At 44.8% G+C, this 71,569-nt stretch overlaps 4 protein-coding genes across 4 annotated transcripts; all 4 read right to left on the bottom strand.

Annotated features, from left to right (window-relative positions):
* Window positions 1–1,337: 1,337 nt before the first annotated feature.
* On the bottom strand, window positions 1,338–4,432 carry LOC113524898 (microfibril-associated glycoprotein 4). The gene is made up of 6 exons (XM_026911275.3): window positions 4,292–4,432; window positions 3,980–3,999; window positions 3,515–3,760; window positions 3,299–3,395; window positions 2,535–2,702; window positions 1,338–1,912 (listed from the first exon to the last, which is right to left on the bottom strand). The coding sequence occupies exons 2-6, from the start codon at window positions 3,980–3,982 to the stop codon at window positions 1,641–1,643; spliced, it is 786 nt and encodes a 261-aa protein (XP_026767076.1). The 5' UTR covers window positions 3,983–3,999; window positions 4,292–4,432; the 3' UTR covers window positions 1,338–1,640.
* A 10,052-nt stretch (window positions 4,433–14,484) lies between these two features.
* LOC113524912 (microfibril-associated glycoprotein 4-like) lies at window positions 14,485–24,134 on the bottom strand. Its single transcript, XM_026911299.3, has 6 exons — window positions 24,068–24,134; window positions 23,730–23,749; window positions 23,295–23,540; window positions 23,037–23,133; window positions 22,363–22,530; window positions 14,485–15,072 (listed from the first exon to the last, which is right to left on the bottom strand). The coding sequence occupies exons 2-6, from the start codon at window positions 23,730–23,732 to the stop codon at window positions 14,804–14,806; spliced, it is 783 nt and encodes a 260-aa protein (XP_026767100.1). The 5' UTR covers window positions 23,733–23,749; window positions 24,068–24,134; the 3' UTR covers window positions 14,485–14,803.
* A 12,278-nt stretch (window positions 24,135–36,412) lies between these two features.
* LOC128317028 (microfibril-associated glycoprotein 4-like) lies at window positions 36,413–39,414 on the bottom strand. Its single transcript, XM_026911300.3, has 6 exons — window positions 39,360–39,414; window positions 39,016–39,031; window positions 38,603–38,848; window positions 38,345–38,441; window positions 37,614–37,781; window positions 36,413–36,705 (listed from the first exon to the last, which is right to left on the bottom strand). The coding sequence occupies exons 2-6, from the start codon at window positions 39,016–39,018 to the stop codon at window positions 36,413–36,415; spliced, it is 807 nt and encodes a 268-aa protein (XP_026767101.3). The 5' UTR covers window positions 39,019–39,031; window positions 39,360–39,414.
* A 5,792-nt stretch (window positions 39,415–45,206) lies between these two features.
* LOC113524914 (microfibril-associated glycoprotein 4-like) lies at window positions 45,207–48,060 on the bottom strand. Its single transcript, XM_053229830.1, has 6 exons — window positions 47,972–48,060; window positions 47,626–47,645; window positions 47,191–47,436; window positions 46,933–47,029; window positions 46,224–46,391; window positions 45,207–45,747 (listed from the first exon to the last, which is right to left on the bottom strand). The coding sequence occupies exons 2-6, from the start codon at window positions 47,626–47,628 to the stop codon at window positions 45,455–45,457; spliced, it is 807 nt and encodes a 268-aa protein (XP_053085805.1). The 5' UTR covers window positions 47,629–47,645; window positions 47,972–48,060; the 3' UTR covers window positions 45,207–45,454.
* Between the last annotated feature and the right edge of the window lie 23,509 nt (window positions 48,061–71,569).

The raw sequence follows: 71,569 nt of genomic DNA, 5'->3' as shown, positions 1-71,569 counted from the left end.
GGCATTTCAATAGCTTTTAATATATACATATTTATGAGTAATAAAAGTAAAAAGTAAAAAAAAAAAAAAAAAAAAAAGTTAAGTGCAGTAAACAATAATAAACTAAACAAAGTTAGTATTTGGTGTGACAACTCTTTGCTTTCTAAAAATATATCAGCCATCTCAGGTGCGCTTTCTGCAGTTTTATAGGGAAATGTGTTGGTAAGTTTTACTGCGTATGTTGGAGAATCTGCTGCAGTTCTTCTGAAAACTTGCACACGCGTCTTTTTTGGCAGCAGAATTGTGGTTTTGTCTGAAACGTGGCCTATTACATAATATACGGTTTTCTTTCCTGACATACAAACATTTTTCTATAACATTTAATTTTCTGTTAGAAAAGTAATGTTCGGAAAAATAAAATACTTTGTGCTGACTCAATAATGCAGAAGTCATAAACATCTACAACAAAACTTGTACTAAAAATAATACTAAAAAAATGTGTCGAAGACTTACATATATAAAAATTATACAGGTGTACAGTCAGATCCATTAATATTATTAGTTATTTTAGCTGTCTACAACAGGATACTGGAGTTTAAATTAAATAATGAATATGAGCTCAAAGTGCAGACTTCCATCCACATCGGGTGAATGGTGTAGGAATTACACCAAAAACACTTTTTATATGTGGTCTTCCCTTTTTAAAGAGACAAAAATAATTGGACAATCAGCTGCTCAGTGGTTCTGTGGCCAGGTGTGTGTTATTCCCTCAGTATTTCACTTACAAATAAGCATATAAAAGGTCTAGAGTTGTACAAACACACGTTGTACAATACAAAAGAGAGAATTCCACAACTGAGATGTTACAGTGTGATGGTATGTTGTCTTTCAGACATCGCTGATGTGATACTTCAAGGTGATATGATTTGATTTTTGTGTTTATAGGCAAGGTGTCTTAACAAACAAGCATAACTTTCACATCTAATACCAAGAAAGTTCCGAGATTTCCAGTGATTCATGCCTTCTATGCACTCATGCAATGAACCGATAAACTTTTGTTCATCACATGCTAAGCGTGTAGAACAGTATGTACAGCTGTGTGTCATCTGCATACTGATGAAAGCAAATGTTAGGTTTATGGATAATAATCAGGCACTAAAGACCCAGAATTGAGGCTGGGTGCAGAACAACATGCTCGAATGTGTAAATACCCAGTGCACCATAACAATGTTGAAAATTTTCATTAACACCTTATAACTTTTTTTTTAGTTTTTCATCTTAAAACATATTTATTAGTGACGATCATGTATAAATCAGTAAACAAAGTGTTGTTAAAAATGAAGAATGTAAGACTGGACTCTTCTACTGAAAGTTTATTTCATTCTATATATAGGAATTTCATTGCTTATAAGAAGTACAAACATTTGATTGTTTAAAATATTTTAAATGTATACCGGAAACAAAATACATATTTAAAAAGGAAACTAATAGAGTTGAGAATCAATAGAGTTGAGGATATTACAGGAGGGATATACCACAGGATAAACCCAAAGACTGAAGATTAGGATTAATTGATTAATTTTCTTGCCATTTTACTGAAGCAGCAGTTAGAGATATTACATTTATTCCTCTCTATTCTACTCTTCTAGCATTCTGGAAACCTAAAGACTTTCAAGATCTTCCAGACCCATCCGTCTGATCTTCATCACAATGGTCTTCAGAGAGTAGTTGTAACCTTTCCAGGACTGCCACATGATCCCTGTGTACGATGAGCCCACATTCCCATATTTGTACAGGCCATTGGGGTTGGCGAGGTGGCACGTCCAATAGCCATAGTACCAGAATCCTCCACTGTACGTCTCCGCACAGTATCCTGTATAGTCTTTGTTGAATGTTGAAAAGTCTCTCCCATTCACGTAGGACAAAGAATCTCCTGGAAAAGATAAAGCATGGGACAGTGTGAGGACACTGCTGTAGAGAAAACATGTCCACAGCGTGAAGGATAATCTGACCGAGCGTTCACCTGCTACGCTTACATAGAAACTTTATTTTATCCATAAATTATTCACTCCTTGAGTTAAGCCTTGGCTCTGATTAAGATGTGTCTCCTCCGATGTCCTCTATGTGAAAAGAAACGTTTTCATGGATTTTAATGGGACGATATATTGAAATAAAATTAACATTGTCATGCTTGCGTATTTAATACTGGCCTTGAATGACATTCCATAGTGTGTGTGAGTGTATTTACAGCCAGAACATAAATTTCAGTGTCACGTACAGTATTATGATTACATCAAACTGTCAGACAGTGGTGCTGGACTTAATACTGCTCCTCACTCGAGCCGATATCACTCAAGAAACATGCGCTTAAGTTCAAGATCAGAATCAAGTGTAATTGAGACACGCCCCTGTTTCAGACAAACTCCCACATGCCCCCACATGTGTAGCTGTCACGTAATTTCTGAATAGTGCTTAAGTCTGTAGTTATATCTGAGGTCTGAATACTGATGTGTGTGATTTCAGGATTAGAAATTGGTGTTTACTAATTTTCTCACCTGCTCCTCCATTGATGTAGCCACCGATATTCAGCCTGTAATTGCTGGACTCTGGGTCGATGTAGAACAAAGTGTACTGGGCGTAGGCGCTGCCTTTCTCAAAATCCTCCATGTCCACTCTCAGCTGATACTTCTCCCTGTAGGTCATCAGGAAGATGTTCTCCAGACCTGTAATTTATAAAATAATTTTGACTCGTTTGCTGGGAATATAAAGACATTAATAATTCAGATAGACACAGGTGGTGTTGGAAGAACTGGATCTTTACACAGTTTCTGCAATGAGGAGCAATGCTCTGCTGTGTCTCTTTGACATCACTTAGAAATCTTTCTGTGTTTATTATTTATTTATTTATTATATATGAGTAACAGTCTGCACATACAAAAAAAAAAATTCGAAGTAACACGATGTGTTGTATCAAATGTTATTTTGTAAGCTGCCGAATAATGATTATATAAAGAGTGAAATTTGTGGCGATTAATGTTCACATCATTACAACTAGAATTATTCACGCAGCAGTAATATTTTGGCAATTTACTAGACTCCTATTAGATTTATTTCAATGCTCGCCATATTCTCATTATATCATTGCTTTTGGCCATTTTTAATTCATTCATTCAATCATTCATGAAAAACCTGTTTCTGATACGTCTATTCAAGAAAAATCTGGCAAACTCAGAGGCATTAACTACACGTAGGCCATCAAGGTTGCTTTGATGAAATGACAATGTTCCTATGATTACAAAATGCCACAGTGTTCTCTCACCTAGCCAGTATTCACCCTTGGCGTCACCAAATCCGTTCTTATACTGCTCCCATGGCCGGTAGAAACTCACATTGCCGTCGATTCTCCTCTGAATCACCTGGTTGGTGGATTACACATCATGGTGCACACATGAAAACAGAACATTGAGAAAAAGGTAACAAACTGTTACCTCACATTTTCTCAAACAGCCTTAAACAGATTCATGTTCTCACTCACAGTCCATTTCTCATTGTGTTGCCCACCGTTCTCCAGGCAGCCCATATCACAGTACACCTCCACGGGTTTATTAGACCCTGATGGATAAATGGTGTACACTCCACTGGGAACAGAGGCGTTCTTCTTTACACTTATCTTTAGGTTGTAAACATCCTCACAGTCCAGCGGCAGGGACGTGTTATAGGCAGGAACCGAGTGAACCAGCAAGGACAACGCAGCCATCAGCAACAGCAGCATGACTTGATTCTATAATAATAATAATAATCATCATCATCACCTATATATATATATATATATATATATATATATATATATATATATATATATATATATATATATATATATATAGCACATTTTAAGCATTTAAAATAAAACATCCACAGCCATAAACCTACAAATTTTTATAAAGATGAAAAACGTTTTTAAATAACAGATTAGAAAAAAGGCAAGAAATAACAAACTCACCATATCTGTGAAGATTCTTTCTAAAAAAAAAAACAAAATAATAAATAAATTACAGGCAAATAGTTTTCTGTTCTCAATCATATTCCAGCATTCTGAAGAATTTTAAAATTGCTTGTTTAAAATGAGTTTGAATTTGTTTAATTTTAATTATTAATCAATCATAATATAACTTACTACTAATACTACTAATATTTTAAATTTCAAAAGTGCATAACTTAAATTGTGTCTGTATTTCCAATTGCAGTTATAAGCATAACTGTTAAAAGTTATTTATCTGTTAGCAGTAATAACTTGCATTGTTACAACACTCACCTGTGCTAATTATATTGTTCAGGAGTCACATTAGTCGGCTGCAAACTGATACACAGGTAGCATTTGCGTCTCTGTTTTGCTCTGTTACCAAAACATTTCTTGCAAAAATCCAAACCCTCCTTTGTAAGAGGCTGAGCTGGAGTAACTATGAGGTTTGACAACATTTTATGAGACAGCATCACCATTAATATGCCACGTGATTTATTGTAACACAACTATGCTTTAGCTGAGATTCTGGTTCATCTGCATTCCTGACTCATCCTGAAATGGTCATTGTCTAGTCCAATCCCACACAAACTGCTGAAAAAGTTAATGCTGGCTTTGATAGAAAGGTGTCACAACACACAGTGCAGTGCAGCTTGCTGTGTATGGGGCTGCGTAGCTGCAGACCTGTCAGAGAGCCCATGCTGACCCTGTCCACCACCGAAAGCTCCTACAATGGACACGTGAACTGGACCATCGAGCAATGGAAGAAGGTGGCCTGGTCTGAAGAATCATGTTTTCTTTTACATCATGTGGACAGTCAAGTGCGTGTGCATCGCTTACCTGGGGAAGAGATGGCACCAGGATGCACTATGGGAAGAAGGCAAGCCAACGAAGGCAGTGTGATGCTCTGGACTATGTTCTGCTGGGAAACCTCGGATCCTGGCCTTGATGTGGATGTCACTTTGACACGTACCACCTACGTAAACATTGTTGCAGATCAAGTACACCCCTTCACAGGAACGGTATTCCCTAATGGCAGTGACCTCTTTCAGCAGTATAATGCACCCTGCTACACTGCAAAAAATTGTTCAGAAATGGGTTGAGGAACATCACAATGGGTTCAAGGTGTTTGGCACCAAATTCCCCAGATCTCAATCCGATCAAGTGTCTGTGGGATGTGCTGGCCAGCAAGTCTGATCCATGGAGGCCCCACCTCACAACTTACAGGACTTAAGGATGTGCTGCTAATATCTTTGTATCAGATACCACAGCACACCTTCAGAGGTCTTGTGGTGTCCATGCCTCGATGGGTCAGAGCTGTTTTGGTGGAACAAGGGGGACCTACACAATATTAGGCAGGTGATTTTAATGTTATGGCTGATCAGTGTACATAATATGGCAGCTCTAGGGTTACCACACTTCTGGTTTTCACCCGGACACTTTTTTTTTCTTAGCCTGACTGTAGGGTTTAACTCACATTTGTCTGGTTTTTCCAGCTCTCCCGAAGTGATCCATCCTGATGCCCTACTTCTGGTTGGAGTTCTCATCGGTTGAGATCGCTCGCTGCTGCTGGGGGTGGCCCCACATGGATGGCCAGAAGATCATTGGGATTGCTGGGGATGGTGCCACTTAGATCTCATATGGGGAGTTGTACTGTGATGGCTTGGGACTGTGATTGCTGTTGTGGCTTTGGGGCAGCATTGTCACAGTGGTGGAGAATGCAGGTGTGAACACAGCACCTAGCACCAAGATGGACACTGTCTTCCAGCAATTCCTCCAAATGAGCCTGCAGTAGCAGGCTGTGACACCATGGAGCTGTCCCGTGGCCTCCAATTCACCACCCAAGAGCTCCTGGAACTGCAACAGAGGAACAGCGCTGCTGCGGGCCCCCTCCCTAGCCCCTCCTGGGAGGCCCAGCACCTCCTCATGAAACTCTCACCTGACAAAGATGTGGAGGCCTATCTGCTGACTTTTGAGCTCATCGCCCAGCGGGAGAAGTGGCCCAGCTTGCGTGCCATGCTCTCTCACCAGACGAAGCCGCCCAGTACAACGTGGTCAAGATTGAGACCCTTCTACGCTTTGGCCTCTCCCCCACTAGCATGGCAGCAGAGCTGCATTGGAGGAGTTACAACCCAAAAGCCACCCCTCGCAGCCAGAGGGACATGCTGTTACGAATCACCAAGTGGTGGCTACAGACTGAACTCCTCTCTGCCACCAAGGTTGTTGCGAGGGTGGCCATGGGCCAGTTCCTGAGGGCTTTACCACCCGAAGAGAGGACGGCCATGGGCATACGGGGAGCCCGGAACCCCAGGGAGATGGTGCAAGCCCTGGAGAGAGTGGGAACCACCATAGAAATCAGCAGGGGTGAACGATGAGAGTTTTCCTGGCCCCCGCTGGTGAGGCAACAGGATTTGCACTCCCCCAGGGAGGGGAGACCCAGCCAGAGTCACTCTGCTTATAGGACGCCTCGCGACCATGCCTAACGAGCCAGACCCTGCCACCACCCCTCGACGTATGGAGAAGCCATGGCTCACAGGATGTTCCCTACACAAAGTGACCCCTCCCACCATCCCAGTCGAGGTTAACGGCAGCCCAGTCTCGGCCCTCCTGGCCTCCCTCTGGGAGCACAGTCACCCTGGCCCGTCCTTCCATCCTCACCTCTCCCAAACCCAGTAGCTCCCTGACGGGCTCCTGCATGCACAGAGACGTCCAGTAAGTTCCAGCGGCCCAAGTTGGTGTAAGAAGAAGAAGAAGAAGAAGAAGAAGTTTTATTCGTATAGCGCCTTTCCACAAGCTCAAGGACTCTTAACAGATTTACATCAATACAGTACAAATAATACAATACAATACAATACAATACAATACAATACAATACAATACATTTATACAATACAATACATCAATACAATACAATTAAACATACGATTCACTGGAAATACATTTCAAATAAATATGTTTTATGCTGAGATTTGAAAGCAGATAGAGAGGAAATATTACGAAGTGAGAGGGGTAGTGAATTCCAGAGCTTGGGAGCGACAACACAAAAGGAACAATAAGCCAAGTTCAGATGATCTAAGAGACCCAGTGGGCAAGTATGGGTGAAGTAGGTCTGATATATACAGTGGTGCAAGACCATTTAGAGCCTTAACTGTTAGTAAAAGAACCTTAAACTGAATGTGCGATTCAGCAGGTAACCAGTGAAGATTGTGCAGAACGGGAGTTATGTGAGCACTACGTCTGGTCGAGGTTAGCGCCCCGGCAGCTGCATGTTGTACATACTGTAATCTTTTGAGATATTTCTTTGGTAAGCCAATTAACAAGGCATTGCAGTAGTCGAAAAATGATGTTATAAGTGCATGGACTAAACATCCAGTCATGGATGTTTCTGCATCAGCCAGACTGAGGGAGGAACAGAGACGTGCAATATTACGCAATTCTTAATGACAAAAGCAATATGAGAGACAAACGACAGAGATGAGTCTAACAAAACACCAAGACTGCGTACCTGGGAGGAAGGTTTAACAAGGACCCCATCCATATCATAGGACAGGTCCATTCTGCTGACAAATGTAGTGGGGCCAATCAACATTATTTCAGTTTTGCTTTCATTTAATTTAAGACAGTTCAGGGACATCCAATGTTTGATTTCCCTGATACATGCCGTAACTGAGTCAGGAAGAGAAGGTATATCAGAGGAGGTGGTAAAATAGATTTGGACGCCATCAGCATAACAGTGAAAACGGAGTCCATATTTACGTATTATATCACCAAGTGGCTGAATATAGATGATAAAGAGTAACGGACCAAGAACTGAACCCTGCGGAACACCTTGTGTCAGTAAAGATGTGGTGGACTTGTAACCTTGTTTGGTGATGTAATATTGTCTATCAGTGAGATAAGAAATGAACCAAGAAAGCGCATGTCCACAGATTCCAATATCAGAGAGGCGGGAAATGAGAATATCATGACAAACAGTATCAAATGCTGAGCTTAAATCAAGGAGAATTAAGATGTTTATTAACCCAGAATCCATAGAAAGAAGAATATCATTTACCACCCGAGTGAGAGCCGTTTCAGTACTGTGAGATGGGCGAAACCCAGACTGCACTGCAAAAACTCCTCATCTAGTCAAGACTTACAATCTTATTTCTAGTCATAAAATCTAATTGATCTTATTTTAAGAATAAAATACTATGCAAGAGCAGATTGTGTAAGATTATTATGATTGTTTTAAAATTATTTATCTTTTTTTTCTTACTTAGTTAGCAAAGCTTAAAGTTAGTTATTTTACCTGCAAGTTAAGCTTATTTACCATCACAGGCATCATTTGAGGCCAGCCTTGTATCTTTTAAGACTTTGTTTTAGCTGTAATAATTGGTTTTAAGGTTGCCCAGTAAAAAATGCTCAATAATCACACTTAGGACTTGTTCATTAGTATTATTTATTCCAAATGCTCGTTTTATGTCAACACCAACACATTTATTTACAACCTAACAACAAATTATAAGTCTCTGCAGTATTAAGTCACCACACCCTTTCCAATTATCCAGTATGGTTTTTAATTTCCAGTTTTAAGTGCAATGACAACTTCTAGATTATATTTTGTCAATACATACACACTGTTTTTGAAACTGACTGGATAATATAACATAAGATTGAGGAGCTTTTCAGCATCTATAAACTCTGTTGCCTGGTATTTTGAGAAGCAGCAAGTAACGATTTTGCTTTGTTTTTGCATGGTAACTACTGTGTGTTTTCATTTGAATGAATAATTGTTGACAATATGTATGCGTGATCTTGATTTTAATAGTCTTGTTTTAAGTTTAAATGCTTAATTTTTTAATTCTTAAATTAAGAGGAATTATCTTGTTTAGTAGCTCTGGTTTTAAGATATTTTCACACAAATTAAGATAAGCAAACTGTTTAAAAATTAATTAAAAAGCTAGTTTTAAGTTAATTAGACTAAATACACTGCTTGGAATAAGTGTTTTAATGCTTATTTTAAGACATTTTTTTGTTTTCTAAATCCTAGATATGAAATTTTACCAAGTGTAATTATCTTAGTGCACTGGCAGATAATTTGACTTGTTTCTAGTCTGTATCTTCTTAAATCATGCATTTGTTTCTTATATTTAGATGGTTATTTTTTGCAGTGTGGAAAGGTTCAAAAAGATCATTAGTAGTTAAGAAAGATCTTAATTGAGACGCTACTACTTTCTCTAAGATTTTTGCCAGAAAAGGCAGATTAGAGATTGGCCTGTAATTGTTCATATTTAAATGATCCAGGCCTTCTTAAGGATGAGTGTGACTGCAGCAATTTTTTAATTCTGTAGGGACAGTAGCAGATACTAAACTACAATTTACCAAATTGGTTATGATGGGTGAAATATCAGCAGCACACATTTTAAGTAAAGCAGTTGGTGCAGGGTCAAGCTGGCAAGACGTAGTGTTAGACTTCATAATCAGTTCATGTATAGCAGATGGAGTAGTGGTAGTGAAAGCAGAAGAAGAGCGTTTTCTGTCTTCTGCCAATAATTTAGTGTGTGAATCATAAGTTTGAGAAGTGTCACCATTGATAGATGCCGTGATTGATTTTAATTTATTAGCGAAAAACTGAAGAAAGCCATTAACGATCTCATCAGAGCCAGAGATAGTATGTTTAGGGGGACTGGTGAGTTTGTTTACCATAGCAAAATGAGCTTTGGGTTTACTTGTAGAATTCTTAATAGTAGAAGAAAGATAAGAAGTGCGTGCAGTAGTAAGAGCTGTGCGATAATTGCTCAGTATAGATCATTGAATACACAGCAAGTCCAGTTTTCTTATACAGTCTTTCCAACTGACGACCTTTGGCCTTCATTGCTTGAAGTTCGGGAGTGAACCATGGAGACACATGAATGGATGGAACCAACCTTGTCTTAACAGGAGCATGTTCATCAAGTACTCAACATATAACATTATTATAGGCACAACAGATTTCTGATGGACAACAAGACAATAGTGCTTCAGACAAAACAGATGTTCTTAGTGAAGCAGAAAAATACAGAGGGTTCACAGAACTGAGTTTACGGTAAGTAAGCAGTTTTTTAGTACAAGGCATGGAGATTGGGAGACTAAAGCTAAATACTAAGATTTTATGATCAGAGAAAGTAAAGTCGATATAATTAACATCAACAGTACCTAATCCGGATGTACAGATAAGATCCACTATATGACCCTTAGGCTACGTTTACACGACAACAATGTAGTCAAAAACTGTGAAGTTTTTCTCTTGTGTTTTCAAAAAGTTTCATGTATGCACAAAACGATTCCAGTTTACACATATCCGCGATAACGGCCAAAAACGCTTATTACATATGCCAGGCCAGTAGTTGGCGCTGTCACCTTTTTAGCTGGTTGTAATATTGGTGAAGTAAATCCACACTTTGCTGAAGAACCGTTAGCAAACTCTTGAGCAGCAACAACACTACCATGTACTCCGCCATTGTTGTGTATGTTTGTTCGCGCTTGCCTTTACAATAGACACGTACTACGCACACGCATGACGTCACCGTTTTCAAAGATTCCCGTATTGGCTGTTTACATGGAGACGATAACGGCGGCGTTTTCAAAAACTTTTCAGTCCCCAAAACGCCGTTGTCGTGTAAACGAACAGACAAAATGCATAAAAAGGTTCCTGTTTTTGACTGAAAACGTTGTCGTGTAAACGGCCTCTTAGAATGAGTTGCAGAGTTAACATGTTGAATTAGATCAAAGCACTCCAGCACAGACATGAGTTCAACACATTGTACAGTATTCTCATGGATATTAAAATCACCAAGCACAATAACTGTTGTAAATCCAGCACAGACAAGAGTTAATAGCTCACCTATTTCAGAAAAAAAGTAAGGATGAGCTTTACGAGGTCTATAGATTAAAACCACAGCCAATGGTGACTGTCCAGTCATTTTCAGGGCAAGGTATTCAAACAAAGAAACATCATGAACATGAAATTCAGAAAATTTCATAGTCTCACGACAGACCATGGCCAGACCTCCACCCCTGCGATATGGACGCGGTTTGGAAAAACAGATATATCCAGGCGGTGTGAGCAGATTTAGATTAAGAAAAAGTTGTTTGGCACCTGCCAGGTCAGAAAAAGCATGTCCAGGTTTTTGTCCATGATTAAATCATGTAGCAGTAATGCCTTATCAGTCAGTGAGCGAGTGTTTAACACAGCACACTGCATATTTGAAGACACGTGTTTAAGGTTACCATGGACAGCAGACGCGTTTCCAAGGTTACCATATTCAAGATCGAAGTGTAGTGATCTCAGATTCCCATAGCTGGTTGCACAGTTTCTCCGTCGAGATTTTCGAAAAACACGGGTACAAAATAACAGGAATGATGTTTGATGAAGAGTGGTAAAAAGGCAGATGTGTCTTCCGCGAAAGGTGTATATAATGCGGGCGTCACAAAATGCCAAGCTGTTTACACCATTCATACATGTCTGCAGACAAGCGCAAAGAGCCTTTAGTGGTTTTAAAGCTGAGCAGTTGAGCAGTTGAATACTGTAGAGTCATGCAAAAAGAAATTGTTTGATCGGAACCACCCAGAAAAAATACAAGAAGGTAAAATAGCAAAACTTGAGAGCCGTTGCACAGCAGCATCTCCAATGGAAACACAAACACCAGTGTGAAGCGGCAGCACAAACGCGCCTAGCGTTCTCACACAGGAACCGGAAGCAGTTGGTGTAAGACACCAGGCGAAGGAGTGGCCACTCCTTGTGGGCCTCATCCCGGAGCTCCCCGTGCCCCTGATCCTGGGCTGAGACTGGCCCGGATACGCCATGGCCAGAGCCCCAAAAGCACCACGGAAGAGGAGAACCAGGATGACATGGCCGAGGGTCCAGCAGGCCCGCATGGCCCAGGGTGAAGGAGATGCCGGGGTGACCTCAGCAGGTGAGACCTCCATCCCCACTAAACCTGTGTCTTCTGTATTTGCTTAGGTTGCCCAAGAGGGGAACTTCGGCCGGGAGCAGAAAGAAGACGCAAGGCAAAAGAACTGCTGGAGCCAGGTGCGGATCATCGAGGGGGTGCACCACCACCCCAAACAGCGACTGCCAGCAACCTACTTCCTGTTAGGACCGTTTCCTATGGCCTGGAATGGAGGCGGAGATGCAACCTGACCAAAGGTTTTGGGCAGGTGGCCTTGCACCCAGAGGCCAAACCCAAGACGGCTTTCTCCACCTTCTTCAGCGAATGACGAACGTGGTTCTATGGCCCCATAGCCAGTACGCTGCGGCCTGTATTGACAATGTCATAATTCATTCCTCCATCTGGCCATCTGCGCCATCTTAGGGAGGTCCTAGGGGAGCTCCGGAAGTCTGGGCTGACCACCAACCCCAAGAAATGCCACCTGGGACTCACGGAGGCACAGTACCTGGGGTACCGCATCAGCCAGCTCCTGATGCTGCAGAAGAAGAAGGTGGGAGCAGTGCGTGAGTACCCAAGACCCATCACCAAGAAACAGACATGCTTTCTTGGGGTTGACTGGTTATTACAGATGCTTCTTGTCCAACTTCTCCTTGATTGCCTCTCCCCTATCAGATCTCATCAGGAAAAGCCAGCCGGACAGGGTGCACTGGAGTCGGGAGACCAAGCGAGCCTTCAAGGAACTGAAACAGGTGCTGATGGGCTCCCCTGTCCTTTGAAACCCCAACTTCAGCCGCCCCTTCATTGTTCAAACGGATGTGTCGGAGACAGAACTGGGGGCCGTCCTTTCATAGATCTTTGATGGGGAGGAGCACCCGGTCTTGTGAGCTGAAAGCTCTATGTGAGCTGAAAGCTGACCCCCCCATGAAGAAGAAATATGCTGCAGTGGAGACGGAGGCCCTGGCCATCAAGTGGGCCATAGAGGAGCTGAAGTACTACCTGGCCGAACTCCGCACTGTCTGAGATCGTCCTCTGTGCACCCTCTGTCTCATCGTCGTGCCGCTGCCACAACCCAGAGACGACACCCACCTCACCAAGCTTCACCAGCTACCAGCACTTCACCCCCACTTTATTCCTGCACCACTTTGAAAAATAAGGAGTGTGCTCCCCAGATCACTGCCTCTTGGTGTCTGTGTTCAGCCCTCCAGTGATCTCATATTGTCACAGATTTATATTCATGCTGTAAAGATAGAATAAATTATTAATTAATATGTGTGTATTAATATGTTGTGACAAACCCAAATCTGTTCAAAAAAATCGTCTTATTCTGATGCAACATCATTCACTTAAATGTTGGCATCAGTGAGATGTGAGTTCAGTTTCTTCTCAAAGTTGTTGTTTGTGAGGACTGAAAGTTAATTAACATTGTGTTTGTATTTGTTTATCACTGTACTGTAAACAGTAATAAACTAAACAAAGTTAGTATTTGGTGTGACAATTCTTTGCTTTCTAAAAAAAATATCAGCCATCTCAGGTGCGCTTTGTGCAGTTTTACAAGGAAATGTGTTGGTAAGTTTTACTGCGTATGTTGGAGAATCTGCTGCAGTTCTTCTGGAAACTTGCACACGCGTCTTTTATTGCAGCAGAATTGTAGTTTTGTCTGAAATGTGGCCTATTACATAATATGTGGTTTTCTTTCCTGACATACAAACATTTTTCTATAACATTTAATTTTCTGTTAGAAAAGTAATGTTTGGAAAAATAAAATATTTTGTACTGACTCAATAATGCAGAAGTCATAAACATCTACAACAAAACTTGTACTAAAAATAGAGTGTCTAAGACTTACATATATAAAAATTATACAGGTGTACAGTCAGATCCATAAATATTATTAGTTATTTTAGCTGTCTACAATAGTATACTGGAGTTTAAGTGCAGAATTTCATCCACCTCGGGTGAATGGTGTAGGAATTACTCCAAAAACACCTTTTATATGTGGTCTTCCCTTTTTAAAGAGACCAAAAGTAATTGGACAATCAGCTGCTCAGCAGTTCTGTGGCCAGGTGTGTGATATTCCCTCAGTATTTCACTTACAAATAAGCATATAAATGGTCTAGAGTTGAACAAACACATATACAAAAGAGAGAATGCCACAACTGAGATGTTACAGTGTGATGGTATGTTGTCTTTCAGACATCGCTGATGTGATACTTCAAGGTGATCTGATTTTTTAGTCGATTAACTTTTTAGAATCGATAAACTTTTGTTCATCACATGCTAAGCGTGTAGAACAGTATGTACAGCTGTGTGTCATCTGCATACTGATGAAAGCAAATGTTAGGTTTATGGATAATAATCAGGCAGGAAGGACCCAGAATTGAGGCTGGGTGCAGAACAACATGCTTGAATGTGTAAATACCCAGTGCACCATAACAATGTTGAAAATTTTCATTAACACCTTATAACGTTTTTTTTAGTTTTTCACCTTAAATCTTAATTATTAGTGACTACCATGTATAAATCAGTAAACAAAGTGTTGTTACAAAAATGAAGAATGTAAGACTGGACTCAGACTTTATTTGCTGAAAGTTTATTTTGTTCTATATATAGGAATTTCATTGCTTATAAGAAGTACAAAAGAAGCAAAATTTGATTTGATTAACATATTTTAAATGTATACCAGAAACAAAATACATATTTAAAAAGGAAACTAATAGAGTTGAGAATCAGTAGAGTTGAGGATATTATAGGAGGGATATACCACAGGATAAACCCAAAGACTGAAGATTAGGATTAATTGATTAATTTTCTTGCCATTTTACTGAAGTAGCAGTTAGAGATATTATACTTATTCCTCTCTATTCTACTCTTCTAGCTTTCTAGGTCTGGAAACCTAAAGACTTTCAAGATCTTCCAGACCCATCCGTCTGATCTTCATCACGATGGTCTTCAGAGAGTAGTAGTAACCTTTCCAGGACTGCCACATGATCCCTGTGTATGCCGAGCCCACATTCCCGTATTTGTACAGGCCATTGGGGTTGGCGAGGTGGCACGACCAATAGTTGTACCAGAATCCTCCACTGTAAGTCTCTGCACAGTATCCTGTATAGTCTCTGTTGAACGTGGAAAAATCCCTCCCATTCACGTAGGACAAAGAATCTCCTGGAAAAGATAAAGCACAGGACAATGTGAAGGACAAACAAATCGAACGTCTCTAGGTTACGCATGTAACCATGGTTCCCAGAGGGAACGAGACGCTGCATCAAAACGCTATGGGAACGCCTTCAGCGTGACCACACTCTGAATCGCGTGTGCAATCAGTCCAATGGAAGGGCGAGACATCACGGGCGGGATGATGTAGCGACCCGGAAGCTTAAAAGCACGAGCGGTGGATACAGCGGCAGCTTCTGAGGAATGAAGCAAGCGCTCACAGGGATGCCGGAAGTATGGCACTGAGATGCAGCATCTCGTTCCCTCGGGGAACCATGGTTACATGCGTATCCTAGAGATGTTCCCCTTCAGGAACTCAAGCTGCGTCGAAACGCTATGGGAACGAGTATGCCCACGCCGCAAGACTTACAAATCCCTGCCTAGTGTGGAAGAGCACAGCTAGGGCAAGAGAACAGAAGAGCTGGGAGTGGTTCTAATATCGAAGCCATAGAACCTGGCGAACGTCAGGGGCATGGACCAACCCGCAGCATTGCAGATGTCCTGCATGGATACACCTGCCAAAAAGGCCTTGGAGGCCACCACACTTCTGGTAGAGTGAGTCTTGACCCCCAAGGGCGAGGGGAGATCAGAGGACTCATAGGCCAAACAGATGGCATCCACGATCCACCGACTGAGGGTCTGTTTAGTAGCAGGAAGACCCCTCTTAGGGGGACCAAAACACACAAAAAATTGGTCCGCCCTTCTCCACAGGGCAGCTCTGTGGACGTACGCATCCAGTGCTCGCACTGGACACATACAGTTAAGCCTCCGCTGGTCGGGCTCCCGAAAGGGAGGAGGACAGAAGGCCTGGAGTACGACCGGCCGTGGTGTAGAGGAGGGAATTTTAGGTACATAACCTGCTCGAGGGTAGAGAAACACTTTGGCCAGTCTGGGCGCAAAGTCTAAATAAGAGGGGGCCACAGAGAGGGCCTGTAGATCTCCAACTCTCTTAAGAGAGGAAATCGCCAGAAGAAAGGCAGTCTTTATAGTGAGAAGACGATCAGAAATCCACTCTATAGGCTCGAAAGGGGGTTTACAGAGAGCATCTAACACCACAGCCAGGTCCCACAGAGGGACACAAGATCGCACCGGAGGCCTGAGCCTCAGTGCACCGCGGAGGAAACGTGTAACCGGGGGTGTCTGCCCACAGACTGACCACCAAGAGGGGCGTGGTAGGCCGTAATGGCCGCCACGTAGACCTTCAAGGTAGAGTAGGTCAACCCTGCAGAGAAACGGGCCTGCAGGAACTCCAGCACTGTACCAACTGGGCAGTTAACTGGGTCGAGCTGGCAGTCTCCGCACCAGGGAATGAAAAGTTTCCCCCTCAAGGCATACAGTTTCCTCATTGAGGGAGCTCTGGATTGGAGAATGGTCTCAACAATCTCGGCTGAGAGACCGGAAGCTACGAGTTGTGCCCCCTCAGAGGCCACACCCACAGCTTCCACACCTCAGGGTAGGGGTGGAAGATGGCGCCCCCCGCCTGTGAGAGGAGATCCCTCCTGACGGGAATCTCCCATGGAGAGCCGTCAAGAAGGGAAATCAGGTCCGAGAACCATACTCTGCCCGGCCAGAATGGGGCTACTAGCAACAGATGGACCCCGTCCCGGCACACCCTCTCCAAAACTCCTGGGAGCAGAGCGACTGGGGGAAAGGCGTACAGATGTAGCCTCGGCCAAGTCTGTACCATAGCATCCAGTCCGAGAGGACCTGGATGAGTCAGAGAGAACCAGAGGGGACAGTGCGATGTCTCCTGAGTCACAAACAAATCCACCTGAACCTGGCCAAACACTCTCCATATCTGCTTCACCACATCGGGGTCGAGCCTGCATTCCCCGGGCTTTGGCCCCTGCCTCGACAGGGCATCTGCTCCCATATTGAGATATCCAGGGATGTAAATTGCTCTCAGCGAGAGGAGTTTCCCCTGGGACCACACAAGGATCTGGTGCGCCAGCCTGTAAAGGGGGTGCGAACGCAGACCTCCCTGGTGGTTGATGTAAGAGACCACCGCTGTGTTGTCGGTGCGCACCAACATGTGGCGATCTCCTAGGTCCAGGAGAAAGTGTTTCAATGCTAGAAACACATCCAGCATCTCCAGGCAGTTGATATGCCAGGTGAGATAGTGGCCGCTCCACAGACCGCGGGCTGAGCGGCCACTCATGACCGCTCCCCATCCGGTGAGAGATGCTTCCGTCGCTAGCGTTACGCGGGGACAAGGAGCTCCAAGCACCGGGCCCTGGGACAAGAACCAAGGTTTCCTCCACATGTCTAAGGCACGTAGGCACCGCCGCATAACCTTGATCATGCGGAGCGGGCTTCCCCTCAGAGAACCCCTTGGTCTTGAGCCACCACTGTATGGGTCTCATGTACAGCAGGCCAAAAGGTATCACGTTGGACGCAGCTGCCATCAGACCCAGCAGTTTCTGGAACTGCTTTACAGTGAGTGACCGGCCTTCTCTTACTCTCATGACTGCTGTGAGGATCGACTCGATCTGAGCAGGAGACAGACGTACCTGCATCGTGGTCGAATCCCACACCACGCCCAGATAATTGGTTCTCTGTACTGGAGAAAGCACACTTTTCTCGGCGTTTAGTCTGCTCCGATTGAGGTAATATCAACCAATCGTCGATATAATTCAGTATGCGGATGCCCTGGAGTTGCAGAAGAGCCAGAGCAGCATCCACACACTTCGTGAAAGTGTGGGGTGAGAGTGCCAGGCCGAACGGAAGAACCAGATATTGGTAAGCTTCACCCCCGAAAGCAAACCTCAGGAACTTCCTGTGTTGGGGAAGGATGGAGATATGGAAGTATGTGTCTTTTAGATCGATCGTGACAAACCAGTCCTCGGAGCTGATCTGAGACACGACTTGTTTGATTGTGAGCATCCTGAACTTCAGCGGTTCAATTGATGCAGATCTAAAATGGGACGCAACCCTCCACCCTTCTTCGGATCAATGAAGTACCGGCTGTAGAACCTGGACTCTCTGTCGTGAGGAGGGACCACCTTGATGGCCTCCTTCCTCAGGAGAGTGTTAAAAAAAAAAAAAAAAAAAAAAAAAAAAAAAAAAAAAAAACAGAGGTTCTGGTACTGGGACCACAAGCCGCTAGAAGTAAGTTTAGAGATCACACTGTTACTTTAGATGGTCTCTCTGTTTCAAGTAGTCTAACAGTAAAAGATCTCGGTGTGATTATAGACTCTAATCTCTCATTTGAGGCGCATGTAGATAATGTAAGCAGGTTAGCATTTTTCCACCTCAGAAATATTGCTAAGATTAGAAATATACTTTCGCTAAGTGATGCTGAAAAACTAGTCCATGCATTTATCACGTCCAGATTAGATTACTGTAATGCTTTACTATCTGGATGTTCGTCTAGATGCATAAATAAGCTTCAGATAGTTCAGAACGCAGCAGCGAGGGTCCTGACTAGGACTAGGAAGTATGAGCATATCACGCCAGTCTTATCTACATTACACTGGCTCCCAGTAAGATTCCGCATCGATTTTAAAATATTACTCCTAACCTATAAAGCATTAAACGGTCTCGCTCCGCAGTATTTAAGCGATATGTTAGTACCTTACGTTCCGCCGCGCCTACTTCGCTCTAAGGATGCAGGCTGTCTATCAGTACCACGCATTGCCAAAACCACGGCAGGGGGCAGAGCTTTCTCTTACCAAGCCCCAAAATTATGGAATAGTCTCCCAGTTAATGTACGTGAAGCAGACACGGTCTCAGTGTTTAAGTCGAGGTTGAAGACTTATTTATTTAACCTAGCATTTAGCGACTAGTGTTTTTATCAAAGGAGTAGATCTGGGGGACTCGTGGATGTTGAGTTTTATCTCCACACGGTGACTGTGAGTGTACCTAACCACTTTCCTTCTCCTTCTGCCGAGCTACACTCCTGAGCTGCCGGTGATCCAGACCTCCCCCCCTTCACTCGGGACCTGTCCACCGGCAATGCTTCATACTGCCACGAAAACGCTTCAGCTGTTTTCCATGGACTACACCAATACACATTGTGCTCACACACACGCACACTACAGTGTAAACCCATATGAGGATGGGTTCTCTGTTGAGCCTGGTTCCTCTCAAGGTTTCTTCCTATCACCATCTCAGGGAGTTTTTCCTTGCCACCGTCGCCCTGCTTGCTCATCAGAGACAGCACACACACACACTTCACTTTACTTTTGTTTGTGTAAAGCTGCTTTGAGACAATGACCTTTGTAAAAAGCGCTATACAAATAAAAATGAATTGAATTGAATTGAATTCCTTTTCCATCACCAGGGCCTGCTCGGGACCCACCAGAGTGGGAAGAACCCCGGGAAAGCGAGACGGAGGAGAGCCGAACTGAATTCGGTAGCCTCTCTCTACAGTACGCAGGACCCATTGAGACACATTCGGCAGAAGACTGACCTCTGGTGTAACGAGAGCGCCTAGCTCGGTGCCCTGAAGCGGTGGACTGGCAGGGGACGGCTGAACTAGCTGCTCTGAAGAGCTCCGAAGAGGTAGCGAGCCTCCCAGTACCGCTACGTTCCCGGGCGGAGACTGAGAGGAGCGCTCGCCGGAGACCGCTGCGCCCTGAAGCACGATGGGTGGCAGGGTTGGCAGGTCGATCCCCCGAGGGCACTGAGGAGAGACGGGCACCGTATGATGAGGCGTACACCGTTCTTCCCCAGAAGGGCCCGCCCTCAAAAGTCCTGGGCCACAAGCATCAGGACTTCTTGGCCGAGGTCTTCTTAGACAAAAGAACGGTCCGCAGATCCGGCTTCGCCTTAGAAGACCCTGGCCCAGAGCGTCGCTCTGTTTTTGCGCCTCTCAATATGAAGAGCTGGCATACAGAGGGGGCTGCTCCCACCCAGCAGCCCCAAGAGCTAGAGAGCGGCGAGGGAGAAACCGCTGGAACGCCACCGCTTGTGTACGAGCCTCCTGGTACCTGTCTACGATGGAACTGACGGCATCGCCGAACAGGCCAGAAAGGGCAAGCGGGGCATCCATGAGGAAGACCCTGTCCTTCTCTTTCATATCGGACAGGGTCAACCACAGATGTCTCTCCGCCGCCACCAGTGCTGCCATGGATATGCCAATAGCGCGGGCGGTCTTTTTGGTGGCGCGGAGAGACAGATTGGCAGCTCATCTGAGCTCAGTAACACGCTCAGACATAATCTCCGTGTCCTCGTCTAGCTGTTTTAGCAGATCAGCCTGGCAAGCCTGCAAAACCGCCATGGTGTGCAAGCAAGCACCAGCCTGACCTGCTGCCATGTGCCCTTTGCCCACCAGCGCTGAGGTGGTCCGCAGTGGCTTGGAGGGCAGTGCTGGAGCCTTCAGAGATGATGCCGTGCCAGGGGACAGATAGCTCGCAAGCGTCTGTTCAACCTGGGGCATAGCCCTGTAGCCATGATCATCCAGCCCCGCCACATTGGCATAATAACTCGAGGCAGGACTGAATATACGGGCCAAAAAAGGCCTCCTCCACGACCTCGACACCTCGGTGTGGAGGTCAGGGAAGAAAGGCAGGCTCCGGCATGGAGGTGGCGGCTTACTCCGCAGAAAACGTTCATCAAGCTTACTTTTCTGTGGTTCAGCCCGTTTCTCAGCGGGCCAGTCAATATTTAGCTTGGCCACAGCACGAGAAACCACCTCCAACAGCTTCTCATACTGGGGAGATTGAGGGGGCGAATCATCATTGGCGCCCTCCACGTCAACCTCCAGGTGGAGCGCCGAGCCCTCCCCCTGGGGGAGGAAACCGCAAGGCTTCCGATCCCAGAGCAGGCTTCCGATCCCAGAGAGCGGGCAGTGGATCTGGTGGGTGAGGAAGGAGAAAGGGACTCGCCCGTCTCCATTCCCTCCGCCAGATCCGTCTGCGAACCCCACGAGTGTAACCGAAGAAGCGGGGCCAGCACTGTGAGGAAAGCGGGTGAAGGCTCCCTCCTCAAAGAGAGCCCTCCGGGAGCGAAGCGCATGCAGCGGCAAACGCTTGCAATGCAAGCAGCCGGCTCCCTCGAGAGCCGACTCTTCGTGCTCCGCTCCCAAGCAGACATTGCACAGCCTAAAATGCTGCCCACTCTCACCCTCATGTTTTGTCTTTTTTTTCGCTTTTGACATAATGCTTAGACAGACAATACAAAATCAGACTGACACACACAGAGCGCTTGCTGAACGACAGAAAGCTGCCGCTGTATCCACCGCTTGTACTTTTAAGCTTCCGGGTCGCTACATCACCCCGCCTATGACGTCTCGCCCTTCCATTGGACTGATGATGCACACGTGATTCAGAGCATGGTCACGCTGAAGGCGTTCCCATAACGTTTTGACGCAGCTCGAGTTCCTGAAGGGGAACCTTCTGTAATAAGTCAAAGATAATGTAAAGAAAAGAAAAAGAAAACGTAACACTTTGTTTGGATAGTCCTATGCTGACAAATCAAACCTGTCAGGTGACCTGTCACCAAACAACCAGCTGCTTAAGTGGATTTTCTGAGCCCCCATTCAGATTACGAAGTCCTCTGCATGTAGTTCACAACCCCAAGGTTATATACTTTGTACTCATGTTCAGAACTTATTAGACATGAGATACTAAATTGGGGTCATGAAATTGTAATGTGTGTGCAGGACATTTATTATTTAATTCATAAAATATTGTCAGTGTTTGTGTTAATTCGATGCACTCTGCTGTAGAGAAAGCATGTCCACAGTGTGAAGGATAATCTGACCGAGCATTCACCTGCTAGGCTTTCATAGAAACTCTATTTTATTCAAATATTATTCATTCCTTGAGTTAAGCCTTGGCTCTGATTAAGATGTGTCTCCTCCGATGTCCTCTATGTGAAAAGAAACGTTTTCATGGATTTTAATGGGACGATATAATGAGTTAATTAACATTGTCATGCTTGCGTATTTAATACTGGCCTTGAATGACATCCCATAGTGTGTGTGTGAGTGTATTTACAGCCAGAACATAAATTTCAGTGTCACATACAATATTATGGTTACATCAAACTGTCAGACAGTGGTGCTGGACTTAATACTGCTCCTCACTCGAACCGATATCACTCAAGAAACATGCGCTTAAGTTCAAGATCAGAATCAAGTGTAACTGAGACTCGCCCCTGTTTCAGACAAACTCTGCCCCCACCTGTGTAACTCTCACATTATTTCTGAATAGTACTTAAGTCTGTAGTTATATCTGAGGTCTGAATACTGATGTGTGTGATTTCAGGATTAGAATTGGTGTTTACTAATTTGCTCACCTGCTCCTCCATTGATGTAGCCACCGATATTCAGCCTGTAATTGCTGGACTCTGGGTCGATGTAGAAATTTCTGTACTGGGCATAGGCACTGCCTTTCTCAAAATCCTCCATGTCCACTCTCAGCTGATACTTCTCCCTGTAAGTCATCAGGAAGATGTTCTCCAGACCTGTAATTATTAATAATTCAGATAGACACAGGTGGTGTTGGAAGAACTTGAACTTTACACAGTTTCTGCAGTGAGGAGCAATGCTCTGCTCTGTCTCTTTGACATCATTTAGACTTCTTTCTGTGTTTATTATTCATTTATTTATTATATATGAAAAACAGTCTGCGCATACAAAAAAATTCAAAATAACACAATGTGTTGTATCAAATGTTGTTTTATAAGCTGCAGAATAATGATTATATAAAGAGTGAAATTTGCGGCGATTAATGTGATCATTACAACTAGAATTATTCTAGTATTCAATGCTCGCCATATTCTCATTATATCATTGCTTTTGGCCATTTTTAATTCATTCATTCAATCATTCATGAAAAACCCGTCTCTGATATGTCTATTCAAGAAAAATCTGGCAAACTCAGAGGCATTAACTACATGTAGGCCATCAAGGTTGCTTTGATGAAATGACAATGTTCCTATGATTACAAATTGCCACAGTGTTCTCTCACCTAGCCAGTATTCACCCTTGGCGTCACCAAATCCGTTCTTATACTGCTCCCATGGCCGGTAGAAACTCACATTGCCGTCGATTCTCCTCTGAATCACCTGGTTGGTGGATTATACAGCATGGTGCACACATGAAAACAGAACATTGAGAAAAAAGAGTACATTTCAGAAAACCCTGAAGCAGACAAACTGTCACCTCACATTTATTCACCATTACAGTGTTCTCAAACAGCCTTAAACAGATTCATGTTCTCACTCACAGTCCATTTCTCTTCGTCATGCCCACCGTTCTCCAGGCAGCCCATATCACAGTACACCTCCACGGGTTTATTAGGCCCTGCTGGGTAAATGGTGTACACTCCACTGGGAACAGAGGCGTTCTTCTTTACGCTTATCTTTAGGTTGTAAACATCCTCACAGTCCAGCGGCAGGGACGCGTTATAGGCAGGAGCCGAGTGGACCAGCAAGGACAACGCAACCATCAGCAACAGCAGCATGACTTGATTCTGTAATAACAATAATAATAATAATAATCATCATCATCATCATGATCTATCTGTATATAGCACATTTTAAGCATTTTAAAGTCGACATATAATAAAACAATCCACAGCCATAAACTTATAAATATTTATAAAGATAAAAAACTTTTTTTAAATAACAGATTAGAAAAAGGCAAGAAATGACAAACTCACCATATCTGTGAAGATACTTTCTTAAAAAAAAAAAAAAGAAAAAAGAAAACGAAATTATAAATAAATTACAGGCAAATAGTTTTCTGTTCTCAATCATATTCCAGCATTCTGAAGAATTTTTTAATTGCTTGTTTTAAGTGAGTTTGAATTTGTTTAATTTTAATGATTAATCAGTCGTAATGTAACTTAATAATAATACTACTATTTTAATTTTCAAAAGTGCATAACTTAAATTGTGTCTGTATTTCCAATTGCAGTTATAAGCATTACTGTTAAAAGTCAATTATTCATTTTATTTATCTGTCAGCAGTAATAACTTGCATTATTACAACACTCACCTGTTCAAATTGTAGTGTTCAGAAGTCACATTAGTCAGCTGCAAATTGATACACAGGTAGCATTTGCATCTCTTTTATATTGTTCTGTTACCAAAACATTGTTGGCAAAAATCCAAACCCTCCTCTGTAAGAGGCTGAGCTGAAGGAATTATGAAGTTTGACAACATTTTATGAGACAGCATCACCATTAATATGCCACGTGATTTAGTGTAGCACAACTACACTTTAGCTGAGATTCTGGTTCATCTGCATTTCTGTCTTGTCTTGAATTGTGCATTTTTTATTTTTATCAGAAAGTTCTCAAGTTAAACCATGGTCAAAGTAACATACTTGCATACTAACATATACTATACATACAGCCCGTCTGGTCCGATCCCCCAGAAGAGGTACAGTAGCACAAACTGCTGAAAAAGTTAATGCTGCTCTGATAGAAAGGTGTCAGAACACACAGTGCAGTGCAGAAAGCTCCTACACTGGGCACGTGAGCATCAGAACTGGACCATGGAGCAATGGAAGAAGGTGGCCTGGTCTGATGAATCACGTTTTCTTTTACATCATGTGGACGGCCGGGTGCGTGTGCATCACTTACCTGGGGAAGAGGTGGCACCAGGATGCATTATGGGAAGAAGGCAAGCTGGCGGTGGCAGTGTGATGCTCTGGGCTATGTTCTGCTGGGAAACCTTGGGTCCTGGCCTTCATGTGGATGTTACTTTGACATGTACCACCTACCTAAACATAGTTGAAGACCAGGTTACACCCCTTCATGGCAACGCTATTCCCTAATGGCAGTGGCCTCTTTCAGCAGTATAATGCACCCTGCCACACTGCAAAAATTGTTCAGGAATGGTTTGAGGAACATGACAAAGGTTTCAAGGTGTTGGCCTCCAAATTCCCCAGATCTCAATCTGTTCAAGCGTCTGTGGGATGTGCTGGCCAGCAAGTCCGATCCATGGAGGCCCCACCTCACAACTTACAGGACTTAAAGGATCTGCTGCTAATATCTTTGTATCAGATACCACAGCACACCTTCAGAGGTCTTGTGGAGTCCATGCCTCGATGGGTCAGAGCTGTTTTGGTGGCACAAGGGGGACCTACACTATATTAGGCAGGTGGTTTTAATGTAATGGCTGATTGGTGTATATAATATCGCAGCTCTAGGGTTACCACACTTCTGGTTTTCACCTGGACACTCCTTTTTTCTTAGCCTGACTGTAGGGTTTAACTATCATTTGTCTGGTTTTTGCAGCTCTCTCGAAGTGATCCATCCTGATGCCCTACTTCTGGTTGGAGTTCTCATCAGTTCAGATCGCTCGCTGCTGCTGGGGGTGGCCCCACATAGACGGCCAGAAGATCATTGGGATTGCTGGGGATGGTGCCACTTACATCTCATATGGGGAGTTGTACTGTGATGGCTTGGGACTGTGATTGCTGTTGTGGCTTAGGGGCTGCGGTTGCCACGAGCAGCGCTGTACTCAGGACTCCATCAGTGGACAGTGGATAGCTTCAACAAACTGGACTTCTTGTGAAAACTGTGATGAATTTACTGATTGCACAATTGCACTATTTGTCCATGTAGTACACAGTTATAGAAGGGAATTATTTATAATTGCACTATCCATTATCACCCAGATGAGGATGGGTTCCCTTTGAGCTTGGTTCCTCTCAAGGTTTCTTCCTCATATCGTCTCAGGGAGTTTTTCCTCACCACCGTCGCCTCTGGCTTGCTCATTGGGGATAAATTCACATATTTACAATTTATTTTGGTTTAATTTAATTTGAATCTTTTTATTTCTGTAAAGCTGTTTTGTGACAATGTCCATTGTTAAAAGCGCTATACAAATAAAATTGAAGTGAATTGAATTGAATAGTTCCTGGTGAGATGGACAGAGTGTGCCCATTCACTTGAGTGGTGTAGATGGCCTTGGGCAGCACATACTATGTAGCGTCACTCCTTAAGCCTTCACAAACCTTATACAAGTCTGTACTTTGTTTAGGTTTGGCACAGCCACTTTAATCTGTTATAATGCATCTATTCCACACTTCTGCACTACATATCTGAACACTGTGAATGACAATCAGATTCCATTAACCCCAGACTAGACCTGCACATTGCCCTAAAACATTGCCCTGTTTCTTTTACTGGGTTAACTGTTAAAACTGTTAAAACTCTTTGTTACTGTGTTACTTTGTGTATGGGTTACCGGTTCCAGGTCCAGGGAAGAGTCTGGAATGGTAGCATGTGAGTATGAGAATATTTCTTCTCTATTATCTCATTTTTCTGAAAAGAAAAATTGAATGCAACATCAGCTTCAACAATCTGACTTAAAATGTCCCATGTTCTGACACATCACAAATAGTTCGAACTATAATGGTTCAAACAGAAATTCAACATAAATGCCGGTGCACACTATACACACATTAGCACACTACTAATGCAACACGTATGCACTTGCCACACAAAATGGTGATCACTCTGTGGCATAAATGAAGGCACTGGCTCACAACTGCATCATTCTAATCTTCTTCATTTCTAAGTACAATAGTAGTAATCAAATTAACAAGAATCCACATTGCTATAAGTTATAAAACATTTCTCAGGAACTATAACATGTACAAAGTCACTTACTTAGAACAAAGGAATTTGTAGAAATGACGGTTGCTGCCACCATTTTCTGATACCACGAGAGTAGCTACTTTGCTGCCAGTTCACCGCGCATGACCCCGAGACAACACCCACTTCTCCACGCTTCACCAGCCACCAGCACATCCACCAACACTTTATCCCTTCACTATTTTAAAAAATAAAGAGCACGTTCCCCACATCACTGCCTCTTGGTGTCTGTGTTCAGCCCTCCAGTGGACTCGCATTGTCACAGTGGTGAAGAATGCGGGCGTGAACACAGCACCTAGCACCAAGATGGACGCTGCATTCCAGCAATTCCTCCAGACAAGCCTGCAGTAGCAGGCTGTGACACCTTGGAGCTGGCCCGTGGTCGCCAAGTCACCACCCAAGAGCTCTTGGAACTGCGACAGAGGAACAGCACCACTGCGGGCCCCCTCCCTAGCCCCTCCTGAGAGGCCCAGTGCCTCCTCACGAAACTCTCACTGACGAAATGTGGAGGCCTATCTGCTGACTTTTGAGTTCGTGACCCAGCAGGAGAAGTGGCCCAGCTTGCGTAACATGCTCTCTCACTAGACGAAGCCACTCAGTATGACATGGTCAAGATTGAGATCCTTCTACGCTGTGGCCTATTCCCCACCAGCAAGGCGGCAGAGCTGCATCGGTGGAGTTACAACCCAAAAGCCACCTCTTGCGGCCAGATGGACATGCTGTTACGAATCGCCAAGTGGTGGCTACAGCCTGAACTCCTCTCTGCCAATGAGGTCAGCGAGAGGGTGGCCATGGACTGGTTCCTGAGTGTTCTGCCAGCAATTCCGAAGAGAGGATGGCCATGGGCATATGGGGAGCCCAGAACCCCAGGGAGATGGTGAAAGCCCTGGAGAGAGCGGTAGCCACCCTAGAAATCAGCAGGGGCAAACGATGAGAGTTTTTCTGACCCCCGCTGGTGAGGCAAAAGGATTTGCACTCCCCCGGGGAGGGGAGACCCAGCCAGAGTCACTCTGCTTATGGGATGCCTCGTGGACAAATCCATGCCTACCGAGCCAGACCCCGCCGCCGCCCCTTGACATATGGACAAGCCATGGCTCGCAGGATGTGCCCTACACAAAGTGACACCTCCCAGTCTGCCCACCATCCCAGTCGAGGTCAACAACAGCCCTGTCTCTGCCCTCCTGGCCTCCCCCTGGGAGCACAGTCACCCTGGCCCGTTCTTCCATCCTCACCTTTCCCAAACTCAATTGCTTGCTGTTGGGCTCCTGCATGCACGGGGACGTCCGGGAAGTTCCAGCGAACCACGTTGGTGTAAGACACCAGGAGAAGGAGTGGCCTCATCCCGGAGCTCCCTGTGCCCCTGATCCTGGGCCGAGACTGGCCCAGACAAGCCACAGCCAGAGCCCCGAAAGCGCCACGGAAGAGGAGAACCAGGATGACATGTCCGAGGGTCCGGCAGGCCCGCATGGCCCAGGGTGAAGGAGACGCTGGGGTGACATCAGCAGGTGAGATCTCCATCCCCACTAACCCTGCGTCTTCTGTATCTTCTCAGGTTGCCCAAGAGGGGAACTTGGGATGGGAGCAGAAAGAAAACGCAAGGTGAAAGAATTGCTGGAGCCAGGTGAGGATCATTGAGGGAGTCCAGCAACACCCCAAACAGTGACTGCCAGCTGCCTACTTCCAGTTATGGGGGGGCCTCCTGTGCTACAAAACGGAGCGGCGAGGCCAACCCTGTGAGCCACCGGTGGTTCCCCATACCCGTACCCAGGCCCTCATGCACCTGGCCGACTCTGGGGGGGGCACTTGGGGGCCCACAATACCCTGGAAAAGCTGAAGAACCGTTTCCTATGGCCTGGAATGTACATGGAAGACTGCGCCTTCTGCTAGCGGTGCCCCCAAGGAGGGGAGGAACAGCGACCTCAGGTACTGCTGGACATGGCCCGGGAGCAGACCTCCCCCTACCGCTCCCTTGTTGACTGTGTTCAAAAGATGCAGGAGCGGATCCCCATGATGCCCATGGTAGGAAGTGATGCAAGCAGGCAGAAGAGGGCCTAGAACCATCCCGCTCAGCCTTGTGAGTTCCAGCCTGGCGACAAGGTCCTCCTCCTTCTTCCGAATACCTCCTGCAAATTCCTGGCTCAATGGCAGGGCCCATTCACAGTCCTCAAGAAGGTGAACCCTTCAACTACTGCCTGCAGCAGCCAGATAAGGGCACAGACACACAAAATTACCATGTGAACTTGCTAAAAAACTGGACTGATCCCGTCCCTCTTGTGTCTGCATTCTCGAGCCTTTCCTCAGAGCATACCTTGGTCCACCAAGGAGAGGAGCTCACACCGGGCCAGAGCCAGAAACTGTCTGAGCTGGTAGACCAGTTTGTTAACGTCTTCTCCTCCACCCCCGGCCTAACGCATCTGGTCCACCATGACATAAAGACGCCACCAGGAGTCTTGGTCCGACAGCGGCCCTACCGCGAGCCAGAGGCCTGCCGCAGGGCAATTGAGGAGGAAGTCAGCCAGATGCTCCAAGACGGTGTCATTGAGGAGTCCACCAGCCCCTGGTCCAGCCCCATTGTCGTGGTGCCAAATCCCGACAGGAGCATCAACCAGGTTTTGGAATTCGACAGCTACCCCCTCCCTAGGGTCGACAACCTGGTGGAGTGGCTGGGGAGGGCCCGGTTTATTTCCACCCTCGACCTGACCAAAGGTTACTGACAGGTGGCCTTGAACCCAGAGGCCAGAACCAAGACGTGCATGAGTACCCAAGACCCATCACCAAGAAACAGGTACGTGCCTTCTTGGGGTTGGCTGGTTATTACAGATGCTTCTTGTCCAACTTCTCCTTGATTGCCTCTCCCCTATCAAATCTCACCAGGAAAAGCCAGCCGGACAGGGTGCACTGGAGTCGGGAGACTGAGCGAGCCTTCAAGAAACTGAAACAGACGCTGATGAGCTCCCATGTCCTTTGAAACCTTGACTTCAGACTCCTCTTCGTTGTTCAAATGGATGCGTCTTTTATTGCAGCAGAATTGTAGTTTTGTCTGAAATGTGGCCTATTACATAATATGTGGTTTTCTTTCCTGACATACAAACAATTTTCTATAACATTTAATTTTCTGTTAGAAAAGTAATGTTTGGAAAAATAAAATATTTTGTACTGACTCAATAATGCAGAAGTCATAAACATCTACAACAAAACTTGTACTAAAAATAGAGTGTCTAAGACTTACATATATAAAAATTATACAGGTGTACAGTCAGATCCATAAATATTATTAGTTATTTTAGCTGTCTACAACAGTATACTGGAGTTTAAATTAAATAATGAATATGAGCTCAAAGTGCAGACTTCCATCCACATCGGGTGAATGGTGTAGAAATTACACCAAAACACTTTTTATATGTGGTCTTCCCTTTTTAAAGAGACAAAAGCAATTGGACAATCAGCTGCTCAGCAGTTCTGTGGCCAGGTGTGTGTTATTCCCTCAGTATTTCACTTACAAATAAGCATATAAAAGGTCTAGAGTTGTACAAACACATATTTTGTAAAAGAAATACAAAAGAGAGAATGTCACACTGAGATGTTACAGTGTGATGGTATGTTGTCTTTCAGACATCGCTGATGTGATACTTCAAGGTGATATGATTTGATTTTTTTGTGTTTATAGGCAAGGTGTCTTAACAAACAGGCATAACTTTCACATCTAATACCAAGGAAGTTCTGAGATTTCCAGTGATGCATGTCTTCTATGCACTCAAGCAATGAACCGATAAACTTTTGTTCATCACATGCTAAGCGTGTAGAACAGTATGTACAGCTGTGTGTCATCTGCATACTGATGAAAGCAAATGTTAGGTTTATGGATAATAATCAGGCAGGAAGGACCCAGAATTGAGGCTGGGTGCAGAACAACATGCTCGAATGTGTAAATACCCAGTGCACCATAATAATAATAATGAAAATTTTCATTAACACCTTATACCTTTCTTTTTAGTTTTTCATCTTAAAACATATTTATTAGTGACGATCATGTATAAATCAGTAAACAAAGTGTTGTTACAAAAATGAGGAATGTAAGACTGGACTCAGACTTCATTTGCTGAAAGTTTATTTTGTTCTATATATAGGAATTTCATTGCTTATAAGAAGTACAAAGGAAGCAAATTTTGATTGATTGAAATATTTTAAATGTATACCAGAAACAAAATACATATTTAAAAAAGGAAACTAATAGAGTTGAGAATCAATAGAGTTGAGGATATTACAGGAGGGATATACCACAGGATAAACCCAAAGACTGAAGATTAAGATTAACTGATTAATTTTCTTGCCATTTTACTGAAGCAGCAGTTAGAGATATTATACTTATTCCTCTCTATTCTACTCTTCTAGCTTTCTAGGTCTGGAAACCGTCTCCAGGTTACGTATGTAACCATGGTTCCCCGAGGGAACGAGACGCTGCGTCACGAAACGCTATGGGAACGCCCCCGCGTGACCGCGCTCTGAATCACGTGTCTAATCCGTCCAATGGATGGGCGAGACGTCACGGGCGGGGTGACGTAGCGACCCGGAAGCATAAAAGCCCGAGCGGCGAGCCCCGCGTTAGCTTACTGGAAAATGAAGCAAGCGCCGCAGGGACGCCGGAAGTGTGGCACCGAGACGCAGCGTCTCGTTCCCTCGGGGAACCATGGTTACATACGTAACCTGGAGACGTTCCCCTTCAGGAACTCGAGCTGCGTCACGAAACGCTATGGGAACGAGTATACCCACGCCGCCAGACTTACAAGTCCCTGCCTCCAGGAGGAGGCAAGCCTAAGGCACAAGGACAGAGGAGCTGGGAGTGGCCCGGGTATCTAGGTCATAAAACCTAGCAAAGGTCAGGGGCGTGGACCATCCCGCCGCGTTGCAGATGTCCTGTAAGGACACACCCGCCAGAAAGGCCTTAGAGGCCGCCACCGCTCGGGTAGAGTGAGCCTTGACCCCCAGGGGACTGGGGAGACCAGAGGACTCGAAAGCCAGAGAAATGGATTCTACAATCCACCGGCTGAGGGTCTGCTTAGAAGCAGGAAAACCCCTCTTAGGGGGACCAAAGCAAACAAGCAACTGGTCCGCCTTTCTCCACAGGGCAGTTCTGTGGACGTACGCGTCCAGTGCTCGCACTGGACACGTACAATTGAGCTTCCGATGGTCGGGCTCCCTAAAGGGAGGAGGACAGAAAGCCTGCAGCATGACCGGCCGTGGTGCCGAGGAGGGGACTTTCGGTACGTACCCCGCTCGGGGGTACAAGAATGCTTTGGCCAAACCAGGCGCAAAGTCTAAATAGGAAGGGGCCACCGAGAGGGCCTGAAGATCCCCCACTCTCCTAAGAGAGGAAATTGCCAAGAGAAAGGCAGTTTTCAACGTCAGAAGACGGTCCGAAATCTCCTCTATGGGCTCGAAGGGGGGTTTGCAGAGAGCCTCTAAAACCACGGCCAGGTCCCACGAGGGGACCCGAGATCGAGCTGGAGGTCTGATCCTCAGCGCACCGCGGAGGAAACGTGTCACCCAGGGGTGCCTGCCCACTGACTGGCCATCGAGAGGGGCGTGGCAGGCCGCAATAGCCGCCACGTACACCTTCAGGGTGGAGTGGGTCAGTCCCGCGGAGAGGCGGGCCTGCAAGAACTCCAGCACTGTACCAACTGGGCAGTGAACAGGGTCAAGCCGGCGGTCTCCGCACCAGGAAGTGAAAAGTTTCCACTTCAGGGCGTACAGTTTCCTCGTAGAGGGAGCTCTGGACTGGAGGATGGTCTCCACAACCTCGGTTGAGAGACCGGAAGCGCGGAGTTGTGCCCCCTCAGAGGCCACACCCACAGCTTCCACAGCTCCGGGCGGGGGTGAAGATGGCCCCCCGCCTGTGAGAGGAGATCCCTCCTGATCGGAATCTCCCATGGGGAGCCGTCTAGGAGGGAAATCAGGTCCGAGAACCATACTCGGCCCGGCCAGAACGGGGCTACTAACAGTAGACGAATTCCGTCCCGGCGCACTCTCTCCAGAACTCCCGGGAGCAGAGCGACCGGAGGAAAGGCGTACAGACGCAGCCTCGGCCACGGCTGTACCATGGCATCCAGTCCAAGAGGAGCTGGATGAATCAGAGAGAACCAAAGGGGACAGTGCGACGTCTCCTGCGTCGCAAACAGATCCACCTGGGCTCTGCCGAACATACGCCATATGAGCTCCACCACCTCGGGGTGGAGTCTCCATTCCCCGGGCACCGGCCCCTGCCTCGACAGGGCGTCCGCTCCCACGTTGAGATGACCAGGGATGTAGGCCGCTCTCAATGAGAGGAGGTTCCCTTGGGACCACACAAGGATCTGGAGCGCCAGCCTGTAAAGGGGGCGCGAACGCAGACCTCCCTGGCGGTTGATGTAAGAGACCACCGTCGTGTTGTCGGTGCGCACCAACACGTGGCGGCCTCTTAGGTCTGGGAGAAAGTGTTTCAGAGCTAGAAACACGGCCAGCATCTCCAGGCGGTTGATGTGCCAAGTGAGATGGCGGCCGCTCCACAGACCACGGGCAGGACGGCCACTCATGACCGCTCCCCATCCGGTGAGGGACGCATCCGTCGCTAGCACTACGCGGCGACCAGGAGTTCCCAGGACCGGGCCCTGAGACAAGAACCCAGGTTCTCTCCACACAGCTAAGGCACGGCGGCATCGTCGCGTGACCTTGATCATGCGGAGCGGGTTTCCTCTGTTTCGGAAAAACCCCCTGGTCTTGAGCCACCACTGTAGGGGTCTCATGTGCAGCAGGCCAAACGGTATCACGTTGGACGCAGCTGCCAATAGGCCCAGCAGTCTCTGAAACTGCTTTACAGTGAGTGACCGGCCTACTTTCACTCTCGCGACCGCTGTGAGGACCGACTCGATCCGAGCAGGAGACAAACGTGCCTGCATCGTGGTCGAATCCCACACGACGCCTAGATAAGCGGTTCTCTGAGCTGGAGAAAGCACGCTTTTCTCGGCGTTTAGTCTTAACCCCAGTTCCTTCATATGGGCGAGAACGGCATCTCGATGCCGAGCCGCCATCTGCTCTGAATGAGCTAAAATCAACCAGTCGTCGATATAGTTCAGTATGCGGATGCCCTGTAGTCGCATAGGAGCCAGGGCAGCATCCACGCACTTCGTGAAGGTGCGGGGTGAGAGTGCTAGGCCGAAGGGAAGAACCCGATACTGGTAAGCTTCGCCCCCGAAAGCGAACCTCAGGAACTTCCTGTGCGGGGGAAGGATGGAGATGTGGAAATACGCATCTTTTAGGTCGATCGTGACGAACCAGTCCTCGGACCTGATCTGAGACACGACCTGAGTGACCGTAAGCATCCTGAACTTCAGTCGAGCGACTGAGAGGTTCAATTGCCGCAAGTCCAAAATGGGACGCAGCCCTCCCCCCTTCTTGGGAACAATGAAGTACCGGCTGTAGAACCCTGACTCCCTGTCGTGAGGAGGGACCACCTCGATGGCCTCCTTCCTCAGGAGAGTACGTACTTCCTGCTCCAATACCAGAGCCTGCTCGGGACCCACCACAGTGGGAAGAACCCCAGAAAAATGAGGTGGAGGCGAGCCGAACTGAATTCGGTAGCCTCTTTCTACAGTACGCAGGACCCAATGAGACACATTCGGCAGAAGTTTCCACGCTGCCAGAAAGCTCACTAAGGGAATCAGTCTCTCGAGACTGACCTCTGGTGTAATAGAAGCGGTTAGCTGGGTGCCCTGAGGCGGCGAACCGACATGGGGGAAATGAGCTAACCGCTGCGAAGGCCTCAGGAGAGGCCGCGAGCCTCCCAGACTCGCTACGTTGCCGGGTGAGAACTGGGAGAGGCGCTCGCTGGAGACCGCTGCGCCCTGAAGCACCATAGGTAGCAGGGTTGGCAGATCGACCTCCTGAGGGCACTGGGGGGACCCGGGCACCGTAAGATGAGGTGTACGCCGCGTCGCCCCAGAGGGGCCCGCCCTCGGAAGCCCTGGGCCAAAACCATCAGGGCTTCTTAGCCGCGGCCCTTCTGGACATGAGGACGGTCCTCAGATCCGCCTTAGTGCCCGAAGGGCCGGGCCCAGAGCGTCGTCGCGACTCCTGCTCCCGCCTCGGGGGAGCACGGGAGGCGACGCTCTGCTTTTGGGCCTCCCTGTAGGAGGGGGCCGTACACGGAGGGGGCTGCCCCCGCCCGGCAGCCCCACGAGCTAGAGAGCGACGGGGGAGGAACCGCTGGAACGCCGCCGCCTGAGCACGGGCCTGCTGGTATCTCTCGACGACGGAGTCTACCGCGTCGCCAAACAGGCCCGAGGGAGTAAGCGGGGCGTCCATGAGCACGACCCTGTCCTTCTCTTTCATATCGGACAGGGTCAGCCAGAGATGCCTCTCCGCTGCCACCAGGACTGCCATAGACCGACCGATAGCACGGGCGGTCTCCTTGGTGGCGCGGAGGGACAGGTCAGCGGCCCGCCTGAGCTCAGCTACCTGCTCAGACGTACTCTCCCCCTGCTCATCCAGCTCTGTAAGCAGGTCAGCCTGGTACGCCTGTAACACCGCCATGGTGTGCAGACACGCACCGGCCTGACCTGCTGCCGTGTACGCCTTGCCTACCAGCGCTGAGGTGGTCCGCAGCGGCTTGGTAGGCAACGCCGGAGCCTTCAGGGACGATGCAGCAGCAGGGGACAGATAGCTGGCTAGCGTCTGTTCAACCCTGGGCATCGCCCTGTAGCCGGAGTAGTCCAGCCCCGCCACATTAGCGTAATGGGAAGACGTGGGACTGAACAACCGGGCCGAAAATGGCCTATTCCAGGACCTCGACACCTCAGTGTGGAGGTCCGGAAAAAAGGGCAGGCTCCGGGGCGGAGGTGGCGGCCTACTGCGCAAAAAACGCTCCTCCAGTCTAGAGCCCTGAGGCTCAGGCCGTGACTCAGCGGGCCAGTCAATGCTAAGCTTAGCGACTGCCCGTGCAACCACCTCGAGCAGCTCCCCGTATTGAGGAGACTGCGGCTCAGGGTCGACGCTCTCCACATCGACCTCCTCGGAGGACGATAGGTGGAGCGCCGAGTCCGCTCCCCGGGGGGAAGAAACCGCAGAGCGTGCTTCCGAGCCCAGGGAGGGGACAGAGGACCTGGAGGGTGAGGAAGGAGAAAGGGACGGGCCCGTCTCCATTCCCTCCGCCAGGTCCATCTGCGAGCCCCACGAGCGCAACCGCCGCTCTGCCTCGGCAGAAGCGGGGCCGGCACCGCGAGGCACGCTAGTGAGGGCTCCCTCCTCAAAGAGAGCCCAGCGGGAGCGGAGAGTGCGCAGCGGTAAACGCTCGCAATGTGCGCAGCCGGCTCCCTCGAGAGCCGACTGAACATGCTCCGCTCCCAAACAGGCAACGCACAGACTGTGTGTATCCCCGCCCGTAATAAATCGCGGACAGGGAGGAACACACGGCCTGAAGCGCTGCCCGCTCTCGCCCTTAGTCTTAACCTTGGCTTTAGGCATGCCAACGATAAAACACCAAAAGACAAAAATAGACAGACAATAAACACAGAGCGCTTGCTGAAAACAGGAAGCTAACGCGGGGCTCGCCGCTCGGGCTTTTATGCTTCCGGGTCGCTACGTCACCCCGCCCGTGACGTCTCGCCCATCCATTGGACGGATTAGACACGTGATTCAGAGCGCGGTCACGCGGGGGCGTTCCCATAGCGTTTCGTGACGCAGCTCGAGTTCCTGAAGGGGAACTAAAGACTTTCAAGATCTTCCAGACCCATCCGTCTGATCTTCATCACGATGGTCTTCAGAGAGTAGTAGTAACCTTTCCAGGACTGCCACATGATCCCTGTGTATGCCGAGCCCACATTCCCGTATTTGTACAGGCCATTGGGGTTGGCGAGGTGGCATGTCCAAGAGTAATAGCTGTACCAGTATCCTGCACTGTACCAGAATCCTCCACTGTTAGTCTCCGCACAGTATCCTGTATAGTCTCTGTCAAAGGTTGAAAAATTCCTCCCATTCACGTAGGACAAAGAATCTCCTGGAAAAGATAAAGCATGGGACAGTGTGAAGGACAAACAAATCGAACCTTCTGTAATAACTCAAAGATAATGTAAAGAAAAGAAAACGTAACACTTTGTTTAGATAGTGCTATGCTGACAAATCAAACCTGTCAGGTGACTGTCACCAAACAACCAGCTGCTTAAGTGGATTTTCTGAGCCCCAATTGTAGTTCCACTGTAGTTCCATGTAGTTCACGACCCCAAGGTTATATACTTTGTACTCATGTTCAGAACTTATTAGACATGAGATACTAAATTGGGGTCATGAAATCGTAATGTGTGTGCAGGACATTTATTATTTAACCCTTTGCTGTAGAGAAAACATGTCCACAGTGTGAAGGATAATCTGACCGAGCGCTCATCTGCTACGCTTTCATAGAAACTTTATTTTATCCATAAATTATTCACTCCTTGAGTTAAGCCTTGGCTCTGATTAAGATGTGTCTCCTCCGATGTCCTCTATGTGAAAAGAAACATTTTCATGGATTTTAATGGGATGATATAATGAGTTAATTAACATTGTCATGCTTGCATATTTAATACTGGCCTTGAATGACATCCCATAGTGTGTGTGAGTGTATTTACAGCCAGGACGTAAATTTCAGCATGACATATTGTGGTTACATCAAACTGTCAGACAGTGATTCTGGACTTAATACTGCTCCTCACTCGAGCCGATATCACTAAAGAAACATGCGCTTAAGTTCAAGATCAGAATCAAGTGTAACTGAGACTCGCCCCTGTTTCAGACAAACTCCCACATGCCCCCACACGTGTAGCTCTCACATAATTTCTGAATAGCGCTTAAGTCTGTAGTTATGTCTGAGGTCTGAATACTGATGTGTGTGATTTCAGGATTAGAAATGGTGTTTACTAATTTGCTCACCTGCTCCTCCATTGATGTAGCCACCGATATTCAGCCTGTAATTGCTGGACTCTGGGTCGATGTAGAAACTTCTGTACTGGGCGTAGGCGCTGCCTTTCTCAAAATCCTCCATGTCCACTCTCAGCTGATACTTCTCCCTGTACGTCATCAGGAAGATGTTCTCCAGACCTGTAATTTATAAAATGAAGAGATTAATAATTTCACATAGACACAGGTGGTGTTGGAAGAACTTGAACTTTACACAGTTTCTGCAGTGAGGAGCAATGCTCTGCTCTGTCTCTCTGACATCACTCAGACATCTTTCTGTGTTTATTATTCTTTTATTTATTATATATGAAAAACAGTCTGCACATACAAAAAAAAATGATACAACACAAAATAAGACGATGTGTTGTATCAAATGTTATTTTATAAGCTGCAGAATAATGAGTATATAAAGAGTGAAATTTGCGGCGATTAATGTGATCATTACAACTAGAATTATTCATATATTGGCAATTTACTAAACTCCTATTAGATTTATTTCAATGCTCGCCATATTCTTATTATATCATTGCTTTTGGCCATTTTTAATTCATTCATTCAATCATTCATGAAAAACCTGTTTCTGATACGTCTATTCAAGAAAAATCTGGCAAACTCAGAGGCATTGACTACACGTAGGCCATCAAGGCTGCTTTGATGAAATGACAATGTTCCTATGATTACAAATTGCCACAGTGTTCTCTCACCTAGCCAGTATTCACCCTTGGCGTCACCAAATCCGTTCTTATATTGCTCCCATGGCCGGTAGAAACTCACATTGCCGTCGATTCTCCTCTGAATCACCTGGTTGGTGGATTATACATCATGGTGCACACATGAAAACAGAACATTGAGAAAAAAGAGTACATTTCAGAAAACCCTGAAGCAGACAACCTGTCACCTCACATTTATTTACCATTACAGTGTTTTCAAACAGCCTTAAACAGATTCATGTTCTCACTCACAGTCCATTTCTCTTCGTCATGCCCACCGTTCTCCAGGCAGCCCATATCACAGTACACCTCCACGGGTTTATTAGGCCCTGCTGGGTAAATGGTGTACACTCCACTGGGAACAGAGGCGTTCTTCTTTACGCTTATCTTTAGGTTGTAAACATCCTCACAGTCCAGTGGCAGGGACGCGTTATAGGCAGGAACCGAGTGGACCAGCAAGGACAACGCAACCATCAGCAACAGCAGCATGACTTGATTCTGTAATAACAGTAATAATAATAATAACCATCATCATCATCACCTATATGTATATAGCACATTTTAAGCATTTTAAAGTAGACAGTCATAAATGTATAAATATTTATAAAGATAAAAAACATTTTTTAAATAACAGATTAGAAAAAGGCAAGAAATGACAAACTCACCATATCTGTGAAGATTCTTTCCAAAAAAAAAAAAAAAAAGGTAAAAATAAAACAAAATTATAAATAAATTACAGGCAAATAGTTTTCTGTTCTCAATCATATTCCAGCATTCTGAAGAATTTTGAAATTGCTTGTTTAAAGTGTGTTTGAATTTTTTAAATTTTAATGATTAATCAGTCATAATATAACTTAATAATAATACTACTAATATTTTAATTTTCAAAAGTGCATAACGTAAATTGTTTCTGTATTTCCAATTACAGTTATAAGCATAACTGTTAAAACTTAATTATTCATTATATTTATTTGTTAGCAGTAATAACTTGCATTGTTACAACACTCACCTGTGCTAACTGTAGTGTTCAGAAGTCACATTAGTCAGCTGCAAATTGATACAAAGGCAACATTTGCGTCTCTTTTATATTGTTCTGTTACCAAAAATCCAAACCCTCCTCTGTAAGAGGCTGAGCTGAAGGAATTATGAGGTTTGACAACATTTTATGAGACAGCATCACCATTAATATGCCATGTGATTTATTGTAGCACAACTACACTTTAGCTGAGATTCTGGTTCATCTGCATTTCCGTCTTATCTTGAATTGTGCATTTTTTTTTAATTAGAAAGTTCTCAAGTTAAACCATGGACAAAGTAACATACTTGCATACTAACATATACTATACATACAGCCCGTCTGGTCCGATCCCACAGAAGAGGTGCTGTAGCACAAACTGCTGAAAAAGTTAATGCTGCTCTGATAGAAAGGAGTCAGAACACACAGTGCAGTGCAGCTTGCTGTGTATGGAGCTGTGTAGCTGCAGAGCAGTCAGAGAGCCCATGCTGACCCTGTCCACCACCGAAAGCACCTACAATGGGCACGTAAGCAGCAGAACTGGACCATGGAGCAATGGAAGAAGGTGGCCTGGTCTGATGAATCACGTTTTCTTTTACATCATGTGGAAGGCCGGGTGCTTGTGTGTCAATTACCTGCGGAAGAGATGGCACCAGGATGCACTCTGGGAAGAAGGCAAGCTGGCGGAGGCAATGTGATGCTCTGGGCAATGTTCTGCTGGGAAACTTTGGGTCCTGGCCTTCATGTTAATGTTATTTTGACACGTACCACCTAAGTAAACATTGTTGCAGATCAAGTACACCCCTTCACAGCAATGGTATTCCCTAATGGCAGTGACCTCTTTCAGCAGGATAATGCGCCCTGCCACAGTGAAAAATTGTTCAGGAATGGTTTGAGGAACATCACAAAGGGTTCAAGGTGTTGGCCTCCAAATTCCCCAGATCACAATCCGATCAAGCGTCTGTGGGACGTGCTGGACAAACAAGTCCGATCCATGGAGGTTGCACCTCACAACTTACAGGACGTAAAAGATCTGCAGCTAATATCTTTGTATCAGATACCACAGCACACCTTCAGAGGTCTTGCTGTTTTGGTGGCACAAGGGGGACCTACACAATATTAGGCAGGTGATTTTAATGTTATGGCTGATCGGTGTATATAATATCGCAGCTCTAGGGTTAACACACTTCTGGTTTTCACCCGGACACTCCTTTTTTTTCTTAGCCTGACTGTAGGGTTTAACTATCACTTGTCTGATTTTTGCAGCTCTCCTGAAGTGATCCATCCTGATGCCCTACTTCTGGTTGGAGTTCTCATCAGTTCAGATCGCTTGCTGCTGCTGGGGGTGGCCCCACGTGGACGGCCAGAAGATCATTGGGATTGCTGGGAATGGTGCCACTTAGATCTCATATGGGGAGTTGTACTGTGATGGCTTGGGACTGTGATTGCTGTTGTGGCTTAGGGGCTGCATTGTCACAGTGGTGGAGAATGCGGGCATGAACACAGCACCTAGCACCAAGATGGACACTGTCTTCCAGCAATTCCGAAGAGAGGACGGCCATGGGCATATAGGGAGCCTGGAACCCCAGGGAGATGGTGGAAGTCCTGGAGTCAGCGGTAGCCACCCTAGAAATCGGCAGGGGCGAACGACGAGAGTTTTCCTGGCCCCCCATGGCGAGGCGACAGGATTTGTACTGCCCCGGGGTGGGCAGACCCAGCCAGAGTCACTCCGCTTATCGGACGCCTCGCAACGAAACCATGCTTACCGAGCCAGACCCCGCCACCGCTCCTCGATGTATGGAGAAGCCATGGCCCACAGGATGTGCCCTACACAAAGTGACCCCTCCCAGTCTGCCCAACATCCCTGTTAAGGTCAAAGGCAGCCCAGTCTCGGCCCTCCTGGCCTCCCTCTGGGAGCACCCTGGCCCGTGCTTCCATCCGCACATCTCCCAAACTCAATGGCTCCATGACCGGCTCCAGTAAGTTCCAGCGGCCCACATTGATGTAAGACACCAGGCGAAGGAGTGGCCACTCCTCGTGGGGATCATCCCGGAGCTCCCCGTGCCCCTGATCCTGGGCCGAGACTGGCCCGGACACGCCACGGCCAGAGCCCCGAAAGCGCCACGGAAGAGGAGAACCAGGATGACATGGCCGAGGGTCCGGCAGGCCCGCATGGCCCAGGGTGAAGGAGACGCTGGGGTGACCTCAGCAGGTGAGACCTCCATCCCCACAGTTGGGTGGAGGTTGGCGGGGGGCCCTTGGGGGCCCTTGGGGGCCTGCAATACCCTGGGAAAGCTGAAGGACTGTTTCCTATGGCCTGGAATGGATGCGGAGGTCCGCGCCTTCTGCTATTGGTGCCTCCAGTGTCAGAGGACAACCCCCTATAAGCCTGCTCTTGCACAACTCATCCCTTTCCCCATTATCGGTGTCTGCCCTGGGCCACGAGTACATCTTGGTCATTGTGGACTACGCCACCCACTACACAGAAGCAGTTCCACTTCAGAAGGCCACCTCCCGGAACATCACCCGTGAGCTCCTATTCCTTTTCAGCTGCATGGGAGCAGGCAAGGACATTGTCACCGACCAAGGTACGCCCTTTATGTCCAAACTAATGGCAGATCTGTGTTGGTTGCTGCAGGTGAAGCACCTGAGGACGCCCATCTACCACCCCCAGACCAAAGGGCTGGTAGAGTGATTCTATGAGACACTGAAGAGGATGCTCCAGAGAGTGGTATGCCCATCGTGAGGGAACATATGGAGGCTGCCCAGCGAGAGCAGAAGAGGGCCTACAACCATCCGGCTCAGCCTCGTGAGTTCCAGCCTGGCGACAAGGTCCTTCTCCTTCTTCCCGATGCCTCCTGCAAATTCCTGGCTCAATGGCAGGGCCCGTTCAAAGTCCTGTAGAAGGCGAGCCCTTCAACTACCGCCTGCAGCCAGGTAAGCGCACAGACACACAACAATACCACTTGAACTTGCTCAAAAACTGGACTGATCCTGTCCCTCTTGTATCTGTGTTTGTGAGCCTTTCCACAGAGCCGTCAGAGCGTACATTGGTCCACCAAGGAGAGGAGCTCATGCTGTCCCAGTGCCAGGAATTGTCTGAGCTGGTGGACAACATGACGACATAAAGACCCCACCAGGAGTCGTGCTCTGACAGGGCAATTGAGGAGGAGGTCAGCCAGATGCTCCAAGACGGTGTCTTTGAGGAGTCAACCAGCCCCTGGTCCAGCCCCATTGTCGTGGTGCCCAAGCCCGACAGGAGCATCCAGCTGTGTATCGACTTCTGGAAGCTGAACCAGGTTTCGGAATTTAACAGCTACCCCCTCCCTAGGGTCGACGACCTGGTGGAGTGACTGGGGAGGGCCCAATTTATTTCCACCTTCAACCTGAACAAAGGTTACTGGCAGGTGGCTTTGAACCCAGAGGCCATACCCAAGATGGCTTTCTCCACCTTCTTCAGCGAATGATGGACGTGGTCCTATGGCCCCATCGCCAGTACGCTGCGGCCTGTATTGACAATGTCGTAATTCATTCCTCCACCTGGCAACCTGTGCCATCTTAGGGAGATCCTAGGGGAGCTCTAGAAGTCTGGGCTGACCGCCAACCCCAAGAATGCCACCTGGGACTCACGGAGGCACAGTACCTGGGGTACAGCATCGGCCAGGGGCTCCTGATGCTGAAGAATAAGAAGGTGGAAGCTGTGCATGAGTACCCAAGACCCATCACCAAGAAACAGGTACGTGCGTTCTTGGGGTTGGCTGGTTATTACAGATGCTTCTTGTCCAACTTCTCCTTGATTGCCTCTCCCTTATCAGATCTCATCAGGAAAAGCCAGCCGGAGTCGGGAGACTGAGCGAGCCTTCAAGGAACTGAAACAGGTGCTGATGGGCTCCCCTGTCCTTTGAAACCCCAAATTCAACCTCCCCTTCATTGTTCAAATGGATGCGTCGGAGACAGGACTGGGAGCCGTCCTTTCACAGATCTTTGATGGGAGGAGCACCCGGGCTTCTATGCGAGCTGAAAGCTGACCCCCCCATGGAGAAGAAATACGCTGCAGTGGAGAGGGAGGCTCTGGCCATCAAGTGGGCCATAGAGGAGCTGAAGTACTACCTGGCCGAACTCCACATCGCGCCGCTGCCACAACCCCGAGACGACACCCACCTTACCAAGCTTCACCAGCTACCAGCACTTCACCCCCACTTTATTCCTGCACCACTTTGAAAAATAAAGAGCATGTTCCCAACATCACTGCCTCTTGGTGTCTGTGTTCAGCCTTCCAGTGATCTCGCATTGTTACAGATTTATATTCATGCTGTAAAGATAGAATAAATTATTAATATGTGTGTATTAATATGTTGTGACAAACAAACCTGTTCAAAAACAATCGTCTTATTCTGATGCAACATCATTCACTTAAATGTTGGCATCAGTGAGATGTGAGTTCAGTTTCTTCTCAAAGTTGTTTGTAAGGACTGAACATTAATTAACATTGTGTGTGTATTTGTTTATCACTGTACTGTAAACAGTAATAAACTAAACAAAGTTAGTATTTGGTGTGACAACTCTTTGCTTTCTAAAAAAAATATCAGCCATCTCAGGTGCGCTTTGTGCAGTTTTACAAGGAAATGTGTTGGTAAGTTTTACTGCGTATGTTGGAGAATCTGCTGCAGTTCTTCTGGAAACTTGCACACGCGTCTTTTATTGCAGCAGAATTGTAGTTTTGTCTGAAATGTGGCCTATTACATAATATGTGGTTTTCTTTCCTGACATACAAACATTTTTCTATAACATTTAATTTTCTGTTGGAAAAGTAATGTTTGGAAAAATAAAATACTTTGTGCTGACTCAATAATGCAGAAGTCATAAACATCTACAACAAAACTTGTACTAAAAATAGAGTGTCTAAGACTTACATATATAAAAATTATACAGGTGTACAGTCAGATCCATAAATATTATTAGTTATTTTAGCTGTCTACAACAGGATACTGGAGTTTAAATTAAATAATGAATATGAGCTCAAAGTGCAGACTTCCATCCACATCGGGTGAATGGTGTAGAAATTACACCAAAAACACTTTTTATAATTGGTCTTCCCTTTTTAAAGAGACAAAAGCAATTGGACAATCAGCTGCTCAGCGGTTCTGTGGCCAGGTGTGTGTTATTCCCTCAGTATTTCACTTACAAATAAGCATATAAAAGGTCTAGAGTTGTACAAACACATATTTTGTAAAAGAAATACAAAAGAGAGAATGGCACAACTGAGATGTTACAGTGTGATGGTATGTTGTCTTTCAGACATCGCTGATGTGATACTTCAAGGTGATATGATTTGATTTTTGTGTTTATAGGCAAGGTGTCTTAACAAACAAGCATAACTTTCACATCTAATACCAAGGAAGTTCCGAGATTTCCAGTGATTCATGTCTTCTATGCACTCATGCAATGAACCGATAAACTTTTGTTCATCACATGCTAAGCGTGTAGAACAGTATGTACAGCTGTGTGTCATCTGCATACTGATGAAAGCAAATGTTAGGTTTATGGATAATAATCAGGCACTAAAGACCCAGAATTGAGGCTGGGTGCAGAACAACATGCTCGAATGTGTAAATACCCAGTGCACCATAATAATGTTGAAAATTTTCATTAACACCTTATAACTTTTTTTGTAGTTTTTCATCTTAAAACATATTTATTAGTGACTATCATGTATAAATCAGTAAACAAATTGTTGTTAAAAATGAAGAATGTAAGACTGGACTCAGACTTCATTTGCTGAAAGTTTATTTCGTTCTATAAATAGGAATTTCATTGCTTATAAGAAGTACAAAGGAAGCAACATTTGATTGATTAACATATTTTAAATGTATACCAGAAACAAAATACATATTTAAAAAAGGAAACTAATAGAGTTGAGAATCAATAGATTTGAGGATATTACAGGAGGGATATACCACAGGATAAACCCAAAGACTGAAGATTAGGATTAATTGATTAATTGTCTTGCCATTTTACTGAAGCAGCAGTTAGAGATATTATACTTATTCCTCTCTATTCTACTCTTCTAGCTTTCTAGGTCTGGAAAGCTAAAGACTTTCAAGTTCTTCCAGAGCCATCCGTCTGATCTTCATCACAATGGTCTTCAGAGAGTAGTTGTAACCTTTCCAGGACTGCCACATGATCCCTGTGTACGCTGAGTTCACATTCCCATATTTGTACAGGCCATTGGGGTTGGCGAGGTGGCACGTCCAAGAGTAATAGCTGTACCAGTATCCTGCACTGTACCAGAATCCTCCACTGTAAGTCTCCGCACAGTATCCTGTATAGTCTCTGTCAAAGGTTGAAAAATCCCTCCCATTCACGTAGGACAAAGAATCTCCTGGAAAAGATAAAGCACGGGACAGTGTGAAGGACAAACAAATCGAACCTTCTGTAATAAGTCAAAGATAATGTAAAGAAAAGAAAAAGAAAAAGTAACACTTTCTTTGGATAGTCCTATACTGACAAATCAAACCTGTCAGGTGACTGTCACCAAACAACCAGCTGCTTAAGTGGATTTTCTGAGCCCCAATTGTAGTTCTACTGTAGTTCCATGTAGTTCACGACCCCAAGGTTATATACTTTGTACTCATGTTCAGAACTTATTAGACATGAGATACTAAATTGGGATTATGAAATCGTAATGTGTGTGCAGGACATGTTTTATTTAACTCTCTGCTGTAGAGAAAACATGTCCACAGCGTGAAGGATAATCTTCTTTATGAAGTTCTCTGGATGTAGTTCACAACCCCGAGGCTACTGAATACTGATGTGTGTGATTTCAGGATTAGAAATGGTGTTTACTAATTTGCTCACCTGCTCCTCCATTGATGTAGCCACCGATATTCAGCCTGTAATTGCTGGACTCTGGGTTGATGTAGAAATTTCTGTACTGGGCATAGGCGCTGCCTTTCTCAAAATCCTCCATGTCCACTCTCAGCTGATACTTCTCCCTGTAGGTCATCAGGAAGATGTTCTCCAGACCTGTAATTTATAAAATGAAGAGATTAATAATTCAGATAGACACAGGTGGTGTTGGAAAAACTGGAACTTTACACAGTTTCTGCAATGAGTAGTAATGCTCCGCTCTGTCTCTCTGACATCATCTTTCTGTGTTTATTATTCATTTATTTATTATATATGAAAAACAGTCTGCGTTTACAAAAAAAATTCAAAATAACACGATGTGTTGTATCAAATGTTATTTTATAAGCTGCAGAATAATGAGTATATAAAGAGAGAAATTTGCGGCGATTAATGTGATCATTACAACTAGAATTATTCATATATTGGCAATTTACTAGACTCCTATTAGATTTATTTCAATGCTCGCCATATTCTTATTATATCATTGCTTTTGGCCATTTTTAATTCATTCAATCATTCATGAAAAACCCGTCTCTGATATGTCTATTCAAGAAAAATCTGGCAACCTCAGAGGCATTAACTACACGTAGGCGATCAAGGCTGCTTTGATGAAATGACAATGTTCCTCTGATTACAAATTGCCACAGTGTTCTCTCACCTAGCCAGTATTCACCCTTGGCGTCACCAAATCCGTTCTTATACTGCTCCCATGGCTGGTAGAAACTCACATTGCCGTTGATTCTCCTCTGAATCACCTGGTTGGTGGATTATACAACATGGTGCACACATGAAAACAGAACATTGAGAAAAAAGAGTACATTTCAGAAAACCCTGAAGCAGACAACCTGTCACCTCGCATTTATTTACCATTACAGTGTTTTCAAACAGCCTTAAACAGATTCATGTTCTCACTCACAGTCCATTTCTCTTCGTCATGCCCACCGTTCTCCAGGCAGCCCATATCACAGTACACCTCCACGGGTTTATTAGGCCCTGCTGGGTAAATGGTGTACACTCCACTGGGAACAGAGGCGTTCTTCTTTACGCTTATCTTTAGGTTGTAAACATCCTCACAGTCCAGCGGCAGGGACGCGTTATAGGCAGGAGCCGAGTGGACCAGCAAGGACAACGCAACCATCAGCAACAGCAGCATGACTTGATTCTGTAATAACAATAATAATAATAATAACCATCATCATCATCTATATGTATATAGCACATTTTAAGCATTTTAAAGTAGACATATAATAAAACAATCCACAGCCATAAATGTATAAATATTTATAATTTATAAGATAAAGGACTTTTTTTAAATAACAGATTAGAAAAAGGCAAGAAATGACAAACTCACCATGTCTGTGGAGATTCTTTCTAAAAAAAAAAAAAAAAGGTAAAAATAAATCAAAATTATAAATAAATTACAGGCAAATAGTTTTCTGTTCTCAATCATATTCCAGCATTCTGAAGAATTTTGAAATTGCTTGTTTAAAGTGAGTTTGAATTGGTTTAATTTTAATGATTAATCAGTCATAATATAACTTAATAATAATACTACTAATATTTTAATTTTCAAAAGTGCATAATGTAAATTGTTTCTGTATTTCCAATTACAGTTATAAGCATAACTGTTAAAAGTTAATTATTCATTATATTTCTCCATTAGCAGTAATAACTTTATCCATTGTTATGACACTCACCTGTGCTAATTGTATTGTTCAGTCACGTTAATCGGCTGAAAATTGATATAAAGGCAGCATTTGCATCTCTTTTATATTGTTCTGTTACCAAAACATTGTTGGCAAAAATCCACAGCCTTCTCTGTAAGAGGCTGAGCTGAAGGAATTGTGAAGTTTGACAACATTTTATGAGACAACATCACCAATGTAATGATAAGATTATAATGATTATTCCATGGCATTCCATCAAAATGTAAACCAATGTATCCATGCCATGCTTTCACACAGAGTTTATTTTAATGCCATTTTTATTTATAACAGCACAAAGAGAATTGCCTATTTTTACAGCCACGTGATTTACTGTAGCACATCTACACTTTAGCTGAGATACTGGTTCATCTGCATTCCTGTCTTATCTTGCATTGTGCATTGTTTTTCTTTTTTAATTAGAAAGTTCTCAAGTCACGCCATGCTCATAGTAACATACTTGAACAAACAAAAGGGGCTAAACTTGTAAATAGAATGAGGAAATGACAATGAGTTAATAGAGTTACATACACAGTAGGCTACAAAATGAATACATTCTACTTACAGAGCTGCATTGACTCCATGTCTAAACCCTTCCATTTCAATTTTATTTATATAGAGCTTTTAACACTAGGCTTTAGTGTTAGCCAGTTTGACTGGCCACTGGTTTAATTCAAACATCAATAATTCTGTAGTTAATGTCATCTTGGACCATAATGTTTACTGTGTGTGGAATAAATCAGTTCAATGGCTAATATTATTGCACATAAAGGGGGTTTGCAAGCGTGTGTATTATCTTCACTCCTGTTTATGATTTTCAGGGACAGGCTAACAAGATGCAGCCAAGGCTGGAGAAATGTTCAGTATGGATGGATAGAAGTAACGCATCTGTACTTCACAGCATAGCTCAAACTGCATCATCAGGTTTGTAGATGATACCACTTTAATGGGGCTCATCAACAACAACACCAACAAGACAGCAGAGGTGGAGCAGCAAGTGGACTGGAGTCAGCTCAAAATTCTGTCTCTTAATGTTGACACAGCAAAGGAGATGATTTTAGACCAGTGTGCACCACTCACCACTACTCATCCATGGCTCTCCTGTAGAGACAGTGTTGACCTGTAAGTTTCTTAGACCTAACCTTGTCTAAAAACACCATGTCTAAGGCCAGAACAGCTCACCAGCACCTCCATTTCCTACATTGACTGAGGAGAGCTAGGCTTCCCCTGACACTCTCACCACATTTTACAGAAATGTCATTGAGTGAGTCCTCACCAGCTGGAGGACTCAACTGCAGTGCATCAGACCTCAAGATCCAGTATCCACTGCCTCCAATACAGAACATTCAATTCATTTCAATTTTATTTGCATAGTGGTTTTAACAATTAACATAGTCACAAAGAAGCTTTACAGAAATAAATAAATTCTGAATATAAATTTTACATTTATAAATTTATCCCTACTCAGCAAGCCAGAGGCAACGGTTGCAAGGAACAACTCCTTGAGATGATATGAGGAAGAAACCTTGAGTCTAGTTTCTCTTAAGATTTCTTCCTCATATCATCTCAGGGAAAAGCTCCCATCCTCATCTGGGTGACACCAGATAGTGCGATTATAAATAATTCCCTTCTATAACTGTGTACTACATGGACAAATCATGCAATTGGGTAACCAGGAAATTCTTTATAGTTTTAACATGAAGTCTATTTTATTGAAGTTCAACTGTTCACTGATGGAGACTTCAGTGTAAAATTGTTCATGGAAATTGCAGTCCTAAAGCTATCAAAGCAAAACTGTTTGTATCAATTGCAGGTACCATCCACAGCAATCTCATGTAATTTTTAGGTTTCCAAGTGATGAGAACTCCAACCAGAAATAAGGCATCAGGGGGCAACAGCATCCAAACATCTCAGTTCACCAAAACAGTCTATGCCTGTGAACCCTCCAGACCTGCTCCTTTACCTAAGAAAAAACAATTCACAAAAGGCTTGACTAAACGAATATGTTTTCAACCTAGACTTAAACACTGAGACTGTGTCTGAGCCCCAAACGCTAAGTGGAAGGCTGTTTCATAACTGTGGGGCTTTGTAAGAGAAACTTCTGCCTCCTGCTGTAGTCTTCAGTATTTGAGGTACCAACAAATAGCCTGCACCTTTTGATCGAAGTAGGCATGGCAGATAATAAAAGACCAGAAGTTCACTCAGGTACTGTGGCGCGAGACCATTCAGTGCTTTATAGGTAAATAGTAATATTTTATAAACAGTGCAAAATTTGATTGGGAGCCAATGCAGTGTGGATAAGATAGGGGTGATGTGGTCATATCTTCTGATTCTAGTAAGGACTCTTGCTGCTGCATTCTGGACTAACTGGAGCTTGTTTATGCTCCTACTGGAACATCCAGACAGTAAGGCATTACAATAATCCAATCTAGAGGTAACAAAAGCATGAACTAGTTTTTTTGTATTGTGAGGTGGCATTATATTTCTTATCTTAGCAATATTTCTGAGATAAAAGAAGGCGATCCTAGTAGTATTATCTACATGAGCTTCAAATGAAAGTCTGGAGTTAATAATCACACCAAGGTCTTTTACTGCTGCAGATGATGAAACAGAAAGACCATCCAGAGTTATTATGTAGTCAGAAAGCTTACTTCTAACTGCATGTGGTCCTAGTACAAACACTTCTGTCTTGTCAGAATTAAGTAAAAGGAAGTTAATAGGCATCCAGTGTCTAATGTCTTGTACACATTCCTCAACTTTATTAAGCTGGTGTCTGTCATCTGGCTTTGCTGAAACATACGACTGTGTCTCATCAGTGTAACAGTGGAAGCTAATACAATGCTTACGGATAATTTTACCCAGAGGTAGCATATATAGAGAAAAGAGCAGTAGGCCTAAAACAAAGCCTTGCGGGACACCAAACTTTACCTTAGTATGAGAAGAGAAGTCACCATTTATGTTTACAAACTGATAACGATCAATCAGATAAGACCTGAGCCAGGAAAGGGCTGTTCCCTTAATGCCTACTACATTTTCTAGTCTATTGGGGAGAATAGCATGATCAATGGTATCAAAAGCTGCACTAAGGTCAAGCAGCACCAGCAAGGAGACACAACCCTGATCAGAGGTCAGTAGTAGGTCATTTACCACTTTAACCAGCGCTGTCTCTGTGCTATGATGAGGCCTAAATCCTGACTAAAACATTTCATGAATGTTATTCCTATGTAAGTATGAGCATAGCTGCTGTGATACAGCACTTTTCTAGGATCTTGGAGATAAAGGGGAAGGTTGATATTAGCCTATAGTTGGACAGCTGACAAGGGTCGAGGCCAGGTTTTTATAATCAGGGGTTTGAAAACTGCTAGTTTAAATGATTTAAGTACATAGCCAGTGCTAAGGAAAGTATTGTATTAGTATTACTTTTAGAAGAGATTTGATTGCTTCTGGTAGTATCTGTTTGAAGAAACATGTAGGTAAGGGATCTACATTATCTAGAGTGTAGTGGAACGTTGACGTTCTGAAGAAACGTAGGTAAGGGAGCTACATTGTCTCGAGTGTAGTGGAAAGTTGACTCTGAGCATTCAGTTGCCTGATCAAGTTCTATGTGGTCAGACGGTGACATATACCACAATTCAATTTCTTGATTCAGCAGAGCCACTAGTACAGTGGCTGACCCCTCCCATCCCTCCCATAAACTCTTCATACCTCTGCCATCCAGCAGAAGGTACCAAATGTTCTGCTCACGCCTACCAGATTCCACAACAGCTTATTTCCCCAAACTGTCAGGACCATCAATAATAAACTGCTGCTACCTGCCTCTCTCAGAATTAATGGTCACCTCCCTCATCATTAAACACTAGCCACTAATCATCCCTGTTCCCTTACATTGTTCTTTCTCATTACCACATTCACAGGTACATACTCAGGAATGTCACTTTGTGATGTCCACCTATACCAGAATTACCAGTCATACAGGTACAGCAACTCAGGGACTTTTATGCTGATAGTGGTGATAACCACTATACTACTGTTTATACAGTATGTTGTACTGCTTATCAATTATGTTGTGTTTTATACTGCATTTAATATATTGTCCTCAATGTATAGATCCCTCCTCACCATCTATTGTCTTGTCCATTGTGCACTGCAACTTTTGTTTTCTAATTTTGCACTATGCATTGTTGGATGTGATCACTGTAATCTATCATTTCTTGAATATATTGTATACTTATATATGCTTAGAATGACACTAAAACACTTTAATCTCTAATCTCCTATTTGTAGATATGTGTTCTTTAGGCACTATCCTAAATAAACATCTGATATGCACTTGAATGTTTTGCTGCTGAGTGTGAAAACAAGTCTGAGGCCATGGTTCTCTCCCTAGTGGAGGAGTATCTTGAGATATTTGTTCACAGGTGATGGAAAAAGAGAGCATGAGATTGACAAAAAGATGCTACCATGCTACAGTGGTGGTGAACAGGAGCTCAGTTTTCAAAGAAAGCTCCCATTTACCGGCCAGTCTACAGCCCTATCCTCACCTGTGGTCACAAGCTGTGAGTAGTGCCCAAAAGAAAAGTTAGCATGGGTACCACAGGGTTGCGGGGCTTGCTTTCTTTGATAGGATGTGGTGCACATGAATCTGGGAGAACCTCCGAGTAGAGACACTGATCCTCCAAACTGAGAGAAGCCGGTTGAGGTGGTTCAGACACCTTTCAATGATGCCCCCTGGTTGACTGCTGGTAGAGCTGTATCAGGCAAGTCCCACTAGACAAAGAGACCCAAGGATGCAGACCCAAAGATGTGCTGGAGATAGTATATCTCACAGTTGGCCTGGGAACGTCTGTGAATCCTTCAGGATGAGCTGGAATCTGTGGCTACGGATAGAGAACTACCATGACCCCCACCAAGAAAAGTGGAGGGAAAATGAATGAATGAATTATTGATGTCTTCTTTAAAAAGAGCGACCCCATAAACAGAATATAAAGCACCGTTTTTGATTTAATTCATTACTATACACCGCTTAAAATTATTAAACTGGTGGCCTAGAAACAAAACAATTTTGACTGCTCTTTTGTCCTTTAGGCAGTGGAGAGGTTTTATGACAGATTAAGTGTGTGAGAGATTTGGTGATTCTTTTGGTGCATTAAGCTATGTTAAACTTTTTTTATGCTAAGCATTTTAGAACATCCCTATAAGTTTGCCTTTATGTGTTTTTTAAAACATCTGTGAATTGTGTTAAGTTTTATTTGTGTGTACGAGTCACTGACCCTGTTCAAATGCCTGAATTGCATTTGTTCCTGATCAGGAGTCTGTCATTCATATGTGTCCGGCTTCTCTCACACCAAGGTCAGTAGGGTAACATACGGTAAAATGAGGAGGGAATAGAACTAAGAAACACACACATAGAATAAATACACCTCTAGGTTATTTAATGTAATCTCATACTCAGTGAAGGCAAGGTAGAAAAACACACAATTATTTTCTTTAAATTGTATATTTTTGTTTACAGCATTTACTAAGTAGCACTTTGGGAAGTGAAGGTCAAGAGTGCAAATCAGAGATATACACATCAAACTCAGTCATTTTTTTTGTCATGTTGACAGAAATGAAAGCACAAGGCGTCAGTTACACTATTGTTCCCTGTTCATATGCACAAACACAAGGCCTTGTACCTTAGTGAAGATAAAAACAATTGTACTTATGTGGTTTATGACGGGTGTGTCGCTACTTCCTTGTTTAGAGACTGGAACAGATTAAGAAATGGAATGTTGAAGAAGTGGATATATTTTTTATTTTGTTTTTTTACACCATTTGTATCAGTCTTCCATCCGTTTTAGCTTTGTCATATTATTAATGTTAGAATAGATTTTTTTTATTGCTAAGACATTTTAAATATACTAAATTTGAATTTCAATAATAATAAATTTAATACATGTATAAAGGACTTACAGGACAATGGTCACATGAAGATCTGATAGATTAATTGGCAGCATCAACAAAAGACAAAATATGAACACAATGAAAGTGTGTAAAACTAAAAATTTATAAAATGCACATCCTTTAATTAAAAAAAACTGTTGATCATGAATAAGGTTGGATCATGAATTTATATACCAAAAACACTGTGATGTTGTATTATACACAAATATAAAAGGAGAATTTAATTGTCATTAAGTACACCAACACATTTTTTAAGAAAATTAAAGTGCACATTGTACATTGTACATTGTGAAATATTAGAAAAATGAATCGTGGCAAAATATTGTGCAAACACCCATTAATATGGTTATCTATTTATCTAATTATATTTATTTCTAATTATATAATTAAGAGCTTGTTTATTTTTGGCTGTACCATTGTCTTTGATTGAAAGGGCTGTGGTGCTTCTACTGTGTTAAAGCAAAGATCTGCATTAGCTAAACGTACAGAACTCACTTCAGAAATCGTAAGATATTTGTAAAGGGTTTTGACAATAATGTAAATGTAAGCAAGGCAAACAGTCTGGTTTGCCTCAAGGATAGCAGAGAGGCATGCCTATGTTTTGCATTTCTTTTTGAGAGTGCTAGGGTGTTTTCTTTCTGTTTTCTTTTTCAGTTTTTCCCATGTTTGTATGTTTGATGTTTGTGTTGCCTTTTGTGGTGGAGCTCCAAGTCTTGGGTGGTGGATTTCCCCAAGCCTTGATCCACCATGAGTGATGTGTGATGTTTTTAAAGCAGTGGCCTATCAAATGTCACAAACAAACAACACAAACAAAGTCACAGCCTCTGTACGATAGGTGTGTTTGAAACCTAACACCATACCCGTAAAAACCACAACCCTCAACCGAGGACAACTTTGCCAAAAAAAAGGAGAATGATGAGCCTCCTTTTTATATCTGTATGTGTATTCATTTAGAACACATTATCTGATCAGTCTGATTAAGTATTCATATTCGGTTACTTTACTTTACTTTACTTTCAAAATTGAGAAGCAAAAATGGCCATGAAGAAATCCTTGGAATAAACGAAGAGTCTTGTCAAGGCAGAGGTACAAGGTCACCAGCATCACCATTAGTTTGGGTAGTCAAGTAAAATGAAAACAACTGTGAAGATGTCCACATCTGATCTTGGAAACCTCTAAGTGAGCTGGATAGAGTGGGCACATTCAAATGACTGTAATACATGCCTTTGGTCACGTGCATGAGCGTTCTCAAGCCGTTCCAAAATGGCAAAAGACCATCCTTGTCCTCCATCTGGCAGAATATTGGCCTCAAATGGCATTCTATAATTTTTTTTTAAGTTATTTTATTTTTTAAGTAAAGTTTTGTTTGTAATTTGCAGCCAAAACATAAATTTCAGGATGACATATTATCAAACTGTTCAGACAATAGCACTGCTCCTCACTCGAGCCGATATGCAAGAAAAATGCGTTTAAGTTCAAGATCAGAATCTGAGAACTGAGACATGCCTCTGTTTTATAGACAAACTCCATTTTAGACACTATGACAACACACCTTGGACAATGAGTTCAATCAGTCAGAAGGGTACAGAACCTCGTCAGGCTTGGAAAGGTTTAAATCTCAGGAACTGTGAATCATTTGGCCATGTTCAGTGGCAAGTACAACTAAAACCTGCTCACGAGCATCAGAAATAATAAAGAACTTGGCAACTGAGGTGTGTGAGCAACTTAGTCAATAGGCATATTATATTTAAAAGTGATTTAATCTCGGCAGATCTTTTATGGTTTGGCCACTGACAAAGTGTGACAGCAGCTGAAGTGAATGCAGTCTGATTTTCTCTATGATGTGTTTCAGGTGTGAATCTGGGCGTAAAGTGTGTATTCATCATTGTGCTGGTGCTGGTTCATGTTAATGTCGCTCCTTGACACACACAGAATATAAATAAGTAATTAGCTCCCCCTTGTGGAAGTATCTATGCTAATTAAATGTGAATGAGTGGTTGGTTGAGTGATACGATTTCATGACATTGATTTAGTATCTTGTGATATCAAGTAGTGTGCGCAATAAACTGTCTAATATGATATTTAAAATAATAATAATAATAATAATAATAATTTTATGGCCTGTCCAGTCACTTGATGATGTAAATCTCAACAGCAGATACACAATTTTTCATTCCTATGGGGCAGCAGATGTAAAAAGTCGAATACTCTTTTCTCTCTGACTTTTTTGAACATTTGAGGCCGTTCTGATACATTTATATAGTGATTTGTTTAAAAAAAATGTTTAGGTTTCAGTGCAATTTTGAAATATGCAGATCGTGTCTCCTTTTCCCCTGCGTTGTTAGCATTAGCTGGCAAGCCTGTGAAGACCACTATCAGCAGCATTAAAACATGTACTCCTAACAAAGAAGTTATCCATTTTTTTTGTTTGTTTTTGTTTTTGTGTTTTGAATTATTTTTTAAAACAGAACTCTAGACTACATGTCCCTCACAGCTGGATGACTTTATAGTGACCTTGAGCTAAACCCTGATCCCAGTGTGGCCTGTCCTACATTTTCAGCAGTAGTGTAATTTTTAGGAAAGCATAAACTCCTGTGAATCCTGGTGGCCTGGAACCCTAACCCTAACCCAAGACCAAGTTAATAATGGCTGATCTTAATATGCTTGATGTTTGATAAAAAAAAAAAAAAAAACCTTTCTTGCAGCTCACCTTGCTAAGCAGATCACAGTAAGGCTCATGGAAGTATGAGGGAAAAAAGACTATTGTATATAAACTAAAACTAAACATTAATATTTTCTAGAGTGTTTGCTAACATAAACAAGTGTAAAATCAATAACTTGCTAAAGAATAACTCTGTCTCTTTTCCCTGGTAAGTCTGGAAACATGCACTGAGATATTTCTAGATATAAAAGTTTTATCGCTTCTGCATCACCGTCTTGGTGTTAGCTGCGTCTTATTCACTTGAGAACACAGATAAAGAAAAGTTATTAATCCCGCTTGAATAAATCTAACAAACAATTAAATGGTTGAGAAATGAAAACCGGTAAACAATATCCACCATATATATTTTATTTTTCTGGATAAAGAATAAAGAAAGAAAATTAGAGGTTTACATTTAGGCATACATATATCCAGCTTTATAAAGGAGAGACTTACATAATTAGTCCCAACTAACAGAATCACTCTGGTAACCTAGAAAATCACAGCTAACAGTGTTGTTCTATTTCCAGGGTGGAAATATCCTGGCTTTTGCATTGCAAGTTTAAGACACAGGCCTGATTTTCATAGTGATGGACTTAAGGCCATAATAATACCCTAAAATAATAATGATACCACATGGCAAAATACGTGCTGTCCTGTCTCCCCAGATAGAAACCATTAGGGTTTGCAGTGTGGCAAGCATTGTACCACGAGGCATTGTCTAGCACAATCATGAGGATTGTGGAGAATCTCTGTCCACTGTGATAACTCAGAGAATCACCTGCACACAGAAGGAATTTTCACACCCGACCTGCACTCCCGACAACAACAGCATCTCCTCCACCAGCGCCCTACACTCCAGCACACACCTGATGCCATGCCGGAGAGAGAGAGTGAGACAGACAGCATCTTCCCACCGACCTGTGAGGCCATGGTGTCCTGCTCACTCTCACCTGCTTTCAACTGTTTACAGCTACTATACCTCATGTACTGGATAACTGTAACCTTTATGATTTGATTCAAGAAAATGAAAAAAAAAGAGAAACAGGTAGAAAGTTAGTAAGTTGGAAATATGTCAGAAAGTTCTCCACACGTCCCCACCACACTCAGTAGATGCACAGAGGAAGAGAGAGATCAATGCTCCATTACTAAACTCTTGATGTCATTATTTTGATTATTCTGTTTATATGCTACCATCTTGCTGCCAAATTACATTTTATATTTTATTAATTAAATAATTCATTTTTTAAAAAGTTATTTACTAATTCAAACAAAATAGAGAACAAGTAGAAAAGAACTGATAAGAAAGAATACAGTACAAAACTTCTCACCATTATAATGAAGGCCCTCATTTTTCTCTGCAAAATAAAATGCAACAATCATCAAAAGGATTTGTAAAATTTCTTAAGTCATTTATTGACATCATATAGCAAGGATATTTGGTCAAGAAAATGTTAAATAAGTTGGTATGTGTGATATGTGTCTCTTTTATAAGATAGCTACATGACATCATTATGGTAACCTAGACAAGAACACAGCACATACTGCTGTACATACAAGCATTTTTTTTTCTAAATATATGTGCATATATTTACGTTCATTCTACAAGGAAGTAACTTTTTATTTACAAGAAATGTGAACATGGTGCACATGGTGTACACATGGTGTACATTCCAATCCACACCAAAAACATCACAAGCATCCTTTTGATTTGAAATGCCAGTACATTTCATTTCTATTCACCCATAAAGCTGACAGTAGATACACACAGAGATACAGTTTTAGCATGACATATTGTGGTTACAGCAAACTGTCAGACAGTGGCGCTGGACTTAATACTGCTCCTCACAAGAAAAAATATGTTTAGGTTCAAGATCAGAATCACTTAATTTAGGCACACCACTGTTTTAGACAAACTCTGCTCCTTCAGGTGTAGCTCATGCAAATTCTGAATAGTGCTTAAGTCTGTAGTTATGTCTAATTTTGAAACAGTGTTTAAGATGTGAAAAACAAGTCTGCTGATGGCATTTTTAGGCTGATTTAGAAACAGTTCATGGTCACCAAGATCTTGTTGTAAAGAAAATATTCAGAAATAAATCAAACCAATTTTGAGAAAAACTCAAAAAACTTTGGCTATCCTGAGATTACAAACAAACAAACAAACAAACAAATAACTCATGGCCTTTCTGGACTTGTAGAAAACAGAAATGGTTCTGTACATTGTAAATAGGTCTTCATTGTTGGCATTTAAATTTTCCTTTTGTCATTGCATATGTTGGCAGAAATTGATTTGATGTTATTCTGATTATTTGGTTTAAAACAAGATCTTGATGGCCACAGACTGAGAGAGAGAGAGAGAGAGACTATCCTTTCTGAACAAAAGAACAAAATGTGAACAAACTGGTTAACCGGTTGTGTCCTATCACCATAAACCTTATAAATGTGCTTATCAGTTTGTCAGGTGATATGGTGGCACAACACAAGTAGGAAGAAAACACATTCCCAGCAGGTGGGAATGTGTTTGAATTTATCTCTTTCTGCTATTTTAGAGGTAAAAGAACAATTTCTGTTCAGAGCACTATTATAGAAGCACACTCGAATGTTGAGGAGTTCTTACAGTTTTTCATGAGGGACCCAGTTAACTCTAAAAAAAATATATAATATTTATATAATTCCACTGACACCCTCAGGACTTAATTTAGAGTTATGTGCTGTTGTATGTTTCGATTAGACAATACAAGACATGTTTATGAGGAATTTGTTCTGGATATTTTGTTGAAGGTGGTGAAGGAATTATATTTTTGGGTTGGTCTGTTTTTCTGTCTGTCCAACATTCTCATTAGTGTGATAGCTCAAGAACGAGTGGTTGAATGTTTGTAGGATTTATATGGAATTATCATTGTAACCAGCAAAATTGTAACCATTTTGCCCCTCCCCTAAACTCACAATAACCCATACATCCATCCATTTTCTGTACTTCTTATCCTACACTCACTATGGACAATTTAGAGATGCCAATCAGCCTACAATGCATGTCTTTGGACTGAGGGAGGAAACCGGAGTACACTGAGGAAACCTCCAAAGCATGGGGAGATCATGCAAACACCATGCGCACAGGGTGGAGGTGAGAATCAAATCCCCAACCCCGGGGGGTTGCGATGCAAATGTATTAACCACTAAGCCACCGTGCCCCCACTCACAAAGACCAATAATGGATAACATCTACCTGTGTATAAGGCGGGCTTAAGGAATTGTACACCAATGTATAAAGGGTGAACTCTAAATTGTTTGCAGAAACCACATTTTTCACATGTAAATTACAACTAAATATTAATACAGAGAAAGTCTCTTAAAGAAACAGGTACCAGTATGTACTTCATATATAATAATCAACTCAATACACATTAAGCATTGTTGATAAATGATATCTAAATATTCCATGTCAATTTTGGGGAAAAGTCTCTGGGGTTACAAATGCATACATGTACAATAGCCACAAAAAGTATTTGGACACTTAAGCCACACTTACAAATGTATGAATCATGTCAAACCAAGTGGCATTTTTCATACTTTTCAAAAATAGATTGTTATATTTAAAAAGCTATATTAAAAAATAGATATACTGGTCATAATAAGACAAAAAAAAGTATTTGGACACTTAAGATTACCCTGGTTGGCAGTTAATGTGATGATCTACACCATGTGTTACTCTACTAGGGTCACTTGAATGAAATTGAATATAATTGACTACATACATCCACCATAAATTACCTTGGGACTAGCTGATTAAAATTATTTGCAAAAATGACTAAGAAGAGGGAAGTAAGTTTTGAGAAAAGTTCCAGCATCATTTGTTTGCACAAAGAAGTGTTACGTCCCTGGACGTAAGTTATTCTTTTTTTTAATTTTATTTGCATTTGCATGTGTCTTATATGTTGTACTGCGTGCTACAGATTGTGCGCAGTCTCTCTCTCTCTCTCAGGCAGAATCACCACCACCTGTAGCTCGTTGTGAGAGCGTGCCTGAGACTGAGGGTGGAGTATATTGTGGCAGTCCAGTGTGTGCTGCAGAGAGAGACACACTTCTCCCCTGCTCCAGACTGAATTTTGTGGTTTCAGGATTATAGTCGCTAACCTGAGTTTGAGTTGTGAATTAGCAGTGGCTAATAGTGCTACAGTTGTGAACTGTGTCTGGAGGTAGTGCTTGTTCTTGTTCTGCTTATTTAAGATAAGTACTAGAACATGTTCTTTTGAATTCTGTTGTTTGTATTTTGGTGAGAGTAAAAAGGGAAGCTGTAGCGGGAGAGTGCCTTTTTCTTTAGATACTACATTCATCCCTGTTTTTGGTTCAGTTAGGGAGTTGAGGGAAGTTTTATGTTGTTTATTTCTCTTTTCTTTTGGGTGTTTGTGCTGGTAAGTTAGTGCTGCTCCCTAACCTAGTTAGAGAACTGCTTGTGTTTGTTATTTTAGGCCTTGCTCTCTCCTGAGCCATTGCTCCCTATCTCCTTATGTTAAACTTATTGTCCTTTTTTTTTTGTAAATAAATCTCCACTTTTGTATATGTCTGAATTGGTGTCATCTTCACTCTGGGACAGAGGACTGAAGTGTGTTCTTGCCGTTTCTTTTAATTTTATGCTTTTTCATTTGCTACTTCCCCTCACAATAAGTCCAAAAAAATAAGTCAAAAAGTCCACAAGAAAGCAAAGTACCAAAAACAACACAAAGACATAAGTAAGGAACACGGAAAAGAGGTTTCTAGTCTTAAACATAACAGCACAAAGACTCCGTGACAAGAGGCCAAACTGAGGGGGTATAAATACACAAACAAATCAAGGGGGCAAACTGAAAACAGGTGTAAGTAATGAGGACTAGGCGGGGCACAAGGCACATGGAAAAACAAAAGCACATGGCTGTCAAAACAAAAACACAAAACACGGAAGCAATAGCGGCGTCTAAAGGCCAAGATAGTCCAAGTCCTAACAGGACCCCCCCCTCAAGGAGCATCTCCTGACGTTCCCAGGGCGCTCAGGATGGGCCAAATGGAAGTCCCGACAAAGATCTTTGTCGAAAATGTCCCGGGCGGGGACCCAACAGCGCTCCTCAGGGCCATAGCCCTCCCAGTCCACCAGATATTGAAGCCCGCCACGGACCCGGCAGGAGTCCAGCAGGCGGCGCACAGTGAACACGGTCTGACCCTGGAGGATGCGGGGAGGCGGGGGATACCTAGGGGCAGGGGCATAAGAGGACGTCAGTACGGGCCGCAACAGGGATACATGGAATGTGGGGTTGATCCGTAGAGACCGGGGCAACTGGAGCCGGTAGGCGACAGGGTTCACCCTGCGCACCACCTTGAAGGGGCCAACGTAGCAGGGGGCAAGCTTGCGGTTCTCCACCCGCAGAGGTAGGTCCTTGGCGGACAGCCAAACCCGCTGTCCAGGACGGAAACTGTGGGCAGGCCTTCTGTGGCGGTTGGCCTGAGTCTGGTTGGCCCTGTAAGTCTGGATGAGGGTCCTCCTAACCTTGTTCCAGGTCTTGCGACACCGTCTCATGTACTGGCTGACCGAGGGCACCCCAGCGTCCTCCTCCTGTTCTGGAAACAGAGGTGGTTGGAAACCGAACTGGCACTGGAACGGCGACAACCTGGTGGCCGATGACTGCAGAGTGTTGTGGGCGTACTCTGCCCATGGCAGCCAGGTGCTCCATGATGTCGGGTTATCCATCGCCAGGCTTCGCAGGGTGGTTTCCAGGTCCTGGTTGAGCCTCTCAGTCTGGCCATTGGACTGGGGGTGGAACCCAGTGGCCCCGATGAGTTTCCAGAACCCCCGCCACACTTGGGAGGAGAACTGGGGCCCCCGGTCTGAGAACATGTCCTGTGGGAGACCAAAGACTCGGAAGACATGAGTAAATATTAGTTTGGCTGTTTCAAGAGCAGAAGGGAGTTTGCACAGTGGTATGAAGCGGCAGGCCTTAGAGAATCTGTTGACTATGACCAAAATGACAGTGTTACCTTGTGAGTCAGGAAGGCCCGTGATGAAGTCGACTGCCACATGGGACCAGGGATGCCGGGGAATGGGCAGAGGATGCAGGAGGCCCTGGGGATGCTGTCGTGGGTTCTTGCTTCTGGTGCACACATCACAAGACAGGACAAACGACCTCACGTCCTTCTCCATGCTTGGCCAGAGCGTCTCTTCAAGAAGTCCAGTGTCCTCCGAGCTCCCGGGTGGGCGGTGAGAGGGGACGAGTGACCCCACTGGAGAACCTTGGCCCGGGCTTGACGAGGGACGTACAAGAGGCCCGGTGGCCCCGTCCCAGGGTCGGGGTCCTGGCGTTGAGCTTGTCGGACGGCCTCCTCAACACCCCAGCGAACAGGGGCCACAATCCTGGACACAGGGATAATAGACCCAACTTCACTCTCCCTGTTGGTGGACGAGAATAGCCTGGAAAGCGCGTCCGGTTTGGTGTTCTTAGAGCCAGGGCGGTACGATAGGGTGAAGTTGAATCGACTAAAAAACAAGGCCCACCTAGCCTGTCAGGGATTCAGTCTCTTGGCTTGCTGGAGGTACTCCAGGTTCTTGTGGTCCGTCCAAACCAGGAATGGATGTTGTGCTCCCTCCAGCCAGTGCCTCCACTCCTCAAGGGCCAGTTTAACCGCGAGCAGTTCCCGATCCCCCACATCATACCGGGACGGTGGGAGAAGTATGCGCAGGGGTGCAACCTGCCATCCCAGCATTGAGAGAGGACTGCACCGACACCACTGTCCGAGACCAGACATAAGATCCACTAGTCTTTTTGGTGAGATCCGATATGGGCGCTGCTACAGAACTGAAGTTCCTGACAAACTTGCGGTAGAAGTTAGCAAATATGAAGGGTCAAATGAACCCAGAGGCCAGGACATCCTTGATGTACTCCTCCATTGCCTTGCGTTCTGGCTGAGAGAGGGAAAACAGTCTGCCACGAGGAGGGGTAGCCCCAGGGAGCAAGTCGATGGCACAGTCGTAGGCACGGTGCGGAGGAAGAACGGCGGCCCTGCTCTTGCTGAAGACTTCTTTCAGATCCCAGTACTCTGGGGGAACTTGGGATAACTCGGTGAGATCAGGAGGCTCGGCAGGAGATACAGGAGAGCTAGAGAGCAGACAAGAGGCATAGCAAGCAGGACCCCATTCCACAACCTGGCTTGTTACCCAGTCTATGTGAGGGTTGTGGCGGGTAAGCCAAGGAAGGCCTAGAATAACTGGGAACTCTGGTAAATGAATCAGGTGCAGGGATATTTCTTCTTTGTGACCTTGAGACTGGAGAAAGACTGGAGAAGTTACTTGGGTGACTTTTCCGTCACCTAAAGCTTGGCCATCCAGAGCAGACACAGACAGCGGGACTTCAAGAGGTACCGTAGGGACATTGATTCTTCGGGCGAAGTGGACATCCATAAAGTTTCCAGCCGCCCCGGAGTCTAACAAGGCCTGGCAAGAGTGGACGGACTCACCCCAGGAGATGGAGACAGTGATGTAGACTCCTTGGCCCGGGAAGGTCGGGAGAGAGGGTAGTCCCCGTCGCAACTCTCCCTCGGCTGGACCTTTTCCCAAGAGCTCGGGACATGATGCTCGGAAATGGCCAGGCTTGCCACAGTAGATGCAGCACTTGTCCCTCCTTCTGCGCTCCCTTTCAGCTGCGGAGAGACGAGTACGGCCAACTTGCATGGGCTCTGGACAGTCACTGGAGGAGGTGGACGGCCTCCAGGTTGAGGCAGTGAAGCAAGGGGAACTCAGAACTTGGTGACGCTCTCTAATCCTGTTATCAAGATGAATGGCATGCGAGATCAGAGTTTCGAGGTCGCTTGGGCATCCTATAGAGGCCAGACCGTCTTTGATGGGGTCAGACAGACCATGGTGGAAGGCTGAAACCTGGGCAGTCTCATTCCATCCGCTGACTGCTGCGAGCGTCCGGAACGAGATGGCATAGTCTGCAACGCTTCCTCCTTGCTGGATGGACATGAGCTTCCTGGCTGCATCTTTACTGATGTCCGCCTGATCGAAGACCCGAAGCATCTCCTCCGTAAACAGCTTGAAATCAGAACACTCGGGTCCCTGTCTCTGCCAGATGGCTGTTGCCCAAGCTAGTGCCTTATCAGCTAACAAAGTTATCACAAATGCAATCTTGTGGCGATCCGTAGTGTAGGTGGTAGGCTGGAGCTCAAAGGTGGCATGAAGCACTGGAGCAGGAGCAGATGGTGGAGCAGGATCAGGAGAAGGAGATGGAGGCAGAGGAGTCAGCTGTGCCAGGGCTTTCCCAATTTGTTGAAGCAGTTCCTCGTGGCGAGCAAGGGCCTCGCGTTGGCTTGCAAGTGTTCGTCCATGAGTGTCCATGGTAGTTCCGAAACGTGTTAAAGCGGCCACAATTCCCTGAAGGTTAGCCGGGTAGACAGTTGAAGAAGCCTCTGCTGAGTCGGTCACTAGGCCACCAGGGGAATGACTCAAGTGCAGAGGAGTGAGGCGAGAGTAAAGTAAAGGAAACAGTTTATTAATTAAAATCCAACATCCAAGGCAAAAAATAACAAAAGTATAATCCAAACGCTCAGAAGATACAAGGGAAAAAAAATATAAAAAAATCCAAAAGTGCACAGTCCAAGAAACCAAAAATCAGAAAAAAAGAGGCAAAAATCCAAACGCTCAGAAGATCCAACAACAGCAAATACAAAGTCCAAAAAGTCCACAAGAAAGCAAAGTACCAAAAACAACACAAAGACATAAGTAAGGAACATGGAACAGAGGTTTCTAGTCTTAAACATAACAGCACAAAGACTCCATGACTAGAGGCCAAACTGAGGGGGTATAAATACACAAACAAATCAAGGGGGCAAACTGAAAACAGGTGTAAGTAATGAGGACTAGGCGGGGCACAAGGCACATGGAAAAACAAAAGCACATGGCTGTCAAAACAAAAACACAAAACACGGAAGCAATAGCGGCCTCTAGAGGCCAAGATAGTCCAAGTCCTAACAAACGTAACAGAAGCTGTTCACCAGATCAGCAAAACATGTTAAAAAGTTTGAAGATGAAGGAGTGTTTGCTTCAGACATCAAAAAGAATCACAAGATACAACTAGAGCACAAAGTATTCAAAACAGGATCAATGGGCATGAGCGCAGAGGGAGAGTAATGCAACCATTTATAATGTAATGAAACCATTTATCAATGTGCAAATGTGCAAAAGACCAGCTCTTTAGTTTAGCACAGCTTTGTGAGGGGTCAAGGGAGTATGCAAGGGAGTAAAACAAGTGTTTTGTGGATTTCGAGGCTGATAATCTTCTCCCTTGACATTTGTTATGGCAATACTGCAGGTGTATGGGGTATCTGGGTCACTGCTTCATCATCATTAGTGGGATGATCCGTTCAGGACCCTTGGTTGGAGGATTTCTTGCCTGTGGTTTGGAGGACCTATATTTCAGTACAGTACAGTTTATCTTCCACCTTTGTATTTCGGTGGGAGAGAAAAAGAGAGGGAAAAGAGTGAGAAAAGGAGAGAGGAAAAGCAAGCAAGAGAGGGAAACAGAGACCGAGTGAGTGAGAGAGAGAGACTATTCTTTCTGAACAAACATAAAAAAGTGAACAGAATGGTTAACTGATTGTGTCCTACCACCATTAAACTTTTAAATGTACTTGTCAGTTTGTTAGCTGTGATGTTCAGGTGTAGTACAACACAAACATGAGAAAAACATGTAGCACCATTCTAACCAGCTGCCATCTGACTACCAGACAAAGTAAATTTTTTGTCTAACTAATTGCATCAATATCCTGATGTTCAGATCTAAAACATTATAATTAAAAAAAAATCATTATAGCCCAATCTGATGATTAAACATTAAGGGTTTTCACTGAATCACTGGCATATTTAACCCTCTCTCACACTACACTGGCATTCCATTCCTCTGGTGGAATGGAAATTGACTTATCAGCCATTTTCAATCAATATAAACAAATGAATTATTTTATCGCCGAAGGCTGTTATAATATTAGTCAGGACACTGTTGGGTTTCTGTGTGTAGAGTATCATGACTCTATGTTTAGCTGCTGGTGAGCAGGGCGATGGGACAGTAGTGTGAGCCCCCTGCTGGGGAAACAATTCACACCTCTCCACAACATTGGTACAGAGATAAAACAGACAAACTAAAGCTTTTTTGATAGTAAAACACTGTATACAACTGCCACAATAAAATTCTAACATTTAAACCTAGTAGGCCATTTCAAAAAAGAAATATTTATGAAGAACTGCAAATTCTTAAAGGCCTGAGTGTCTACTTTCATATGAGACATTAACCACTACTCTGGACTGTAACATCACAAATAAAATCAGTGTTGAACACAGCCAAAACAGGCAGAAATTGCTTTTTTTGGCCTCTGGTAAAAAGAACCACAGAAAAATCAGAATAGTTTTAGCGTGTGTGACGGCGGGCCACCAGCCTGTGCACCGAAGAAATACAGCGCTCCTTGTACGACTGCAGGCATGGTGGTGAACAGTCAGCACCGGTTCAGCACCCCTTTTTTTTTGGACAGCCAGAGTGCGCGTGGCTGCGAGGCGGAGCAACCAAATTCAGCACGGCTGGTGTTCAGTCATTGCCGCAGCGCTAATTCACCCTCACGGAGGCAACAGGGAGATACAAAAGGAGCCAGCAGCCACTCTCAAAAGGTTAAGGTAGGTGCACTTGATAATGAAACTAATGTGTGCTCTCTTCTCCCCTCCAGACGGAGTTATCAGCGCAGATGAGTAACTGCCGCCCAAGCTCGCCAATCTCGGCCAAAGCTGAGAGCATCTGTCGTGCCTTCTCCGCCGTCTCCCAGAAGCGCCACTGCTGTTAGTTTGCCGCACACGTCCTCGAGACATAACTGACCTCGCTGCACAGCACAGGCCATGCTCACCTTCACCCCCACACTTCCCCTGCAAGGTTCTCTTCAATAAAATAAACACTTTTTATTCACATTTAAGTTTCTGGGTGTCTGTGTTCAGCCCATCCGCGATCCCGCTTTGCTACAGTGGTGGAGAATGTGGGTGTGAACACAGCACCCAGCGTGAAGATGGATGCCCTAATGCAACAGTTCCTCCAAGTGAGCCTGCAGCAGCAGGCCTCACCCAGCACCTAGCCCGTGGTCTCCAAGTGGCCACCCAAGAGCTCCTGGAGCTCCGCAAAGGAGCTAGCGCCACGGCCGTCCCCCTCCCCGACCCCTGCCGTGAAGCCCTACGCCTCCTCATAAAGCTTACCACCGATGATATCATCTCCACCGCCGATGATATCATCTCCATCATCTCCGTACAAGCCAACGGCCAACCATTCTCAGCCCTGTTGGACTCCAGAAGCACTGTCACTCTGGCATATCCATCCCTACTGCCTTCCCCTAAAGCCCAAGTTTCCCTCATGGTCACCTGTGTCCACAGGGATGTCAGGGAAGTTCCAGTGGCCCAGGTTCGAGTCAAGCACCAGGACCTGGTGGGCCTAATCCCTGAACTCCCTGTGCCTCTGCTACTATTCAATTCAATTCAATTCATTTTTATTTGTATAGCGCTTTTTTACAAAGGTCATTGTCTCAAAGCAGCTTTACACAAACAAAAGTAAAGTGCTACTAGGGCGAGAGTGGCCCGGGTTCACCACTGCCAAGGCTCCAAAGAAGAGAAAGCCCAGAGAGAAGTGGTCCTGAGTCCGGCCGGCCTACCTGGCCCAAGACCTCAGCAGGTGAGGCCCCATCCCCACTAACCCAGTGTCCTCTGTGTTTTCCCAGGTTGCCCAGGAGGGAAACTTTGGCCGGGAGCAGAAGGAAAATGCCAGGCTGAAGAACTGCTGGAGCCAGATGCAGGTGATTGAAGGTGTCCACCAGCACCCCAAGCAGCATCTTCCAGCCTCCTACTTCCTGGTACGCGGTGCCTCCTCTACTACAAGACGGAGTGAATAGGCCAGCCCTGCGAACTGCTCATGGTCCCCTGCAGCCGTACCCAGGGCCTCCTGCACCTGGCTCACTCACACCCACTGGGGGGACACCTGGGCCCACACAACACCCTGGAAAAGCTGGCCAGGAACAGATGCGGAGGTCCGCACCTTCTGCGAGAAATGCCCCCAGTGCCAGAGAACTACCCCATTCAAGCCTGCTCCCATGCCGCTGATTCCTCTCCCCATTATTGGCACCTCCTTTGAGCGAGTAGGCATGGCTCTCATTGGGCTGTTGCCGAAGTCTCCCCGGGGCCACAAGTACATCTTGGTCACTTTTTATTCACATTTAAGTGTCTGGGTGTCTGTGTTCAGCCCATCTGTGATCCTGTGCTACAGTGTGTTTAGTCCAAGATTATAGTTGCCCACTTTAATTTTGAGATGGTTCTTTAGCCAGGGTTTTGTTTAACTGTAATTTTTTTTAATAATTCCACTGACCTCCTCAGGACTTTATATATTTGTTGTGTGCTGTTGTATGTTATGATTAGACTATGCAAGACAGGGTTATAAGTAATTTGTCCTGGATATTGTGTTTACACTTACATAGTAGTGCTCCAAGATGAAGAATTGTATGCTGAAAATTTGTAAATGTATATATACACAATGTTTAGAGCAGGTATCGAACCCAGGTCACCGGATTCTAAGTCCAACACCCTCCAGGAGTGCTCCTCTGGGCCATAACCCTCCTAGTCAACAAGGTACTGTATTGAACTGCCCCGGACTCTGCAGGAGTCTACGATGTGGCAAACAATAAATGCAGGCTGACCCTCAATCATACGGGGTGGTGGTTGTGGTTTAGGGACAGGGACTAGAGGGCAGGAGACCACTGGCATGTGAAATGTCAGGTTGATCTTCATGGAGGCAGGCAAATTAAGCTGGTAAGTCACTGGATTAATCCTTCAAACTACCTTGAAGGGACCCACAAAGTGAGGAGCCAGCTTGCGAGACTCCACCCTTAGAGGCAAATCCTTGGCAGAAAGCCATACTCTCTATCCTGGATGAAGGGTGGTTGCAGGCCTGCGCCTATGGTTAGCCTGAGTTTGCTGCTGCCGAGAGGCCTGTTGTAGATTGTGCCAAGCTCTTTTCCAGACCCGGCAACACCGCTGGATGAACCGCTGGGCAGATGGAACCCTCGTGTCGGTTTCTTGTTCAGGGAACAGGGGTGGCTGGTAACCAAACTGGCACTCAAAAGGGGACAGGCCTGTGGACACGGAGCACAGAGTGTTTTGAGCATACTCAGCCCAGGGCAGATGAGAAGAACAGGAGGATGGATTAGAAGCCACCAGGAAACTCAGCATCGTCTCCAGGACCTGGTTGATTCGTTCTGTCTGACAATTAGATTGGGGGTGGAACTCAGAGGACAGGCTGGCTGTGGCCCCAATCGACTTGCAGAACACCCGCTGGAAGCGTGATGTGAACTGAGGGCCCTGGTCCAATACAGTGGTAGACCATAGGCTTGAAAAACATGTGTGCATATTAGTTCAGCAGTTTCTCATGCAGTGTGGAGTTTAGTCAATGGCAAAAAATGACAGGCCTTTGAGAAACGATCAACAATAACAAGGATAACTGTACTACCTTGGGAAGGAGGCAGTCCAGTAATGAAATCAAGGGAAATATGGGACCAGGGTCGTCGGGGAATGGGCAGAGGATGCAGCAACCCTTGAGGACAGAGGTGTGAATCCTTATTTTGAGAACAGGTCTGGCAAGCTGAGACAAATGCCCTGACATCCTCCCTGATGATAGGCCACCAGAAGCATCTCTGCGGGAATTCCAGGGTCCGATTCGCACCAGCATGGCAGGTGAGCTGGGAGGAATGACCCCATTGGAAAACCTGAGAGTGGACAGACTTAGGAACAAAGAGACAGCCAGCAGGAACCCCCACAGGACTGGACTCACCCCGCAGAGCCTGTCTCACTACAGTCTCTATTCCCCACCAAACAGGTGCCACAATCTTAGAGCTGGGCAGAATAGGCCTTTTAACTGTTCCAGGGTCTTCTTGGAGAAAAACGTGGGACAGGGCATCTCATTTCTGGTTCTTTGAGCGTGGACGGTAGGAGATGGCAAACTGGAATCTATTAACGAACAGAGCCCAACGGGCCTGGCATGGGTTAAGGCGTTTGGCCTGCTGGAGATATTGGAGGTTTTTATGGTCCGTCCATACCACGAAAGGATGTTGAGCTCTCTCCAACCAGTGCCTCCATTCCTCCAGAGCAAGTTTCACGGTGAGCAGATCCCTGTCTCCCACATCATAGTTTTGTTCAGAGGGTGACGATCAGTGTGGAAAAAAAGGCACAAGGATGAATCCTATTATCGGTCCCTCTTTGTGACAGGACTGCCCCTACACCCAAATCTGAGGCATCAACCTCCACAATGAAAGCTTGATTAGAATCAGGCTGAGTCAGGACAGGAGCAGAGGTGAACCTGCACTTAAGTTCTTGAAAAGTGATGGCTGCTTCTTTAGTCCAGACAAACTGATTATTTTTTCCCTTGGTGAGTGAAGAGAGGGGAGCGACCACAGAGCTGAAGTTGCGAATAAACTTCCTGAAAAAGTTTGCAAACCCCAAAAAACACTGAACCTCTTTGATGGACCTGGGTTCTGGCCAGTCCTGCGATCGGTAGAAGATTAGAATGTCATCCAAGTATACAAAAGCAAATTTGTCCAAAAAATCCCGGAGAACATCATTAATTAGAGCCTGGAAGACTGTTGGGGTGACTCACATTAGTGAGTCCAAAAGGCATAACCTGGTACTCGTAATGGCCAGTGGGGATGTTAAAGGCAGTTTTCCACTCATCATCCTCCCTGATATGGACAAGGTGGTAAGCATTGCGAAGGTCCAGTTTGGTGAAGATTGTAGCTCCCTGCAGACAATTGAAGGCAGTAGCGATTAGAGGAAGAGGGTACCGGTTTCTCACAGTGATCTTATTTCAGCCCCCGATAGTCAATTACATGGACAAAGGCCTCCATCCTTCTTGCCCACAAAA

Source organism: Pangasianodon hypophthalmus, chromosome 26 (assembly GCF_027358585.1).
Source record: "Pangasianodon hypophthalmus isolate fPanHyp1 chromosome 26, fPanHyp1.pri, whole genome shotgun sequence".
NCBI classification, from domain to species: domain Eukaryota; kingdom Metazoa; phylum Chordata; class Actinopteri; order Siluriformes; family Pangasiidae; genus Pangasianodon; species Pangasianodon hypophthalmus.
This window is presented reverse-complemented; position numbering and strand designations above follow the sequence as displayed.

Coding starts and splice junctions, on each gene's coding strand:
- LOC113524898 (XM_026911275.3), bottom strand. Junction 3,396..3,514: donor AACACAATGAGAAATGGACT/GTGAGTGAGAAC, acceptor TCCACCAACCAG/GTGATTCAGAGGAGAATCGA. Junction 1,913..2,534: donor CTACATCAATGGAGGAGCAG/GTGAGAAAATTA, acceptor TATCTTTTCCAG/GAGATTCTTTGTCCTACGTG.
- LOC113524914 (XM_053229830.1), bottom strand. Junction 47,030..47,190: donor ATGACGAAGAGAAATGGACT/GTGAGTGAGAAC, acceptor TCCACCAACCAG/GTGATTCAGAGGAGAATCAA. Junction 46,392..46,932: donor CAAGGGTGAATACTGGCTAG/GTGAGAGAACAC, acceptor TATAAATTACAG/GTCTGGAGAACATCTTCCTG.
- LOC128317028 (XM_026911300.3), bottom strand. Junction 38,442..38,602: donor ATGACGAAGAGAAATGGACT/GTGAGTGAGAAC, acceptor TCCACCAACCAG/GTGATTCAGAGGAGAATCGA. Junction 36,706..37,613: donor CTACATCAATGGAGGAGCAG/GTGAGCAAATTA, acceptor TATCTTTTCCAG/GAGATTCTTTGTCCTACGTG.
- LOC113524912 (XM_026911299.3), bottom strand. Junction 23,134..23,294: donor ATGACGAAGAGAAATGGACT/GTGAGTGAGAAC, acceptor TCCACCAACCAG/GTGATTCAGAGGAGAATCGA. Junction 22,531..23,036: donor CAAGGGTGAATACTGGCTAG/GTGAGAGAACAC, acceptor TAATAATTACAG/GTCTGGAGAACATCTTCCTG.